This window comes from Onychomys torridus, chromosome 8 (genome assembly GCF_903995425.1).
Source record: "Onychomys torridus chromosome 8, mOncTor1.1, whole genome shotgun sequence".
Taxonomy (NCBI): domain Eukaryota; kingdom Metazoa; phylum Chordata; class Mammalia; order Rodentia; family Cricetidae; genus Onychomys; species Onychomys torridus.
Window position 1 is genome coordinate 87,305,357 of NC_050450.1, and position 67,644 is coordinate 87,373,000.

A 67,644-nucleotide genomic window follows, 5' to 3' on the forward strand; every position below is an offset into this window, starting at 1 on the left:
AAAAGTTAGCCCATCATGCTCTGCTAACAGGATGCTTGCAGGATGACCCCTGGGGTTGTGTTTGCAAGATAAATTGCTTAAAAAGAATGCTTGCCAAATAACCCCTTGCTAGATAAGCTTGGAATTCGTTTACGTACCCAGACTCTGAGAAAGACCACGGAGACATCTGGTGTTCAGGTGTCTGCACTCGGGGTGACCCCACTCCCCTGCCCTGGTAGAATTGCCTCATAAAAGGCCTGTGAGCCTCAAACTCGGGGTCACCAGCTACTGCTCGCGCTGGTGCCCCACGAGCTCATGCTAAAATAAAGCTTCATTTGTGACCCGATATCGGAGTGGAGCTCTCTGTTTTGAACGCCAACCCTAACATTTTGGAGTTCCCACCGAGATTGGTAAGGATGGTGGTGAGTCGGTGGGGAAGCAGCTGTTCAAGCGGCCCATGAGGACCCTTGGACGGTGGGGGACAGACGTGTCCTGAACCCACAGGCTGCAGCTCTGGAGGACGCTCTGGAATGTGGGGACCCTGAGACAGGGGCCCCGTCTGATTCCCTTTTGTCTAGGAGATTTTTCAGACGGCCCGGGCCAATAGACAATTTTTTTTGGGCTTCATTTTCCCTACCATTTTGCCGGCTTGTCTTGTTTGTGTGTTGTGTCTCGATTTTTGTGTCCTTCTGTATCTGTTTATACTTGTTCGGAATGGGACAGCCGGCCGCCAAGTCTGCCTCCACCCCTTTGTCCCTAACCCTCTCTCATTGGTTGGTAGTGACGGACCGCGCGTTGAATCTGGCGGTTCGGGTGAGAAAGAAAAAAATGGCAGACTTTCTGTTCATCTGAATGGCCCACCTTCGGAGTCGGGTGGCCAGTAGATGGTACTTTTGATCTTAATATAATCAGAGCAGTCAAACAAAAGATTTTCATTCCAAGTTCGCATGGACACCCAGACCAGCAGGCCTACATTTGGGTATGGGAAGATCTGGTGACTGACCCTCCTAAGTGGGTCTGACCCTTCCTGACTGCTCCTATAGCGCCTTCACTAACTTCTGCTCCGATTCTCGTGACCAAACCTTCCCAATCGACTCCATTACCGACTCCATCCCCTCCTCAACCGCCCCCCTGCCCCCCCCCCACCTGAATCTCAGAATGACCTCATTTCATTTGCCTTAGACTTCCCGCCGCGGCCGCCTCCCTATCGGCCCGAACCACGACCACCGGCAGAGACTGGGCCCGAGTCTGTCTTGGTCTCCCTGTCGGGTCCAGCACAGGGTACTCGCCAGAGGAGAGCAAGGCCCCCGGATGAGACACCTCTGGCTATCACACTGCCTTTGCGCCCCATTGGGGGAGCGGTCGATGATGGGGCCGGGGTGACATGCCTGCTCTCCAATACTGGCCCTTTTCCTCCTCTGACTTGTATAACTGGAAAAATAATAACCCTCCATTTTCTGAGGACCCCTCCAGATTAACAGGTCTCTTAGATTCCATCATGTATTCCCACCAACCTACTTGGGACAACTGTCAGCAGCTCCTAGGGATCCTCTTCACTACGGAAGAGAGAGAGCGCATTCTCCTGGAAGCCAGGAAACTAGTCCCCGGGCCAGATGGGTGACCGACTCAACTCCCCACCCTGATTGATGAGCGCTTCCCACTAAGACGACCAACCTGGGACCCAAATACCCTGGAAGGTAGGGAGCATCTGTCCCTCTATCGCCAGACTCTAATGGCGGGTCTCCGTGCGGCCAGAAGGCCCACTAATTTGGCTAAGGTAGGTGAGGTTCTCCAAGGGCCTGACGAAACCCCCTCTGCCTTCCTTGAAAGGCTCATGGAAACATACAGGAGGTATACGCCTTTCGATCCACAGTCTGAAGAACAGAAGGGGGCTGTAGTGATGGCCTTTGTAGGACAGTCAGCTGCAGACATAAGATGCAAGTTACAGAGATTAGATGGTTTGCAGGGACTGAGTTTGAGAGATTTAGTCAAGGAAGCAAAAAAAGTTTATTATAAAAAAAAAACAAAGAGGACGAGGCCGGTCAGTCTTGGCCCTTGACGACTGAGGAAGTCAGGGTTCGGAACCCCTCCCCGAGCTCCGGGTAACCTTTGAAGTGGAGGGGACCCCAGTCAACTTTGAAGTAGATATGGGGGCAGTCTTTTCAGCCATACAACAACCACTCGGGCCACTATCTTCCCGCAAGTCTCTAGTCCAAGGGGCCAACGGGAATAGAGAGAGACCCTGGACCACTCAGAGAACAGTCAACTTGGGGAAAGAACTCCCAGCAACAGAGGAATATCGGCTATATGGGACCACCATCCCCGCGGCCCAACTAACTATGGTCCCCACAGGACTGGAAAATAAAAAATGGACCCACAGGTTCCCGGAGGCTTGGGCAGAGATGGGGGGGACCTGGACTGGCAGTAGAACAGCCACCCGTTATGGTCACCTTAAAACCCACAGCAGTTCCGGCTCGGGAAAAGAACCCCTTTGTCTGGCAAGAGAAACACCAGACAGCGTTCGAGACGCTAAAAAAGACACTCCTGTCGGCACCTGCCCTCGCCCTTCCTGATGTGAGTAAGCCCTTCACCCTATACCTCCACGAGAAAAAGGGGGTGGTGGTTGGTGTACTAGCGCAAGCTCTCGGACCCTGAAAAAGTCCCGTCGCCTTCTTATCCAAACGACTCCACCCAGTGGCTAGAGGGTGGCCCACTTGCCTCTGGGCAATGACAACAGTGGCTACTTTGATGAGAGACGCAGACAAATTGACTCTGGGGCAGCACCTGACCATCATTGCTCCCCATGCGCTAGAGAGCATTGTTCGCCAGCCGCCCGAACGATGGCTGAGCAATGCCCGGGCCACCTATTACCAGACAATGCTACTAGACCGAGACCGCATCACATTTGGGCCCCCGTCCCTTTTAAATCCGGCCTCCCAATCTCCCTGGAGGAGGGTGAAAATAAACTAGTCCATAACTGCGAGGCCATCCTAGCCGAAGAGACCGGGGTCGGAAAGGACCTAACAGACCAGCCTCTAGCCCACTCTGATCTGATATGGTATACGGATGGCAGCAGCTTCCTGAGTGAGGGGCAGAGGAAAGCGGGAGCAGCCGTAGTGGACAAAAATCGGGTAATTTGGTCTAGTAGCCTCCCGGAAGGAACTTCAGCCCAGAAAGCAGAACTGATCACGCTCACGCGAGCTCTCACCATGGCTGCAGGGAAACGGGCCACAATCTATCCTGACAGCCGGTATGCGTTCGCAACAGCGCATGTGCATGGGGCAATATATCGAGAAAGGGCTACTAACATCGGCTAAAAAAAAAAATTAAAAATAAAAAAATTAAGGCCCTATTAGAGGCTGTAATGTTGCCCCGAGAGCTGGCCATCGTACACTGCCCTGGGCACCAAAAAAGAGACTCCCCAGTGGCTGCGGGAAACAGGAAGGCCGATCAAGAGACAAAGGAGGCTGCCCTCCGGGATCCAAGGAGCCTGGCCTTTCACGCCTCAACTCCGGAGGATTCAGCTCCTGAAGAGGCTCTACCCCCGGAACTTCTGAAAGACACTCTGGAAAGGATCCACAAATTAACCCATCTGGGCAGCAGAAAATTGATCCAGCTGACTACAAAAGATAAGACCCTCTCCCCATCTAAAAAGAAACAAATGGCAGAAAAGATGGTAGCTGCTTGCCGGGCCGGCCAGCAGGTAAATGCATATCCTGGGAAACTGGCCCCCGGAAAAAGACTACGAGGAACCCGCCCTGGCCAGCATTGAGAAGCAGACTTCACCGAGGTAAAGCCAGCTAAGTATGGCCTGAAGTACCTGCTAATGTTTGTAGATATCTTTACAGGATGGGTAGAGGCCTTCCCTACCAAGAGAGAAACGGTGATCGTGGTTGCCAAAAAAAAAAAAAAAAAAAATCTTAAAAGACATCTTCCCAAGATTTGGACTGCCTCAGGTAACTGGGTCAGATAATGGACCAGCGTTCGTGGCCCAGGTAAGTCAGGGACTAACAAAAATACTGGGGATTGATTAAAAATTACATTATGTCTATAGACCCCAGAGCTCAGGACAGGAGAACAATTAAGGAGACCTTAACCAAATTGACCATGGAGACTGGCTCTAGAGATTGGACGATGCTCCTACCGTATGCCCTCTTTAGAGCTAGAAATACCCCTTCCTTCATGGGTCTTACCCCCTTTGAACTGCTCCTTGGGTGTGCACCCCCAGTTAAGAACCTAACCCTCCAGCAAAGAGAAATCATGCCTTCCCCTCTGTCTGACAGGCTGCAAGCCTTAGCATCTGTCCAGCATACACTGTGGAAGCAACTGTCTGCTGCATACCAACCCGGCGGGGACAGCGCTGCCCATCAGTTCCACATGGGGGACTTTGTATACGTCCACAGACACCAGCATCAAACTTTGGAACCCCGGTGGAAGGGACCATACCAAGTCCTGCTGACCACTCCAACGGCGGTCAAGATGGACGGGATCGCCGCCTGGATCCATGCCTCCCACCTCAAGCCAGCCAAAGTGCCAGAAGACTCCTGGACTGCGGAACGGACTGACCATCCTCTTAAGCTTCGGATTCGCCGCCAGTGCGACCGCAAGTAACCCACATCAACCAATGTCTCAGACTTGGCAGGTTATATCAGGCCAAGGGAAAATTGTATAAAAAATTACCTCTAATCAGCACCCACTGTGGGGCTGATGGCCTGACTTGCACCCGGACCTCTGCCAGCTAGCAGCAGGGTCAGATGACTGGGATATCCCTACAACTGACCCTAGGAACCCTAGATCACCAGCCGTCTGTCAGGATGGAAAGGGAACTTGTAAATATAATGAAAAAAAAAAAAAAAAAAAACCAAAAAACAAAAACGGGTGTAATAAAGAAATCAATAACAAAACTTAAAAAAAGATTAGATGCCAGAAAAAAAAAACTTACGAGGCTCTCAAAGCTGGTTTGAGGGATGATATAATCAATCCCCATGGCTAACTCCATTATTGTCAGCCCTCACAGGACCACTTGTTGTATTAATTCTTATCCTCATGATTGGACCATGTATCCTCAATCGAATCTCGGCTTTTGTACAATCCCAGGTAAATGAGGTTAAGATGATGGTCTTGAGACAACGATACCAGCCGGTATCTGGCAGTGACCTTTAGGATTAAAGGTCGGCACAAGAGAAAGGGTGGAATGAAAAGGCCATTGTAAGGGAAACAAAGCCCCCCCCCCCCCCAACTAGCTCTGCTAATTGCAGATTCAGTGGAAAATACTGCACTCTGCCCCCACGCCCCATACCAGAAAAGTTAGCCCATCATGCTCTGCTAACAGGATGCTTGCAGGATGACCCCTGAGGTTGTGTTTGCAAGATAAATTGCTTAAAAAGAATGCTTGCCAAATAACCCCTTGCTAGATAAGCTTGGAATTCGTTTACCTACCCAGACTCTGAGAAAGACCACGGAGACATCTGGCGTCCAGGTGTCTGCACTCGGGGTGACCCCACTCCCCTGCCCTGGTAGAACTGCCTCATAAAAGGCCTGTGAGCCTCAAACTCGGGGTCACCAGCTACTGCTCACGCTGGTGCCCCACAAGCTCGTGATAAAATAAAGCTTCATTTGTGACCCGATATCGGAGTGGAGCTCTCTGTTTTGAACACCAACCCTAACAATTCCACACTCCAGACTGCAGGCAAGCACTTCTACTTGCGGGTAAGATGCAGATTTGTTAGCAAGCAGGTGGAACTGTCATTCTGTAGACAACATGGGAGGTGGCTCAGTTGGCAAAGTGCTTATTGTGCAAGTTTAAGGATCTGAGTTCAAATCCCTCACATCCACATAAAAAGTTGAGCCCAGTGGTGTGTACCTATAATCTTAATGCTTGGTGGGTGGGAAGGTAGGGTGGAGATCCCAGGGGCTTGCTGGCCAGACAGACTAGTTCAATCAGTGAGCTTCCGATTCAGTGAGAGACCTGTCTAAAAAAAGGTAGAGAGAGACAGAGGAAGACATTTGTCATCAGCCTCTGGTCTCCACGTGCATATGTGTGCATCTGCGCGCACACACACACACACACACACACACACACACACACACAAGCGTGTACACAAACACACACTCAGACAAAAGCAAACCAATCAAATTGTAGGCAATTTCATGTGGTTCAAGACGACAGTTAAGACATTTATAGTGTTAATGGTTATTAACACACGCATATCATTTGAACTAAGCTGGTTTCCTTACCATACTGATGGAACTCATTTTCACAGTTATAATTCAGCATGGTGTCTTCTAAAAGGGCTTCAAACTTGCTCCCAGCAGTCCGCTTTCCATTTGGAAGCCGTTAAGCCATCGGAATGCAGATCATTAGGAAGTCAGCAGTAGTTGTCGCAGCAAGGTCGCCCCCAGGGTGAAGAGCAACAAGATAAAATCCAAGCAGGAGGTGAAACCAGGTGGAGACTCACTGGGGTAGTGCTTGGGGATAGAGTGGAACTGTTTCTAAAATGAGGATGTAACAAATTATGATCTCCGCTTCATTGCTTGTTCACATGAAAACCAAAGCTTCCGTTTAACTGCAGGTGATAGCAGTTTCATCCTGTTGTCACCAACTGTCTCCTCTCCAGGACTGCTATGGAAATGGGGAGGAGCAAAACCAAAGATTTGGATGCGGCTTGGCTGCACTCAGTAGCCCTCCATGACCTCAGATTCCTTTTTTGGATAGTCCTTGAATCTGTTATGTATTTTCCATTTGGCCTTCCCATTATGTCACCAAAATGAGATAGATAGCACTTTGCTTCTCCCCTATGCTCTGCTTTAAAGAATGTAACTGCCTGTCGGTGGTGGTGGTGGTGGCGCACGCCTTTAATCCCAGAACTTGGGAGGCATAGCCAGGCAGATGTATCTCTGGAGTTCAAGGCCACTCTGGTCTACGTTAGCCAGGGCTACACAGAGGGACCCTGTCTCAAAAGAAAAAACCAAAACAAAAATTATATACAGCCATGCATCACTTAGTAAAAGGGACATTTAAAAAAGTCTATCGTTGGGTTATTTTTGTCAAGCAAACATCATGAAGTGTGTGTCTACAAGCCTAAATGATATGCACTCCGGCTCCAGATGATGGCTACTAGGCTACAATCTGTCAAGTCCATGAATAGGGAGACATAGTTCCATGTCGCTGCCTCCAAGTCTGGGTTCTCTCTTTTTAAAGGCTGAGGACCAAAAAAACCCCAGGGCCTTGCACTTGCTAGGCAAGCACTCTACCACTGGGCTAAATCCCCACGCCCCTGGGTTCTCTTATCTTTCAAGAGACTTGAGACCATTGGCCTGGGGCATAGTAAATAATTTCTGGACTAGACAGTATGAAGCAGAGCTGGGCTTATTATATTACAGTTATCTTTAAAAAAGATTTATGAGTGTTTTGCCTGCATGTATGGGATGTGTACCACCTGCATGCCTGGTGCCCTCAGAGGCCAGAAGAGGGTTTTGGATCCACTGGAGCTGGAGTTACAGATGGTTGTGAGCTGCCATGTGTGTACTGGGACTCACACCCGGATCCTCTAGAAGATCAACTAACATTCTTAACCACTGAATCATTTCTCGGTCTCATATTAGAGGTATCTTAATTTAGATTTTATAAGCCATAGTCGGAGAGGTGTTCAGAGAGAAAAACATACCCGAGAGCATGTGTGTGGGCATCTCAGAGTGACATTTCATTGTTTTTAAAAGTCATATAGAAAAGTTTGGGTTTTGAAGCTATTATCTTCAAAAGGTTGTGAAGAAACCTACATGAGATCAAAGGGTGGTTCCTGAGGGGCACTGCCAGGATTATAAGTTATCATGAGAGAGGCAGGAAATCATTACTAGCTAGTGTTGAAATTCCTAGAAATCGCCTGGGTAAAGGAGTGAGGCCCTGCAAGGCCACACCCACCTAGGCTTTGAACCTGCCTCTTCACAACAACCACACTGGAAAGGAATGTTCTCTGTTGGCAGCCTTCACAGCAAAGGGCAACTGTGTTGGAGCTCCTGTCTGGCCTTCCAGAGGCTTCAACCAGACTCCTTGGTGAGCGGCTCCTTTGTTTCCATGTTCTCACCATCTTCCTCTTCTGTCCTGCCTCATAATTCAGTAGTGTGCTACCACACTTGACAACCTCAGCACCCATAATTCAACAGGAAGCAATGTTCCTAAGCTCGGAAGAGCACAGCGGAAATTCCAGCAGGTGTTCTCAGCTCAGGTGTCTGTGAGGCCAGTCTGACACACGTGCCTGTGTGTTACACGTGTGCTGACAGGAACACAATCATGCTGCACCTCGCTGTTCTGAGTCACTTAGAGAGGCCTGTAGGCTGTCTGGGCAGGTTGCAGAACATGAATTTTCTACAAAATCAGGGGATTATGAATTCCCTTTTTCTTAGAACCTAATAAAATTTAAATCCTTAAACTTATGCACTCATAAACAAATGAACATCACGTGAGGTAGAGAGGCTTAAGCTATTTCAGTGTATTTCATACTTACTCAGTTTAAGCTACTTGTCCAATGCCTATGAGGTGTGGTGTATCAAAGACCTGTTGTACTCTGTATTCTCTAAATCAAGAACCTTCTCAAAGTGGTGCCTACATGCATTAGTCTAACAAACATGAACTTCAATCCAATCCCTCCCCACTGACTAGTCCTCTCTTAAATAATTCACTGTTGGCCAGTGCCAGCAGCCTACTCTGGCAGCCTCGGTCTAGAGCTCCTTCCCCTGTCCTCAGTGAAGGCAGGAGATGCTTCCATGCTCTTGGAACTGTAAGAACCCCAGACTTCACAAGTGTCCTGCTCATATTTAACAGCTTTCCTGCTCCATCTCACCTCCCAGGAGTCTATCTGTGGCTATCTAATTTGTTCGGAATGAGACGTTTTGAATTCTTGCTCTACAGGATCAACACCCATAACAGACCTAGACCTATTGATTATAGAGTTCTGTGACACACAAGAAACTGTGAGAAAGTCCATGTAGAATTATGGAAAAATGACCAAAGGATGACCGCACACATCAGGCTTCCTCTCAGGAGACTTAAGAGTAGAATCAAACATGAACGGAGCTGGGTAGTCAATTACAGTGGGTTAATTACAGTGAGTTACTGTAACTGAGTGCAGGTGTAGTGTCCCTGAATGAGCACAGGCTACATTCATTACTTAGCCACACTTCTTACACACTATTCAAACATCATAGATTTCTTCACAGCCTGATTAACACTGACAGTTCATGAGACAAGGATCTTATGTATGACATCTCATAACTGTGCGTCATTCCATGATGCCCATAAATAGGGAACAAATTATATGTCTGTCTTTTATCTTCTATAGGGCAATAAAAACACTGAGACCTTTGTCTTCATTTCTTTATTATGTCTGGATCTTTAAGAAACATATACTGTCATATATACCACTATTCAGTAAAAATCTATTCTAGGTTTTAGGAAGCATACACCACAAACAACTATTTTGTTTCTGGTCTCTAAGTCTACTAAGGGCTTATCAAAAAGGTAGGCTTTGATCTATGGAATCTCAAGCCTTGGGGTTTTCATTACTGCAAAATATGTTCAAGTGGATAAACTTCATTTCTGTTTTTCTTTTGGAATGAGCTAATCATTTTGAAGTTTGTAGTCCGTTATAAGAATATTCCATTCCACTGGGTGTGGTGGTGCAGGCCTTTAATCCCAGCACTCTGGAGGCAGAGGCAGGCAGATCTTTTGAGTTCAAGGCCAGCCTGGTCTACAGAGTGAGTTCCAGGACAGCCAAATAAACACAGAGAAACCCTGTCTCAAAAAAACCAAAAGAATATTCCATTCCTTATCTTTCGTATCTTTGGAAAACCAACCTGGTAAAAAAGTATTTCTTCCCCTTGTACAGTAAGGATGAATTTCCCAGAACACATCCCATATTACCTAGAATGAAATCATTATAATGTACACACGCTGTGCTCACTTTAAGGACTATTCACACTAGCAACTATCCCACCATGGAGACATCTCTGCACCAGTCCGATCTATGTGTAGTTAGTTTCAGGCTACAGTCTATCCTGTAAGAGAACTCCTGGTATCTGACATTAGAAACAAAAGAGGGTAAGTGAACAAACATACTCACAGGATGTTTTCCAAAAGGTCCTCTATACAAGTACACAAGACGGGGCTGGGAAGGTTTAAAGCTATGGCTTTGGGGAGCACCCAAGTGAGATGAAGGAAGGCATTTGTAAGAGTAGATTCTGCAGCATTGAAGGTAATTCTTGAAAAGAGCTGGGTGTCTTCTCGATTAATCTCAGTTCTGAGGCTTCAGAAGTTGAGAGCTACCAACAGTATCCAAAGGAAAGAGCCATTTCCAAAAAGCTAAGAAAGGTCTGTGCCTGTCATTAGGCTACGATGTTGATGTTGAAAACACTATGGTGGTATTAATGGAAAAGGAAATAATTAATACACAGACCACACAACACCATGAAAACCAAAAAAAACCTTTTTTTTTTTCCTCCATTTAAAAAAGTTTGCGGACACACAAACAAGGCGACACTCATTCCTTCTTCTCGTCGTCTGGCGCAGGGTCTGTGGGCGGCTCCTCCGCTGTGGCACTGTGGCTCTCTGAGCCAGTGTTACTGTCACTGGTCCCTTCCACCTCCAGGCTGTCCACCCCCTCCTGCCCACTCTCCTTGTCCTCAGGAGTAGACGTGCCTTCCTCACCGTTCTGTTGGCTCTCTGTCGTCTCTTCAAGGTGTGTCTCCTCTGTAATCACACATTTGCCACTGTCAGTTCCAAGACCAACACTTACTCTAACTATGCTGACGGCACAAGATGTCTGTTCAGTACGATAGCCACTAGATAGCCTCACAGATCCGGATAAGCACCTGAAATGGACCAGTATGACCCAGGGATTTTTAAACACATTTGAGACAACTTCGGGTGCACAAGTCTACATTTTTCCCCTACAGGTTTATGAAATTTAAATAAAACCAAACATTTGCAAGAACTGAGTTTTTGAAATTATCAAGTCTATAAAATACATACTGGATTTCAAAGACTTGCCATGACAAAAGAATGTAAGGTAGTCATAGTTGTGTGTGTGTGTGTGTGTGTATGTGTATGTGTGGTGTGTGTGTGTGTGTGTGTGTGTGTGTATGTGTATGTGTGGTGTGTGTGTGTGTGTGTGTGTGTGTGTGTGTGTGTAGGTTGGAGGAGGACTGCAATAGTTGTGTTCCTTAAGAACTGTCCGCTGGGCTGGTTCCTCAAGAACTGTCTGTCTCAGCGATTAAGAACACTGCTTGTTCTTCAGAGGTCCTGAGTTCAATTCCCAGCAACCACATGGTGGCTCACAACCATCTATAGTGAGATTGGCGCCCTCTTCTGGCCTGCAGGGACACATGCAGGCAGAATACTGTATACATACTAAATAAATCTTAAAAAAAAAACAAAAAAACAAAAACAAACTGTCTGCCTTTCGGAGACATGATCTCTCACTGGTCTGGAAGTCAGTCACCAAGTAGGCTAGGTAGGCTGGGCTCCCTAGGGATCTGTCTGCTTCAGCCTCCACAGTGCTGGGATTATGAGTGTGTACTGTTAAACCTGCTCACCCACTGAGCTCTCTCTAGCCTAGAATGTTAATAATTTAAAGATGTTGGTAACGTTTTACTATTTTGGATACACTGGGTTAAATGTAACATTAAAATTAGGTCAGACACAGTGGCACCACCTAACATTTCAGCAACTCAGAAAGCTGAGGCTAAGACTGCTTGTGCCCAGGGCTTTGAGGCCAACTTGGGCCATACAGTACAGTAAGATCCTGCCTGAAACACACAAAATGAAGGCACAGGATGGAGATACATGCTCTGCTTGCTGCAAGTCTTGCTGGGTTGTTTCCTTTAGGAAGTTAAAAGCACAAGGTTTTCGACAACTCAAGTTTTTCCCTTCAGTTTCCCCTTCCTTTTTCTTTTCCTTAAGTTAGAAGACAGACCTGAGTCAACACCCTTTGCTCTCAGAGTAAGACAGACCGCCTTCAAGGGCAAAACAGACTGAGCACACGGTCTGGTTGCAAGATGAGCATAGAACCGTACTCTGATTCTCAAGCATCTGCTGTAACCACAAAAATGTGCTTCAGTCTCAAATTTATGGTAAAAAACAGGTTTTCAAAAACTGAAAGAGGCCCAAAAAACGAAGATTAAAACCAGACTTGTCTGAAAAGATAATCTGCTGAGTTAAATACTGCATAACTGTCTGGTAAAGGCAGTGATGTTCCATTAAACACTGCACAGGCAGTTGCTGTTTAAGCACAAAGCATGCCCATGTCCCTTCTACTTCCTGCAGACTCTGCTGATACTCCTAATTACCTCTGGCTTTCCTCCTGTTTACCCACTAGGCAGGGCCAATAGTTACCGGAAGGCAAGTTGATCTCAAAACTCCAAGAATTACCAAGTTCATTAATATTTTAAGTAAGTTTTATCTATTTTTTTAAACCCCAAAGAATGTTTTTATTTAGGAAAATCAGAACATCAAAAAGCAAATTGCTCTAGGGGAAAAAGGTCAGCTATCCGTATGTACGGCCTAAATGATCGTCATTTTAGGCTTTGTGGGCCAGGAAGTCTTTGTTTCAAGTCCTGAAATCTCACTCACACACACACACACACACACACACACACACACACACACACACACACACATTACTCTGCCCAATGCCATCCTAGGACATCAAAGACAATAAACCTTGGGGACAATGATCACATTTTATGTAAATAAGTAGCTAAAGGTTAAAATATTATTGCCTATTAATCCCATGCCAAATCCAGGACCGGAACACACTCAGAGGCAGGTACTTGTCAAATGAAGACATAAGCTAAACAGCTCAGTAAAGTCACAGTGCCAGCAATGGGGAATGGACGAGGCCGCTTTGTGTCTCCAGAGCCACACACGCCCACCTGGGTACAAGCAAGAGCTCAGACAGCAGACTGAGTCACCACCTGCCCTGCAGTGGACAGTCAGAGGCGAACTAAAGGGAGCGCCGCGGAGCACCCGGCAAGGAAGGTCAGAAGCCAGCTGGTCAAGGGCCCTCCCACATCCCAGGGGCCCAGACCCCTTCCTTGTTTCTCCTGGTTACCTGTTTCTATGGGGTTGTTCTCGTCCTCCTTCTTCTCCTCGGCTTTGTTTGCCCCTTGCTCTTCCTCAGGGGCGATGCCGCCCTGACTGCGCTCGGCTTGCTCCACTGCCTCCTTCTCCCTCTCCTCCTGCCTTTTGCGGGCCTGTTCCTCCGCCTGTGCAATTTCAGCTGCAATTTTCTCCATGTCTACCTCCACCTTCAGACCGCACAACTAGTCAAAACAAATCAGAGACCTCTCAGCGATGCTTTCTTCTCCGAGCCCTGGAGTCAGGCAAGCTGTTTCTTGGCTTAATAATGGTATTTTCACGAGGGAGAAAAGCAAAGCAGTGTTTTGTCCTCAAACGTACAGGACATAGCACACCAGACAGCGCAGGGCAGGGGCTGCTGGGGCACTGCCCAGGACTGGGCTAGCCTTAGGATACCCCACTCACACTTCAGCTACCAAACACTCCATTTATTTATTCCTTTTTTTTGGGGGGGGGGGGTTTGAGACAGGGTCTCTCTGTAGCTTTGGAGTCTGTCCTGGAACTCACTTTGTAGACCAGGCTGGCCTCGAACTCACAGAGATCCACTTGCCTCTGCCTCCCGAGTGCTGGGATTAAAGGTGAGCGCCACCTTTTTTTTTTTTTTAAGGTTTGGTTTTTTTGAGACAGGGTCTCTCTATGTAGTACTGGGACTCACTAGGTACACCAGGATGGCCTTGAACTCACTCTTACTTCTACCTGGGATCAAAGGTGCGCACCACGCTCAGTTGAGATTTACTTGTTTTAATACAAAGTGTAACTCAATTTCATCTAGTGAAGACATCTATGAATAAATTACAATAAAGTGAAAATAATTCACAACTACGAAGATTTTCAACAAAAGCATTAGAGGGCTCTATCACCTGTGGGCCTAGTCCTTAAATGTATACTACAGGACACTGCAAATTTATTGTAATTATTTCAGAAAAATGGGAATAATTTTATAAAGACAGTATAAGCTCTACTATGATGATAGTACTATTTCAAAGGGACCAACACTCAACAAAAAATTACTTAAAACAAACAAACAAACAAACAAAAAAAACCCCAAAGCAACAGGCACAGGATAAAGGCAATCAATGAGTGGAATGATACCCTTTTCAGTTCATTGTTAAAGGAATCCGTGCTTTCCAGGAACTTCCTCTTCTTCTCCTGGTGTCGTTCCTCTATCTGAAGAAGTTCCGCTTCTAGTTTTCGCTGCAAGGGATCAGATCAGATTATGGACAATTATGTTTTCTCTAAAGCAGATGTAAAGCACACACAGTATATCATTTTAAAAAGCTTTTAGTCGGGAGGTGGTGGCACACGCCTTTAATCCCAGCACTGAGGCAGAGGCAGGCAGATCTCTGTGAGTTTGAGGCCCGCCTGGTCTGCAAAGTGAGCTTCAAGACAGGCTTCAAAAGCTACAAAAAGAAATCCTGTCTTGAAAACCAAAACCAAACCAAACCAAACCAAAAAACAAACCAAAAGTTTATACTTTAAAGTGTAATTTTGCATTTTAAATTATGTGTATGTACCTAAGTGTAGGTGCCCAGGGAGGCAAGAGGGTGTTGGGTCCCCAGGAGCTGGAGTTATATGGGTGGTTGCAAGTCACCACATGGGTTCTGGAAACTGAACTCAGGTTTTCTAGAAGAGCAGTACATGTTCTTACCATTGAACCATCTCTCCAGCCCACTAATTTTACATTAAAAAAAAATCATTTAATATAAAACTAGTTATTATTTTAAAGATGTAACATAGGGAAAGACTACCATTAACAATATGTTAATGAGTAAATTCTTTGGGAAAATCTTTTTTTAAAGTCATTCATTCATTCATTCATTCACTTATTTATTTATTTATTTATATTGGTGCACCTGTGTAATGGTGTTGGATCCCCTGGAACTGGAATTACAGACAGTTGTGAGCTGCTATGTGGATGCTGGGAACTGAACCCAGGACCTCTGGAAGTGCAGCCAGTGCTTTTAACCACTGAGCCATCTCTCCAGCCCCAGAAAAACACTTTACAGTAATGTAGCAAAGGCTGATGGAGTGTGCTCCCCATTCTTCAGTTTGCACTCATCTTTTTTGGGGGTTTTTCGAGACAAGTGTTTCTCTTGTGTAGCTTTGGAGCCTGTCCTGGAACTCACTGTAGCCCATCACAGAGATCCGCCTGCCTCTGCCTCCCGAGTGCTGGGATTAAAGGTGTGCGCCACCACTGCCCAGCTACACTCATCCTTTAGCAGCCATACTTGACACTACAATGTTCTATTACAGTCTTCAGTGACAAACTCACTAAACTTCTGCAGTGGTCCTCTCCCTTAAGCATCTTTCTCAAATCAGGCACAGGTGACACTACTTCACAGGTCTACTTATACACTCTATTAGACCACGTCACCTGGGATGTATGCCATAGACTCTTGTTATTATAAACGAATGCTTTCTGCCCTTACCTGATGAACCATTAAAGACTGGACCTGTCGCTTGAGGACCTGCATTCTAGCTGTTGTGACAACCGACCGCACATCAGGTACCACGCTCTCACTGAGGATCTCACTGATGAGGCGGTGGTTTCTCTGGAAACGGGCGGTGGCTGTATGCTTCATTGAAAAGCCATCATCATAATCTGGAATGAAGGAAATGTACTGGAAATTAGATGGCTAGTAACCAGAACAATGTTAACAAGCAATTACCAAGTAAGTATGGCCCTCAGCGTCCTAGCAAGTGGGCTTGTCCAGCATCACGGGAGTCAGGGCAGGCCGCAGTAAGAACCACACAGACGGACAGAAGACAACCAGCTGAAATGTCGTTTCCATAAAGCTAGTAATGCAGGGCTTCTCAACCCATGGATCAACCCCCCTGGGTGAGGTACTGAACGATCCTTTCACAGGGGTTACAGATCAGATATTTACATTACAATTCATAACAGTAGCAAAATTAGTTATGAAGTAGCAACAAAAATAATTTTATGGTTGGAGGTCAGCACAGCATGAGGAAGATGGAGAACAACTGTACTAAGGGATGATTTGTGTCTGAGGGTTAGTTAAAACACACACAACATAGCTCTTTTAGCCCTGAGATCCACGAGAAGCTCGAATGTGATGGCAGAGCTAGAAATTCTGCCAGATGTTCCACTCTCCCAGTAGTGATCTAAGGCACTGGATAAACGCTGGACTGTAAACAGGAGGTATCTTTATCATAGTTGTTTGTTAAAAATAATGAAAATACTCACTTGTAAAATTAACTTATCAACATCTTCTCTAGCAATATTTAGTTTTCCAGGCAGCATTTAAGATTTATTACATTAAAAATGGTAAAGACCCAAACTAATCTTATAGAAAAAAAAAAAAGACCCGATTTCAAGGCTGGGAGGAGACAGCTCACTTGATAAAGTGTTTGCCAGGCAAGCACGAGGGTCTGAATTCGGATCCCAGCCAGCATCAAGAAAAAGCTGAGTGTGGCAGATTCTGGAGACTCAGTGGTCACTCTGGCTAAAACAGCAAGCTCTCGGTTCAGAGAGAGACTGAATAAAAGTCTCAGAATAAGGCAGAGAAGACACTCAGGAAGCAATCTGGATGTCACCTCTGACCTCCACATGCCAGTACAGGGCATACATTATACCCAACCACATCACAAAAAGGTGGAGACTGAGGAAGATAACCAACATCGACACACACATGAACACACACTACACACTCAGAGATATTTGATTCTAAAGTTATTTTTAATTTTTGCCAGTTTACACATGTACGTGGCTGTCATTAATGTGTAGTGGTGCTACTCAAATTTAGGTACATAAAAGAACACATCTGTGTTCTTTTTGCTGTGTGTGATGCATGCATGGGGAGGCCAGATAATGGCAGGTGTCTATCTCTTTCTGCCTATCCCTTTAAGACAAGATCTCGGGGCTGGAGAGATGGCTCAGTGGTTAAGAGTGCTGACTGCTCTTCCAGAGGACCCGGGTTCAATTCCCAGCACCCACATGACAGCTCACAACTATCTGTAATTCCAGTTCCTGGAGATCTGACACTGTTATACTAATGCACATAAAATAAAGTTAAATAAATCATTAAAAACAAAAAACAAAAACAAAAACAAAACAAAACAAACAAAAAAAAAACAAGGTCTCTAACTGGAAGCTTATTTTGACTAGGCTGGCTGCTCATCATGGTTCCAGAATCTGCTTGTTTCAGCTCCCCAATGCTGGACTTATGGGGATGTGCCAGCTCTCCTATGCCTGGCTTTTTATATGTGGTTGGAGATTTGAACTTAAGTCCTTGTGCTTGCACAGCAAGAGCACTACCCACTGGGTCATCTCTTCAGCCCCAGAGCGTGTAATTTTTTGAGACAAGCTGTCTTAGTCTCAAGTGCTGGGACTAACAAGTGTGCACTACCATACCCAGCACCCATGCTTATTTCTAGTAACACAGTGTTTTCCTTTATCTTGCTGTATCATCTTCACACACCTGGTGGCAATCTGCACTAATATTACCATCAATCCAAGTGAGTCTATTAAATAGGTAACAGAATTTATTAAGATATAAAGTGAGGAAATACACTCACGATTACAGAACGGAGTAGACATCTGAAACTGTCCTGATCTGACCAGGAGCGAATCCACCTCACAGGCAGGAGCAGGGAGAAGGGACATGTGACCACCTTCTCCCTCTCCTTATAAGAGGTCACATACAATGGCGGGAAGCACCGCCTCCTTTGTGCCCTATAGCCCAAGGTCACGGGTGGAGCAAATACCACTACTCTACATTTTATTACATTCTATTGCATTTGTGAGAACTTTTGCCAGTAACCCCAATGAATCCTTTCGAAGCTCATTTCTGAGACTTCCTCCTTACTTAGCTGAATTTATTCCTGCCGTTTGGTGCCATTATAACCTCTCCCACTTTTTAAATCCCTTTAAAGTTCTTAAGAACTTCCTCTGGCGTTGATTTTTTTGGTGGCTGGTGGTTGCTGCTCCCAACCCTGTCCACCATGCAGCAGACACAGAGACAACAACAACATTTACACAGCATGCTCAGTTTGCAGATGAGCACGCTCCTAAGGGGAGGTGGCTATCTTGAGGGCCCTTGCAGCTGTAGAGGCCAAGAGAGCGATTTGCACCTCCACACATGGAATCCCAATTAGGAAGCCTGGTCATCTGTGAGTAATGTATGTGTAATGCATGACACCCTGTCTACATGTAACATGTGACAAGCACTTAACGAGTGATCTCATGAGTGGTGTTCTCAAATTCATATTGGATTTTAAATTAAGTTTTTTTAAATAAATATTTCTTTTTTTTTTAAAGATTTATTTATTATGTACACAGAAGAGGGTGCCAGATCTCATTACAGATAGCTGTGAGCCACCATGTGGTTGCTGGGAATTGAACTCAGGACCTCTGGAAGAACAGTCCGTGCTCTTAACCTCTGAGCCATCTCTCCAGCCTGAATTAAGTTTTTATAATGCTTCCACACACTCATAAATTTTTGCTTCCAAGAGCCTTTAATTCAGCAAATTTAGGTAATTAGTAAGATTAGATGTGGCAAGTAAGAGCATGTATAGCTAGCTCTTCTACAGGACGAGAGTTCAATTCCCACATAAGCAGCTCCAGAGGACTTGACACCCTCTTCTGGTCTCCTCAGGCACTGCACTCATGCACAAACCTACAGGCCTGCAACACACATAATTAAAAAAGACTGGATGTAACTGGAATGTCTTTAAATGTTTAGAAAATAAGTAAGCTGGGTGTAGTGGCACACCCAGCACCCCCCCCCCCCCAAGACAGAGTTTCTGTATAGTTTTGGTGCCTGTCCTGGATCTGGCTCTGTAGCCCAGGCTGGCCTCGAACTCACAGAGATCCTCTTGGCTCCGCCTCCCGAGTGCTGGAATTAAAGACGTGCACCACCTCCGCCTGGAACACCCAGCACCATTTTTTTTTTTGAGCTGAGGATCAAACCTAGGGCCTCGTTCTTGCTAGGCAAGCGCTCTACAACTGAGCTAAACCTCCACCCCATCAGCATTCAAGACAGGCAAACCGATCTTGTACTATATAGTGCGCTCCACTCTAGGACAGCTAGGGCTATGTAGATACCTTGTCTCAAAAAACCAAAGCCAAACCAAACAAAACTAACAGCAAACAAAAACCCCAAAAGAACAAAAACAAAACAAATCAACCAACAACCAACCACCACCACAACAAAAAACAAACAAAAAAACCCTATAATGTTGCTTAGGGTATGTCATTAGAAGCCTGTAATCCAGAATTTGGAGGCTGAGGAGAATGAGTTCAAGGTAAATCTGAGCAACACAGTGAGTCCATCTTGAAAAATAAACAAATCCTATATTCTGAGTACAGACTTTGAAAAGTAATAAATACAGTTCCCCCCACCCCATAATCATTTCCCACACTCTAAAGGGTATTTTTCTCATGGGAAAATCACACACACAAAATCCTATTATTGGAATAACAAAATTATGTTTTTCCATTTAAAGGAATAAAAGCCTTCAGTTAAGATTTATCTTCTATTTTAATTCAGAGATTGGAATGCACACACAAACCCCACTTCCCTCCTTACCGTCTGGGTCCTCTGCAGGCTGAATGCTCATGTAAGGCTCTCCTTTCTCCATGCGAGACTGTCTCTGTCGACTCTCTTCCTCTAATGCAGCCTCTGCTCGGCTTTTTGCATTAATATATGCAAGGTATGCAGGGGAATTATGATAGGCCTTCATAGATTCATTGTACTCTATCTGCAATGGAAAGGGGTGTCGGTTTTATCATGTGCATCCTACAGGCTACCGTGTGCGCCTGCGTTGGCCATCTGAACATCTGGGGCATGAGGCGGCGCGGGGCATCGGCAAAGCCATCTCTCCTTCTCAACAGAGAACACGAGGTTCAGAAGGCAGGTGACTGGAGCTTGGTGGACGACAAAATTCAATGCTGCCTCAGCATTCTGGTCAAATCTTACGTTTCTTTCATAAATAATAAAATGTTTCATTTATATTTAACATATTTTATTTATCCCCGTACCTTTTCTGCTTCGTATTCATTTAAATATTCTTGTTTCTCTTCATCAGTGAGATCTCGCCACATGCCACCAATAATCTTGCCAATCTCCCACAACTTTAGGTCAGGGTTGGAAGCCTTTACTTGGTCCCAGACCTTAAAAGTCAACAGATGAAAATTCAATATTAATTGACTAAGTATATAGTCATTTAAAAATACTCTAACATGGAAACCTTTAAACACAAACAAAAGCAGAGAAGACAGTTTCAAACTACTATTACCAATCAGCCTGCTTCAAAACTGCTGATAGCTGGCTTATCTCACTTCATCTTTACCCTGCTGGACCTCATACACCATGTCATTTTACTCATAAATACTTCAAACTGATAATTTAAGATCATTAATCATAGTACACGCTTATAGCAAATTAACCAAACAATTAAGACTATGTCTAACAATTCAAGCGAATTTAGTAGTTAATTTGTATTATACAATGGTATCATTATCAAACACATATGTAATAATTATGATCAAGACAATATTTACTATATTCATTAATTAATTCATTTTGTGCTCTTAGAATTGATCCTAAGGGCTCTTACATGTAGGCTAGGTAAATGTTTTACTACTGAACTACATCTCAGAATTATTATTATTCTTAATAAAAATAATATATCAATATATAGTCTTACATTTTCCTTACTACTTAACATTTTTCTCATGTCTTTCAAATATTCTCCAAAAGATATTACTTTCATGGCTACAGACTAATCTGTTTAAAAGATTTTAGCAGTTTATTTAACCATGCTCTTCTTGGATCTGAGTTCTAGAATTCTGAAATCAGAATGAACCACTTAAATTACAAGTTTTTTAATCCTTCCCCCAAATATGTGTAAGAGAGATGCCAAGCCAGTCTGAAGTGGCATGTAAGGCCATTCAGCAGAGCCGGGGTCCTTGCCATCTTCTGGTCCCTGGTACACACCTTTCTGCTGTACCTCATGTAGGGCATCAGCGGCTTATCTGGTGGCTTTGGAGGCTTTGGAATCGTAATACCAGAGGATGCCTGTAAAAGAGTTAAATATATTCATTATCAATTGCAAGGAGTTCATAAGCACCTGAAAAGAAAGTCCCTTAAAAACTCTAGTGCGCCTTTCTTCTACTCGTCCATGGATACAAGATCCTTATATTTTCTCCAAAGAAAACAGATATCACTGCAAATTCAGAAATGTTTATATCAAAAGAAAATGACTTTAAACACATAATATTTAATGTTTTACTTAGCAGTTTATTTCCACTGTTTGACAACCTGGCTGCAAGAATAAAATATTATACAGAATCCATACACTGAAAACAGGGTTATATGCCAAACACCTCACATTTAGGACATTACCTGGTATCCTTTTATTTGCTCAGTTAATATTATGCATATAGTCAACATTCGTTATCTGTAGACTCTAAGCACTTAGCACTTACCATACACACACTGTCTACAAGGGAATCTTGTTATCATGTCAGGAATGTACTCCATACAAACAACACAAAGACCACTTCCCAGGTTAAAAAAACCACCAGGCCAAAACAGGAGGTAACTAGAAATCTAGCAAATAAATTTAAAAAGAAAGAAAATATGTCCTTAGAAATAGAGATTTATTTCTCTTAAGGTTTTACATTAACTTGTAGTTCTCTGTCTTATGTTTTGTAGTCTTGGGGTCAAGGTGTGCAAACTGGAGTCAGACTGCTCTTGTCCTCGTCAGGCTGCCACACAGAAATAACCAAGTGTTAGGTGCTGAGCATGGCAGACACTGGGCCTCGCCTAAGTTACTTCTGAGGCCCATTCCACAACATTGTTTTTGTGGAAAAGAAACGAGGACAAGGAAAGACAGGACACAGAAAAAGGAAAAAACAAGAAGGAGTAACATCTTTTCAAAAAGGCAGTGAGGAAGTTGGTGAGGGAAAAAGTAAAGGAGGAAGCAACAGAGTGTTGAGTGACTGGTCCTGGCTATGTGAGGAGAGAGGCAAGGAGACGCCAGTGAGTCCCGAGGATGCCCACATAGAGTGGACGCTCCAAGGGCACCTGGGTCTGAACTTTTCTATCTCTTCATATCACTGCTTTGATGAAGGAGTTAGAATAAGAAGGAACACAGTCCACCGCACTTGGCTCTAATGTGGCACACCGACTGCCAGAATGGGGAGGGGACTGCTTGCTTCCCTCCAATTATCAACACACATATTGGCCAGGCCTCCCTGCTCCGACCCACAGACAGATCAGACCGATCTGGCCTTAGCCAGCAGTGGGTACAGTAGCCAACCCAATCAGGGAAGCGGGCATCACTGTTCACAGGAACCCTAAAAAGTCTCTGAGTCCTATGCTAAGCTTATGTGTGGAAAGTCTGCTTCTCAACACAGAACGTGATTAGAAAACATTTTTTAACCCAGACCCCAAACGAACTTTTGGAACACAAAGTGGGTTACAAAAAAAAAAAAAAAAGACGAAGTTGCCCTCATATTTGAAGGTACCAAAATACTGTTAACAGGTAAAAATTGCAACATGTTTACTTTTCAAACTTTAAGTATGAATTAAAACAGCTAAAAAACAAAGTTTATTAATATTTGCTTCTATCTTCCAAAGAATCACATTTTAGAACATTAATAGATTTGCTAACTCCTCCTTTCCCTAAGAAAGTTACCCAAATAAAATTATAAGCAAAAAACAAAACAAAACAACAACACAAAACAACACTTCCCCCATTCCCTAAGAATAAAAAAGAGAAATTCCAGTTGCTTTGGGGATCCTAAAGAAGCTTATCACCACACATCACCAATTCTTAACATCTCGGTCAATGTCCCAAACAGTTTGCTACTCTGCACTGAGCACTCACCTCACCCTTTCTTATTAAGAGTCAACCAGAACGGACCTAAGGAGGTCCTAAGGAGAAATGCCACAATTGGCTCTTTGGTTAAGTGGCCAGGAGCACAATTGGAGAGCTCAGCTCTGCTTTGCCGATGAGGACCTTTCCCTGTTGCTACCAGGAAATCCACCTGCAGCACCAATTCTCCATCTTCCCAATTTCTCTCTTCCCATTTGCAATGAATTGGAGGTGGGGAAGCAAGCGTATGCTTGTTAAAACTGTTCTTATCTAAGAGTTAGGTCCTAGTCAATTTGAGGATAAAGGCCATGATTTTGTGATCCATTCATCTTGGACAGCACAAGAGAATTTTTTTATTGTTTCTCAATTCTTAGCTGGTTCTCTGGTAAGGTCTTACTTAAGGATTTTCTTCTGGAGACAGGATTTCTACTAGCAAGAAGCAGGCTGCTTTTAACACTGTGTCTCAATCTGCGTATGAACCTGTATATTAGAGAATGTGAACAAAGTGACCAGGTGTGGGCTGCACTCAAAGCTGTCCTAAGCCCTCCAAAGGTCTCAATCTGGTACCTAAGCACTTTATTATCTGAAAACAACCCACATGTAACAAAGCTCTTGCTTGGGGTTTCACTGAACCATTCCACCAAATCACTATGGCTATTTATAGACAACAATTTACTCAACATTCCTCACATCACTGGGGTCATTCTCTACAAACACATTTTATAAGCAACCAAGTCCCCAAACAAGGAGTCAGGAGAGAGGGCAAACACCTAGGTTTCTAGCAGTTTGATCACAACAGGGTCAAGAGGACAATAATGCAGAGGAAACAACCGCAAAGGCAAACACCAAATTTCTCACTCCTAACCCACTCCCCTACACTGAAGGCTAGAGCTCACTCTGCATTCTGAGTTCTTCTGTTCCCCAGGAGGGAAGGGGTTGAAAACACATGACCAGCCTAGCCCCAGAAAGGAGTACACTCTCCTTTTTCTAGTAAGGTTTCTACCTTACTTTGTATCAACAGAGAAGTCTCACAGCTATATACAAATTAATAACTGATTGTTTATATAAACCCAAAACCAAGTTCTTCTAGGATCACAGTGACCCCTGTTCCATTAGTATGGCCACCAAGAGCTTACTGTAAGGAGCTATTCAGAATCATCGTTCTTAGTTACTACCCATAAGTAAATTTCTACATGAACACAAATGATCCAAAACTAATTCTGCCTACTGTGTGAATTATAATGTTCTTTTTCATCTGATAACCTTACCACTCATTACACTCATGAAACAACACATTTAGGCCAGGGAAAAACATGTACTGCTGCACATAGAAATTATGTGCAATGCACAATGCACACATAAACATAAATTTTGTCAGAATCCTTTTCAGATACAGTGAAATACATATGGCACATAGAACTTGATATGCTTATGAAGTACAAATTATGCAGAAACAATGAAAAATTTAGACAAACAAAACCTATCAAGCTAAGCAATGTGCTTATCAAGATAGACACACGGTTTGATCGGGACGAGTTCTCAGTATAGCTTTACTACAGGGTGAGAGGGCTTTTTTGAATTACATTTCTTCTTTATGAATACAGCAAATGAAAACCAGACACTAAAAATTTTACAGCCATTCTGTGTTGTATATATTCTTACCAACACCACATTCTAATGTAGGTATTTGACTTTTGGATTTATTACCTTAATTTCCTTGGAGTTTAAAATAATTTTTAGGAATCATCTTTCTTATAACGGATTGGAAATGGACCTCTAGTTGTTCTTATGTTAACACCTAGAGTTAAATCCACTCAAGTTTTATTATGAAATTCCTTGGGGTAACAGTAAAATCTTTTTATTCTGTATTAAACTGGAAAGAAATGAGTCTCCGATAGGTCAATTACTAAATCCAAAAGACAAATAATTGAGTGTGGAAGTTTGGATGGGCAGGTCTGCCCAAAGCTTTTTAGTCCAGATGAAGCCAGGTCTAGAGTCCCAGCATTCCTTAAACTACATCCTTGAGAGTAAGGCCAATTACCTTAAACAATGAAAGACACTCTTCATGACATAAAATATTATAACCAAAAGAATTCTAGTTTTGTTTACATATATAGTATGAGCATTAAGTGTTCAAAGCTTAATCCCTACTGATCACCAGACAGAATGGATTTCTTTTCTTCCAAGTACTTATCCAGACTGTAGTTAGTTTGTTTGTTTTTTTCCAGTATAAGACTGTACAAAACAGTTGAAAAGTCAGGTTAAATTTTTTTAAATGGCTGTGCTTCTGATTCAAAAGGACCTAACTCTGGAGGCATTTCTGGTCAATTCCAGTTGTTTGCCGGAGGCTGTAATAGTTGATTCTCCTACCGTGACCCGGCTGTTGGTGCCCGGGTTCCCTCCCAGCCTGTAGTTGTTGTAGGCGAGATGACTGTATGGATTGTATCCCACAAACCCTGGTGTGCTGGGCATTTGCTGATGGAAACAAATGAGACAAAAACACGAATGAGAAATGAGCTCAAACGAGGAAAACACAGAAATGAAAAATGATCTGCATATGGCATGCAAAAGCAACCTGAATTTAAACAAGCAATGATGGGTTGTAACTGTTTTCTGTTGTTGTTGAGGAATTTAGTCTGTCTTTTTTTAAATTGAGAAACCAGCCTGCGAGAATGTATGTGCATGCATGTGCGTGTGAGTTTGTGTATGTTTCTTCTCTCTTTCTCTTTTCCTTGGTGGGGGTTAGGGATGCTTGTGGGACTGAGTACGTTGTGCATTGTTCTGAGGAACGCATCCCACTGCAGTTTCTAACATCTACAACTATTTCATGGTCAACAGTATGAGATAACAATTTGGCCATCTGTGACGTCTGCGATGGGAAATCAAGTATGATAAACTTCAAGTCTGAAACACTCCATGCAAACGAAACATGACTGATTTGACAGTTGTGTGGATACCACCAATGTACTCATTTACTCAAAACAAAAACAAGAAATGGATCTGCCTTTCAAAGACAGCTTTCCATCATTTCCTAGGTGACGAATGAGAAGAGACTCAAGTCAGTAAGCCAGGAATTGTCGATAGGAAAGAACATATGCTGGATTCAATGGATGCCACATGCATGATTTCAAACAAGGACTTGTAAGAAATGCATAGGTTTCATACTGGGCACTATCTGATCTTTAACCCAGGCAGTCTTTCATAGGCTTTCTCTTCCATCTCTTCATTGATCCATCTTCCATAGGTAATCATGAACGGCTTATACATTTAATTTTAATGAGAACTACTTTTTTTAGTTGACAGACTTGAACTTCTTTTTCATTGATTTCCTGAAGGCTCCCAGCCTTTCCAAATACAACTGCTCACTGCAGCGACAAAATTCTTGATTTTTGTGAATTATGTGTTGATATAATCACAAATGGGTTCTTATGTAATTGGAGCCTTGTGGTAATATAATGATATCCTCCAATGTTCATAAAATCAAGGCATAATGCATAAAAAGAATGTAGTAAAGAGAGACCAAAAGTGTCTAGTTTACTTAGTAAAACTCAATCATAACAAGTGATAGCAATGCCATTTTTACATGCAGTTAACATAGCTCTCCTGAATTATACAAAAGGACACTTGACACATCCCCGCTAAACTTAGGTTGTCACAAAATAAATGCCATTTCCTAAAACATGCCCTTGCAAACATCCTTAGTATCCAAAGACATTATTCAAGCAGGCAGCACATGTGGTACTTTCTAGAGGAGAACAAAGTGATCAATTATAGCCCATAGTTAGAAAAGACGCAAATTAAGCATATTTAAGTAGCAAAACACAGATGAAAGAGCAAAGGCACAAAAGAAATGTGCATTACACATGGAGTGGGTGGTTCATCTGAGTGGTGGCTGTAGACGGGGTGGGTGGTGGTGACGGTGGCAAAAACAATGGAGTGAAAAAAGAGAGAGACTACCTCATTTTGATCCATTCTGCTAGATGTTATAATCCCTAGTCTCTGGATTTTGTGTGAAAATGTGAAATTATGGTATAAGGGATAAAAAACAATCCCCTTCTTTGTATGAAAACTCAGAAGGGGATCCTGGTTTTTAAAATAGCTTTATTTGAAAAATAATAGCAAGTCTGTCCATTATACACTACTGGAGGTAGTATTTATATGAAATGATACCTCCAAACACTGCATAAAGGATGAGAGTCACAGGTTCAATATGAAGCAATAATGTAAACAAATAGGGGAATTAAAAAATTGAAACTTGCATATTGTAATTATACCAGTTCTAATATTGAGGGGCCTAGTTAAATCTTTGAGGTGAGGCTCTGAATCGCTCAACTCAATCTGTACACAACCATGAGGACATGATGGAGATGGTGATAAGAAATACTCCTTAAGAAAGAAAATAATGAAGCACAAGACTTTAGAGGCTACCGGAAGCAACTTTACAGACTGTAAATTACATGAAGTGAACTTAAGAATGTATGACATGTTTTTTAAAAAGAGCATCTAAGGAGAAACAAATTGCTGATAAATGTAACTAAAACATTCACCTACGGGTTAGTAAATCAGACTAGTTACCTAGTGGAGAAAACAAAATGACACAGGAACTCATTAGCAGTAAGAAAAGGAGACTAGCCTGAAATGAGCTGAGAGGGCAGGGAAGGAAGCGCTAGCAGGTATTAAAGAACTAATTTGGGCTGGGCATGCTGATAATCCCAGCATTTGGGAGGCCGAGGCAGAAGGATCACCATTTCGAAGCCAGCCTGGGCTACATAGAGACCCTGTCTCAAAACAAAACAAAAGAAATCAAAATAACAACCCTGACTCTGATTTTGTAGGATATGGTTATGTTAAGTGGGTTTTGTTTTTGTTTTTGTTTTTTTAAATGGTAAGAAAGCATTTCAGCATTTCAACAGGGCCTGTACAGCTGCTGTTAAATCTGAATTGTGGACTGGACCATTATTTTACAAGCTGATCAAGCTGGGCTAGAGCTTGCTGGGTGAAAACAGTTCCCACCATTAGACAATTTGAAACAGATCAGTTGGCCAATCATTAAAATTTATGGAGATGAACAAAATTCAGTAGTAGCAAGTTCTGACCCACAGGTAATGAGTCCTTATCTGAGCAGCTTGAAAATATGGTTTATGATGAGTGCAGTTATCTTCAGAACTAGAAAGTTTATTTAATGTGAAAATTTTATATATAGACAAAGTTTAATTAAGCAATTTGTGTTGCTGGGGTTTCAACCTGGGCCTTGCACATGCTAGGCGAGGGCTCTGCCCCTCAGCTATGTTCCTAACCCTTAGTGAGAGAAAAATGGAACCAGGTGAAGGTTAGGTTTACAAACAACAGCTACAAAAGAATAATGCCAGAGTGAGCACTTAACTCAACTGGAAGACTCTAGCAGGGAAGGCAAGACAGAAGTGTGTCATTCACTTCCCTTTGGAAAAAACAGCACAGGAGCTTAGAAGCTCATAGAATGTATTTTTAGATGTTGGGTTTGGTTCAAGGTAGGATGAAAGAATTATTTTATTTAGTAGGAAGTGCTTATTTTAGCTGAATTTTCTATCTTGTGGCTGTGATGACTGAGTGACTGTCACTGGAAGACATCTGGGTTTTTGTATCAAGGCCAGACTTGGCTATTACATTAACAAGAAAATTAAAACTTACTGTTGCAGGAGCTGGGGTGGGAGGTGGGGCATAAGATGGTCTTTCTGTTTGAAAGAAAATAAATAACTTCTTGTAAACAACTGAGATATAATACTATGCAAACAAAACTACCAATGGTCCTGTTTTGAAGAAAAAAAAAAAAAAGAGAGTATTTTGGAATTCCCATTTGCTAGGGCATTAGTCTCGTATTAACACAGATTGATAAATATAAAAATTGAAACTTACTTGACATTTTGGAAGATTAAGTTCTCAGTTCCTTAAGAATGAATCTGAGACACTAAAATAAAAAAAAAGAAAAAAAAGAAAAAAAAAGAGAATCAAAACTCAGCAAGCATAGAGAATGTTTTCCTAAAGAATAGGGTAGTTTGATTGGTATTTCTGAGCAAAATTACTTCACTGTTAATTGCTAGTAATCAAGCCTTTTGCATATTTTTAACTAGTTCTTGTAGGCACTTGACTGATCAGAATTCAATGATGAAAATAAGTTACTGGGAAATTTAGAGTTATATTAGAGATGGATTTTAAGTTTTTGCTTATGATATTGAGCCACGTCTTGTATGGAAAACATTTTGCTGATGCCATGCAAACGTTTACTCAGACTGGTAAAAAAAATAACGACAATAGAATGGGATGGATTATCAGGGTGACCCCTCAAGGCCTGCTAGATACCGGCAAATTCCCGGTCAGCAGTTCTGCTTCCTTTAGGAACATCTTTTATTAAACAGAGCAATGTCTTATTCCTGGAAGCAGTGTGAAAGGTAATTTGGTATGGTACCGAACTTTATACTCTCTTTTATTGGTAAATAGTTTCATAAGTGCTGGAACCAATTTTCAGAGTCTACTTGGAGGACTCTTCTTGGTCCTTTACAGCCCATTTCAGAAAATATTTCAGGTACTTGCTTGATAAATTATCTGGGCAGAATAATCGCATCTCCTCTGTATCCCTATCTGGCTACAAAGATCAATGGCATGTTTAACACAACATGCCAATATGGCTAGGTTTTGTCTTGAAAGAGAGGAGGGATGGTCTAATTTATTATTGTATTGCACAAACCTAGCTCAATTCTTCATAAACTTGGTCCTAGTATGACCAGCTCACAACATGGACAGATGTGAGCTCGCTCCTTACTCAACACACACCACAAATGGTAATGTATAAAGAGATGAAAAATTATCCTCAGAAAGAAGGTAAGTAAACTGTGACTACCGAGTACTTTCATCCAACACTATGTAAAACAAACACCTTTTTTCTTCTAGTTTTCATTTTAAGGAAATGCCTCACCTCATCAGGGTAAGAGTTCTGATGTGGAAACAGCTTAGTTTTTTCAACCCAGGCCTCTATTTCCCCTTCCATCAACACCCAGTAGGCCTTACTGTGGGGAGCCCCGACAGAAACTGTAACAAGGTCCCTGGTACCTTACACTTCACTGCTAACACTGTCAAATGATGGCTCTCCTGTGCTAAGAATATATAAACTCTGAAGAGTGGACCTAACCCCAGTGCCTGGCAGGGAACTCACAAGGTAGGCTTATTACACTGCCTCGCTCTCTACTCACAACGACCCTACCAGGAACATGCGGCTGTCCCCGTTTTACACGCGAAGAAACAGTCTCAGGGCGATGGAGTGTTTAAAGCCACAGGCCCAGAACTGCCAGAGGTGGGTTTAAACCCAACCCACACCGTCTCAGAGTTCACTCCAGGCCACCCCGGGAGTCTTTAGGTCGCTGCCTGAACCCCAAAGGGACCCATCTTCCAGGTGGGTGAGGACCCCCCGCTGGCCTTGCCCGGAGGGCTTCCCGAGGTCCTCTCCGTACGTTTGTGGCGGGGGATGAGCTTTTCTGGCAACTCCCCCGCAGGGGGCTGTGCATCGGTGCTCGGCCAGCGTCGGGGGTCCAGCGTAAAGGGCCAAGTGGCGCCTCGGAGGAGCTGTCCCGGATGGGGCTTCCTGGCGACCCTGCCGCCGCTAGGCCTCACCGAGGCCGCACCGGCCCTAGTTCCCGCCTCGGAGCTGAGCCGGATCCCCAGCACCCCGCGGGAACTCGGGGTCCCGCCAAACCGAAACACCGCAGCTCGCCACCCTCCCCGACCGGGTCGGGCCCACTCGAAAACACTCACCCGCGGGCCGAAAAGGCGCCCGCAGCTCCGGCTTCGCTTCCCTTTGTCCCGCGCTCGCCCCGCCCCTCGCGCCGGAGCTTCCGCGCTCGCACTTTCCACACGCTCCGGGATTTCTCCGCGGGCCGCGGCCGGCTCTCCTCCGACGAACAGCCCTTCCAGCGAGGATGCCGAGAGGCTTAGTGCAGCCAAGGATTTTTTTTTTTCCCCCCCGCGCTCCGCAGTTTTTCTCAGAAGTCTTCCAATTTGGATCCTGTCCCAGCCGGGCGCCGATTCGTCACGGCGAGGAGGGCGGAGAAGGCCGGGCCGCGTTGCGGGCCCCGGTTCGCAGCCGGGCGGCAGGAACTGCGCTGGGAGCGCGGCGCGGATTCACCGAGGCGGTGGGTGCCGCCGTGTGAGCCCCGCGCCGGGCGACGGCACGCCGGAGCCTCCCCCGGGAGAGGGCGGGACGCAGCTCCCGCACCCTCCTGCACCCGGGCGCTTCCCTTCGCTGAGGTCCTCAGTACGCCGCTGCAGGATGCAGGATGGAGGCGGGGAGGACTCGGGTCCCCGCGTTTTGGTCCTTGCCAGCGCCCAGCAGGGTTCCCTGCCTCAACAGCCTCAGCGAAAAGCAACACGGGAGTTTTTTGTAGTTTTCTAGAGGCTGAGTGATGGCGACGGGTTTCTGAGCCTAGGGTCCGCAGATGTCAGCTCCCTCTCACCAGGTCCTATACCTGTGACGATTTACATTTCTTTCCAGGAGAACCAATTCAGTTTAGCCTCGCCTGTCAACAGCCAGCTCAACTTTTTTCTTTTCTTTCTCTCTTTATTTTATTTTTTTGTGATGCTCTCCTGGAACTTTCCCGGGCCAATCCTTTCTTTGGCTCTCTGTAGTTCTGTGTCTTGTTACCCTAAGTATGGGACTGGGCCATCTGTAATCTTGCAAAGTCTTGAAAACAAAGGTTCAGACATCTGGACCGGACAGTTTCATAATTACCAGTGGTTTTTTGTTTGTTCTTTTTCGAGTCAGGGTTTCTCTGTGAAACAGTCCTGGCTGTCCTGTAACTCACTCTATAGACCAGGCTGGCCTCGAACTCATGGAGATCTGTGTGCCTCTGCCTCCTGAGTGCGCCACCACCACCCAGAAATTCTTACCAGTGTTTTCTAAGAGCTAGTCTTGTAATTAGGTATTCAGTAAGTGTGTGTTGTGGGGGGCCCAAAACAGCTTGACCACACAGTTGCCATGACAGGCCTAGAGGCCCAGACACAGCTTCTGTGACAGGCTTACTGGCAAGCAACTCCCAGACCCAGGAAAAGCCACATACTGACTCCACCCAGGGAGGCTCTACATCTAAGGAGAAGTACCTGACATCCCAAACATTCCAACCATTAGATAAGGTTAGATAAGGTGGCCAGTTGTCGCCGATTCTAGCACACACCTATTTCTGTTTTACAGATACTCCTAGACAAATGTCAGCCAATCAGGGTCCTGAACCCTGGAAATCTCCTCACCCTAACCTCTGCTATGATGAAAACTCTACTCCACCTGAGCTTAGGGCTCTCTGCTCTCACTTCTGCATTGGACAGACAGATCACGCTTGGAGCTTGAAAATAAAGGCTCTTTGCTTTTACATGTGGGATTCAGTCTCCGTAGTGGTCTTTTGGGGGTCACTGAGATCTGGCCATAACATGTGTAGAGGCATCTTTCTGGACCATTCCAAGGCTGGTTTTATTAATTCCAAGTACTTCGGCAGACGATATGAAGTATAGAGACGCCTGGCTAATGTGGGTCACGGTGGAGGAAAAGTGAAGAGATGGCCTGTGCTTATCTAAGAACACTGTTAGCGTTTAGAGACACTGGTTGAATTCTGGGGCTACCCGTTGGCCCGTATCCTGGGCCAGGGATAAGTGATAACACTGTCCAGTTCTCCCATCGCCCAACATTTTCATACTCAGTGGAAGGGCACATTGAAAGGAAAGACCAAAGGAGAGTTTGTCGGATGGATGAATGGGCAGCATGAGGGAATGTATCCCGAACTGGATTTTAACATAAAAAGCATAGTGAGGGTGAATGTGGGATCCACAGAGCCACAGCAGGGATCCCGGGACCCTCTTCCTCTGGCTGAGCCTCTTAATCTGGCCTCTCAGCAACTCCAGCCTTGTTTCTTCCCTGCCTTAGTGATTGTGAAATGGAGTGGTGGAAAAGGAGGTGTGTGTGGGGTGGGGTGGGTGGGCGGGGAGGCACTGTGCTGCTGCTGCTGGTGTGTGTGTGTGTGTGTGTGTGTGTGTGTGTGTGTGTGTGTGTCTCACATAACTATATGGACACAACCTGTTCAGGCCATCTCATGTTCCTATTATGTGATTTCAGAGGTGACCATTCGGGATTGGATAACCACTTAAGGGGGTCCATCCCTGGGGAGGATTTTCTCCGGCTCTCAGCGCTCCTACAGGTTGCCTGTTGTTCATAGTCTCGGGGGTGGGGATATTTGATATCTTGATATATTTAGATGCTTATTAAATCTGTGAAATTAATGGATGATGATCTCATTATCCTCCTTTGGTTCTTCCTCTATTCCTTAAGATTTCAAAAATGTATAAAGGGGGCTGTCAAGATGGCTTAGTTGGTAAAGGTGCCCTGCTTCGTAGCTTGATGACCTGAGTTCGAGCCTCAGGAGCCACCCAGATGGAAGGAGAGAACCAGCCCCTACAAGTTGTCCTCTGACCTCCACATGCTCCGTGTGATCCACATGCAGACAGAATAAGTAAATGTAATAACTTATCACATGCATACAGTAGATTTAAAAAATCATGTTATAAATAAAATAATTTATTTTTAAACCTTTGCATAAAAATCGTTTCTTTTTCTTTAGACATCACTGGTACTTCAAAGACTGTCATGACAGAGCAGCACAAGTTGGGTGATTTACCAGGAAGGAGTAATGTTTCCTGGACTAATAGAATTGAAAATGGCTCTTACGCTTGGAACTATTGCTTAGTCTTTGTCAGTTATAATTTTCCTCACAAGTCCTTCACTTCCAGAGACAGTTTTCATTGAAGTAGAACTGTACATCGAGTAGGGCCTTGCCAGGTGTTTCAATGTGCATATCACTTCCAGCAGCTGTGAGGCAGAGGAGGCAGCAATTAGAAGTGAGCATCGCCTTCTCTTTGTCTTCAAGTGTGAACTTGAGGCTTTGGAGACTGAGCGATCTCTCCTCTCACATGGCTCATGAAAGGCAGAGCTGCATCTGGGAGTCTACAGTTGTTAGTAACTCCAATTACTCTTTATGTTTGTACTTTGTTATGAACTCGTACATTTGAAATCTTTTCAGGAGAGGGAGGAATATTCATTTCTATTCCTCTATAGGAGAGCATAGTATTATTTTGTACAGTTGCTGTGAGGATTATAAATGATCTGCTGACCATAGTGCCTGGAGTCCTGTAAGAACTTTGCAAATAATGCTGTCCACCATTATACTTTTTCCAGAATCACAGGGTTTTATAATTATAGTTATGATCTGTGTGTGTGTGTGTGTGTGTGTGTGTGTGTGTGTAAAAGAGTGTAGGATCTCACTACGTAATTCAGGCTGGGCCTAGAACTAAAAATCTTCCTGCCTCTGCCTTCCAAGTGCTGGGATTACAAGTGAATGTGTTTTTTTCCCCTTTCCTCAAGTGAGCTAGCTTTGTTTGGCTTATCCATGTACAGACATCTTTGAAATAAGAGAGCTCAAATACAAGGCAGCCTTAGAGGTCATGTGTGGTGATATTTTGTTGTATTCTAATAAAATTTGCCTGAAGATCAGAGGACAGAGCCAGCCACTAGATTAAACATAGAGGTCAGGCAGTGGTGGCACACACCTTTAATCCCAGCACTTTGAGATCTCATGCTTTTGCTACCAGTATTTGGGAAGCACACAAGCCATTAATCCCAGCAGTAGGAAGGTTGAGACAGTAAGTGAGTGGGTGGAGAAAGGCAGATAAGTGTGAGGAGACAGGAACTGAGACCCTTTCAGCTGAGGTTTCAGGGGCATTCAGTCAGAGGATTCATGGAGTTGGTGAAGTGAGAACAGGCTGTGGCTTGTTCCTTTGATTTTTCAGCATTTACTTCAATATCTGGCTCTGTTTTTTTATTGTAAGACCATTTAGAATTCATGCAACAGTCATGTTTCAATTTTTTTTTTATTATAGCGGTATCATTTACTTTGGTAAATTCATATTCCGATTTTAAAATGCTTTGAAGCGAACAAAAATCACTTACAAATTCAAGTACTGCCTGTTACACACACAATAGCTGCATAGTGGAATTTCTCTAGCAAGCTGTTAATTCACAATGCCCCAGTACTAACAGTACTGTAGTAGAGTACACTGGATGTATCACTTTACCATGATCATTGTTGTACAGAACAGTCACCAGTACAACAGCTTATATGATTACACTTCAAAGCTTTAATAAAGTTGTAGCATTTAATGATGAATGAAACTTTCCCCCTTTTTTCCTGAGCTCCAAACCCAGTGCCTCCTGTGTGCTAGGTGAAGCTCTGGCACCGTGCTGTGCCTTCAGCCCCCTACCCCCCCAAGAAACATTTTTATGTATAGGACGCAAGTTTGGGTCAGATGCTTATGTAAGAATAAGCACTTAGTATGCTGCTGTATCCTTGACAGACCATCAGTCCTTTTTACTAAATAGAGTGAGTCAGGCTAAAAGGAACCCGAGGTAATAGAAAGAAAAAGGCAAATGTTAAATCCCTGTATTATTTTAAAAGTTACTTAACATAATTTCCTTGTGGCTAAAGCATATTTACTGGTCAACATATATACATACATATATATATACATATACATATATATGCATATACATACACCTGTGGAGAGAGCAAGGGGAGGGAGGGGTTGATTTTGAAAGCTGACTAATGCTAGCATAGCTATAGCCCTTATGATATTTCAGCTGGAAACCAAGAACAGTGGTTTGTACTCCTTTTTGTTATTTAGAAAAGAAAAAAAAAAGCCTATAACCACCTAGTATCTTAAAACAGGTATTTATTATTTAAGGTCTCAAGTATACCTGCATTAAACAAATTACGTTGTTTTTAAAAAGGTCACATCACCTTGTCAGTTATTCACAAATATATTTTACGTCTGTATTTATTAGAGTTTGAACAGTTTTAAAGCAAGTCCTGCAGACAACTCTTAGCTCAGCTAGCAATACTACGCTGTTAGTTCACATAAACTCTGCAGGAACTCTTTCTCCTGGTTCATGGCGTACCTTGTCTAAGGCCCAGAGCAAACGCCACTCACACTTCATTTTACAGGTGGAAGAGTTCAGATGATGCGCAACTGGGGAACTGTCCTAGTAACTAGAGTAGTCACAGTTTCCATTTGCTTTTAAAGTTTTGTTTGTACAGCTCTGTGTGTGTGTGTGTGTGTGTGTGTGTAAGGATACAACTTTCACAGTTCTTTCAACAAAGTGACTCTCCTGCAAATCAGATTCTTATTCTAAAAGAACTGTAAGATTTGGGCACCCCAATTTTATTAATCATCAAAATAGCCTGGAGGTGTGCTCAATACTTCAGAATTGCTCACAGACAGACCACTTCTTAATTTTCTTAATTCCCAGGGTTCAAATGATTGTCTCAAACGGAAAAATCCTAAGAGATCGAGACCCCCCCACACCCATAAACATTGGCTCCTAACTGTTGCCTTTTTAGAAGTAGAACAGACATTTGAGGCTCAACTGGTCCTGAAACCCTGGGAGTAACTCGGTGTAACTCTTCAGCATTCAGACAAGCGATTCCTTTTTCCTTAGGATGGTCAGCCATTGAGGGAAATTACAGACTTAACCAAGCCACCTTATACTTCAAGTCTCTGATGAATCTTGCCAGGATAAAGACTATTTGGATGATAAACAAAGCAGAAACCACACCACATTTCTGATTTATTTTTAAGCACACCCCTCTCCAAAAGAATATGCTCATCTTTGGAGGCCTAGCAACTTTACTCTTACTACACATGTTCTCTGAAGAGAGCCACAGCCCACAGCATCTTCACATTACCCATACGTATGGAGTAACTTACATTTGGGACTGGGCGTCAGCATGGCCAGCCTTGGTCCATCCTAGTGTCTCTGATGAATCAAATACTACCTCTGGGTTAGTTGGTTGCTGGTGGGGGCTTGATGGAGGGAATGCTACATGATCTTCGCATGATAAGCCTTACTTCTATGTCTGGCAGATTCTCCCGTCTGCTCTGTAAACAGCCTTCATCAGTGGCTGCCAAATGGAGGTCAAATCGAAGAGAAACAGACTTTTTCCTCAGTCGGGGGTTATCTTTAAAGAATGAGCCTTCCCATTCTTTTATAACTTCATCCACTTTCTCCGTCCTAAAATGAGAAAATAAACTTTTTATATAGAAGAAGAAATAGACACAAAGTACAGTTCATATTTTTGAAAAGTATGTATAATGTATGCGTTGTGGGAATTTTAACAATTTAGATTTGTTTATTTTACTTTATGTGTGTTTTGTCTGCATGTATGTATGTGTACCAAGTGGTACATGCCTGGTGCCCACAGAAGTCAGAAGAGGACATCAGATTCCCTGGAACTGGAATAGTGTATAGTTGAGAAACACCAGGTGCTCTTTATCACTGCCATCTCTCCATATCAGGTTGTGGAATTTCTAATTGACACATATAACTTTAACAACCATAAGAATATAATCTTTGGGTTGGGGATTTAGCTTAGTGGTAGAGCGTTTCCCTAGCAAGTGCAAGGCCCTGGGTTTGATCCTCAGCTCCCCCCCTAATAATAATCTTTAATATGTATTTCTGTGGAATTTCTACACAATTCTTATATTTTTATTTTTTTGAGATAGGGTCTTGCTATATAGCCCTGGCTGTCCTGGAACTCACTATGTAGACCAGGCTGGCCTCGAACTCACAGAGATCCACCTGCCTCTTTCTCTCCAGTGCTGGGATTCTACACAATTCTTATGTTCTGATTTTAGTTTTAGAAAAAAAGGTGAATTATTTTCACACCCTTATTTGTGTTGTTATGTGTGTATACTCGTGTCTGCCTGAGAAATCACAGTATGTTGAAAGTATCTGAAATTCTTGAAAAAGACTGCTCAGATTTGCTCGACTGAGGTGAATTTCATCATGTTTCGTAGTATTTCATAGTCCAAGCTGTTTTACTTACTGAATGGTGCCGTGAGCCTCTGCACTTTCCTTCACATTTCCATTTAATTCTGGCTGTTTGGTTATTGTCTCCACATTTTCATTCTCGTACTTTTGTGAGACTTTCGTTGAAAAAGATATTTCATTTATAATGGCTGTGAAAAATGTTACATTAAATCACAACGTTGAAAAAGAAAAGGAAAAGGAAGTACATTAGTGTGTGTGTAGGGGGGAATCACAACACTGACGTCCTGAAATTCCTTCTCTTGCTGCTTTGGAGAGGTTTCCGTATAAGCTCCACAAATAACATGACTATTTTCAAATTAGTTTATTGGGTCAGAAACTCACCGGAGGGAAGAAGAAAGCCAACTTTACTCCTGGTAGTAGGTTTTTCTTCTTTTTTCTCGCCTTGGATACAACCATAGTATCTGAAAAGGAATAGAAACAACACTGTAGTAGCAAAAAACAAAAACAAACAAACGAAAAGAAAACAGACCAGAGAACGGGTAAGTTGTTACATTCACACAATGGGAATCCTATTCAGCATTGACAGTGGTGAGTGAGGCCATGCAGCGCCTCTGTCAGTGAATCTCCCAGGCACAAGGAAGAGCAAAGGAAGACTAGGAGCTAGCTTTCTAAGGGTTAAAACAGCACACAGACCAATTTTCTACATTGTATAGACAGGCATCTATATTACCAAAAGAGCTGGGTGAGACTAATAAATATCAATTAGGAGCCAGCCTGAGGGGGCGGGGCTCATAGAGGGCGGGGTCTAGATGACCAGAAAATAAAGCCTCTTAAACTGGAGCAACTAGAAGTTAGCACGTCGGATTTCAAAGTCACAGGAATGCAATGTATAATATCATCGTTCACTATATTTTCTGGTGTTTGTGTAATAACATTGCTCATTTGTATTCTCCTGTATTTATATCTTAAATATAATAATACAAATTGCCGGGCGGTGGTGGCGCACGCCTTTAATCCCAGCACTCGGGAGGCAGAGGCAGGTGGATCTCTGTGAGTTCGAGGCCAGCCTGGTCTACAAAGCGAGTTCCAGGAAAGGTGCAAAGCTACACAGAGAAACCCTGTCTCAAAAAACAAAAAACAAAACTACACAGAGAAACCCTGTCTCAAAAAACAAAAAATCAAAACAAAACAAAACAACAAAAAAATAATAATAATACAAATTTAGAAAACTATTAAAAACCAATTTGTCAGTATCTCCAATGATTAGGAGTGAAGGTCTACGGTCATTATTTAACCATATATTACATTCACACCATATGTAAAATCCTATATATTTACAGAGCATAATGTGCTGGACAGTGCTCCAAACCCTTTACAAATGCTAATTCATTAGATTCTCACAGTAATCTTGTAATGTAGATAATAGTATTCCCATCTTGCTGATGAGAAAACTGAAGCAGTGAGGTTAAGTAGCTTGTCCAAGGTCACTCAGCTAGTAAGTGGTATATTTTGAATTCAATGTATGATTTTTGAAGGATTTAAGCCAAGGCTTATCACGGGCTAAACTTATTCCACCTGGTTTTGCAGAAGACTCAGAATTCTGAAACAAGCAAGAACAAAGATTTATTGTTATGGGAATTTAGAGACATGGAGGTAATGCCATGTTCAAGGGTCTAAGGCCTTATAAATGGTTGTAAAATATAATAATGAGTAAGTAAGAATTCCCCCGCTAACACCTTCTTATCTCAGGATACCTGAAGCCTTCTAAATGTGACTCAGAACAGTATTGCTTTCCATACTCGTAACAGAATCACATGATTATTTTTTTCTTTTTTCTTTCTTTTTCTTTTTTTTTTTTTTTTTTTGGTTTTTCGAGACAGGGTTTCTCTGTGTAGCTTTGCGCCTTTTTCCTAGAACTCACTTGGTAGCCCAGGCTGGCCTCGAACTCACAGAGATCCTCCTGGCTCTACCTCCGAGTTCTGGGATTAAAGGTGTGCGACACCACCGCCCGGTTTATTTTTCATTTTTTGAGAAGGTCTCTTGTAACTCAAGCTGGGCTCTAACTTGTTGTGGAGCTGAGGATGACCTTGAACTCCAGATCTTCCTGCCTCCACTTCCCAAGTGCTCTGATTACAGGCATGCATGCCTGGATTATGTGATGCTGGGGAACTAACTCATGGGTTCATGCATGCTGGGTAAGCCCTCTACTAGCTGAGCCCCATCTCCTAACTGCAGTAGTACTGTTTTGGAGTTCACTGTGGGGCGGGGGTGGGGCCTTAGGGCCAGGTTGTGGTGATGATGTGTGAGTCAACAACCTTCTTTGGGGGTGATCTGTCAAAGGCAAAGACTAGTCCTAAAAGAGAGACAGTGAAGAAAGTGGGAAGGCTCTGAAAAGCCTCTTTAGTGAACAAGAATTGTAACAGCCAGCTCTGGTTATGAGCGTGCTGGTTGGAGCCCGCTGGTCGTAGTTCTTCATGATCCCTGGGGAGCGTGCTAACCCTGCTCTACTACAGGGGCTCAGTGAACAGGCTGTGGTGGTGGCCGGGCTTTATTTTTGGATCTGGTTTCTCTGATGGCATCAACAGTGGCTCTTGCGTGTGGCCCCATGCCTCCCTGTGCCATTATCGGTGTGGACTCAGGTACCTGATCTCCTCCTGTTCCAGCAGGCGGCGGTACGTGGCAATTTCCTGCTCCAGCCTCATCTTCGTGTTGAGAAGCATCTCATGTTCCTGAAGCTGCTTCTCGATGCCACCTCTCACTTCCCGCAGCTCCTTCTCTAGTCCGTCAATCACCGACTCCAGATCTTGCAGCTGCATCTGGTAATGCTGCTCACTGGCCTGCAGGGAGTTTTCAAGACCCCTTTCCTGTTGACAGACGTCATCAGCAGTGAACCGGTAGCACAGATGGGCTTCTGAAGTCTCATAGTCACCTGTTCCATTCTGTCTGTCTGTCTGTCTGTCTCTCTCATCTCTCTCTCTCTCTCTCTCTCTCTCTCTCTCTCTATCTATCCCATCTCTCTCTATACACACACACACACACACACACACACACACACACACACACACACGTGGTTTTTTTGTTGTTGTTGTTTTTTGCATTAGCAATCAAAACCAGGGCCTTGAACAGGATAGGCTCGGAGTCACACCTGTAGCCCCGCTTTTTTTTTTTTAATTTAAAGATTATAATAGTTGTGTTTCATTTATACAAGAGGACCTTTTCCTTTTGCTATTTGAATTTTTGTTTGTTTGTTTGTTTTTTGAGACAGGGTTTCTCTGTGTAGCTTTGTACCTTTTTCCTGGAACTCACTTGGTAGCCCAGGCTGGCCTCAACTCACAGAGATCCGCCTGCCTTTGCCTCCTAAGTGCTGGGATTAAAGGCATGCACCACCACCGCCCGGCTTGAATTTTTTTTTTTTATTAAACATTTATTTTGTGTATGTGAATGTATGCATGTGGAAGTCAGAGGACAGCTTTCAGGAATTGTTTTTCTTGTTCCATCACGTGAGTTTGGGAGATCAAACTCTGGGTAACAGGCTTTTCGGCAAGCACCTTTACCTGCTGAGCTATTTTGCTGGCCCCCTTTCTGCTGTTTGAGACAAGGTCTTATGATGTAGCCCAGGCTGGCCTTGGACTTGGCATTACGGGTGTGTGTAAGCAGGCCTGGGTCATTCTGTAGTTCAGTCTGACCTTGAACTAACGGGTATCCTACTTTCTCAGCCTCTGAAATGCTGGGATTATAGGCATGAACCATTATGCCTGTTTTCCCTAAGAAAATTGTATTAGTGGCTGAGCATGATGACACTCACTTGTAATCATAGTTACTCAGGAAGTGGAGGCGGAGGGACAGCAGTTCAAGGCCCACTTGGGCAGCTTTGTGAGACACTGTCTCAACAACAACAAAATGACAACAAGAAGAAGCAGGGCTAAGGTTGAGGCTCCACAGCAAAGCACTTGTTCACCATGCACAAGCCCTGGGTTCAAGCTCCAGTACTGGATATTAATATGTGTGTGTGTGTGTGTGTGTGTGTGTGTGTGTGTGTGTGTGTGTATAGGTTTCTGTATTTCAGAATAATGTTGTAATCACTCCTTTAGCAAGAAAAAAAGAAGTCCTTTACATTGTGATTAACATACTATCATCCTGAATTATTTAATATATACATTGTTTTTGATTTTTCGAAACAGGGTTTCTCTGTAGCTTTGGAGCCTGTCCTAGAACTCGCTCTGTAGCCCAGGCTGGCCTCAAACTCACAGAGATCCGCCTGCCTCTGCCTCCCGAGTGCTGGGATTACAGGCGTGCGCCACCACCACCCGGCTGAATTATTTAATTTTTTAAAACATTGAAAATATAATGAATATCAAAGGTGAAACAGACTGCTTACAAAAGGCATGTCAGGGACCGACGAGATGGCTCAGTGGATAAAGGTATTGCTCACCGAGTTCAATCCCCTGGTCCCACATGATGGAAGGGGATAACTGGTTCACAAAAATTGTACTCTGACTTTCACATGTGCACACACTAAACAAACAAAACTTTAAAAAGGCCTATCAGGAAAGCGCGTAACTCTTTTCCCATTAGAAATCTCAATGGCAGGAATGCTGCTAGAATACTATAGATCATAATAACACACAATCCATTTTCTCATATCAACAGTCAGGGAGCCCCAGAGCCAGGAGCGAGTCTAACTGAATTTCTCTAGATGTAAACTGAACCTCCAGGGAGTGGATGACAGCCACTGGGTGGGAAAGAGCTAGGATCCGGACCAGCATACAGTGGCCTCCACCTTAGAGCGATGGAGTCTTCTCTTTCCTCTCTCTGTTGTACATGCTGGGCAGATGCTCTGCCAGCAAGCTGCCTTCCCCAGCTCCTCCTCTCCCTAAATCACATAGCCTCTGGGGTGCAATGAGCCAGTGTCTTGGGGTCTTCCTTACCACAGCATGGAGAGACTCAATTTCCACTTGCAGGTGGTGGCACTGGCGGCGAGCCTCCTTGAGTTCGGCCTGAGCTGCCTTCAGAGTCTCCCCATCCTTGTCCATTTTTCTGGTTAGATCTTCCTCTAGCTGTAAGAAAGTCAACAATAACAACAGCAAACAACAAAACCAAAAAAAAAAAAAAAAACCCAAACCACCACCACCAACAAAACAAAACAACCAAAGGGCATGATTGAAAAGGAGGCGTTTAAACAATTATATAGGAATCAAATCACGTCTTCTTTTCACTATTAGATTGCAAGTGTGTGTTCCAGTGCTTCATTACTAATCAATCAAATACCTGAGCCAGTCAATTATGCTCTCAGTCCCAATCTTCTCTGCTATCAAATGGTCTCAAAAGTCCCTTTCTGACTACAGCAGCCTATGAAGATACAGAGGAAGGGCTGGAGAGATGGCTTAGAGGTTAAGAGCACCAGCTGCTCTTCCAGAGGTCCTGAGTTCAATTCCCAGCAACTACATGGTAGCTCACAACCACCTATAATGAGCTCTGGTGCCCTCTTCTTACCTTCAGGCATACATGCAGGCAGAATACTGTATATATATACTGTATATATATACTATTAAAAGAAAGAAAATACAGAGGAACACATCTGTTTTAATGAAGAGGAAGTTTTGGAGACAAATTTGTGACCTCTGATTTTTCATGTTCCCCTATGTGTTGATAAGGAAGATCATTTGAAATTCAGTGATTATTTTCCAACGTTTGTTTTTGTAGGCAGATACACAGCTGTACATCCAAAACAGGATCAATTCTGGATGTCCGGACTGGGAGTTGGACACCATTAGAAAACATACAACTATGCTTGTAAATTGGAAAATTAAGTTGTCACAGGCTCCGACGTTCTTAAGGGAAGTTCTGTGTTGAGGAAACCTTTATACTTTTTTCAAAATGATCTTTTTAGAAGGCATCTTCAATTTGGATATTTGGGGTAGAATTGAAAAAGATACTCTGTGTGTGTGTGTGTGTGTGTGTGTGTGTGTGTGTGTACCATGTAGGTGTATATTTGTGAAAAAATATACATGCTAGAGTCAGTCTGGGGTATAGTTCCTCAGGAGCCACCCACTTTTCCTTAAATTTTTTTTTTTTTTTTTTTTTTTTGAGACACGGTTTCTCATTGGGACCCAGGCTTGCTGATTAGGCTAGAATGGCTGGCTAGTGAGCTATTTATCTGTCTCCAGATCATTTGCTGGGATCACAAATGCACACCACCATGTTTCACTTTTATATTGTGGGTCCTACAGATCAAAATCAGGTCCTCATACTTTCATAGTAAAACTAGCTGAGCTATCTCCAAGTCCCAAAAATTACATCTAAAGATTATTTTCTAAATTTTTTCCTCTTATAAAAACAATTAGGGGAAGCCGTGTAGCTCAGTGGCCTGGCAAGCACAGGGGGAATCTGGGGTATTTTCTGTTTTGCTTGGAATGTTTTCATGCTGATAGAATTAAAAGAAAACACCAGTTAATAGCATTATCAACATTTGACCTCATTAGGAGCAATGTATTGAGTTGATTTGAAGTAAAGAACAAAAAAACCAAAAAAACAAAAAAAAAAACCAACTTTTTAATGTTCTTTTAAATTTGTAAATTTGGTTATATGGTAGATTTTGTTTAAAGGAAGCCAGAGTTGATAAAAAAAAGTCAGTGAATAAAGTTTAGGGCAAGATATTAGAGAAAAGGGCTGGAGATTTGGCTCAATAACTAATTGCTTGTAAAACAGCCTATAGGCAGGAGTTCTGATCCTTAGAACCTCTGTAAATGCTGGGAAGTATGGAAGCTTGCCTGTAATTCCAGCCTGGGAAGATGGGACAGGAAGTCTCAAGTCTGGACATGTCAGTGAGCTCTGGATTTGACTGAGAGACCTTGCCTCAGTTGACAAAATGTAAGAGTGATGGAGGACGATTTTTGAGATCAACTGTGCTTCCCTACCATCATATGGACCAACATGCATGTGAATCTTGCACAGTTCACCCATACACATGCAAACATGCACACATACATATACATAAACATACATAAACACCCCCTCCCCGCCTGGAAAAATGGAAAAAGAAAGATGTTAGAGGGAAATTTTTCCTCCTTTCTTTTGTCAGCTTATCACATGTTTAGTGTTAACATGTTTAGTGTCAAGCAACCAACATCTATGGGAGCAACTATAAAAAAGAATGAGAAGACTTTTGGAAACAATGTAAGGCTCTGGAGACCACTGGTCTTTTGAATTCCCAGTGAGGAACTGGCAGGTAAACTGTGTGGTGGCTAGATCCCCAAGATGGTTCCCAGTGAACTACCCCTCCCCAAGTTCATGTCCTGAGCCTTGCTGTGATTAGTTGGATATGGTAGAGCTGATGCTGTGTCCATTCTAGGTTAGGCCTTAAGAAGCCTGCCAGCTTCCACATTGTTTTTGGGAGCCCTGGGTCATCATCATAGAAGAAATCTGGATACCTGGTTAGAGAGGGTTGTGTAGGGAGGCTAGGTGGAGAGGGACCTGAAGTACATGGAGAGGGAAACAGGCTCAGGTGTCTCAAGCCAGCCTTTTGGCAATCTGCTGCCAAGGTCCCAAATACATTAGCCAGTCACTTGGAGCATGCCAGCCAATAGGGCCCTGAGGTGACTGTATCCTATTCAGCATCTCACGTAGCACCAGAGTACCCATATCCCAGCTTCCTCATCCCACAGAATCACAAGACAGAATACAATAGCCTACACTTTTGCCCACTGAATTTTGGGGGTGACTTTTTATGCATCTACATAAAAATTGCTAGCTACAGCAACTATATGCTTATTTTATTTGGCTTATTTACCTGTTCGGTGCTAGGGTTTAAACCCGGGGCTTTGCAGTATGTTGTGATAATAAAGTAAATTGACTTTGTGAATTACTTGGAAAAAAACATTTCTCTCAAGAACCTTTATATTATAAAATGTTGCAAATAGATCTTACAAGAGTTTTGCTTTTTTATTCAAAGTCACTAAACTTAGATTCCCACTTTGTAAAATAAAGTATTCATTTGGTATATAATTTTCAAAAGTTGTCATCTCTTAATATTTTCCCCTATCATATGAAGGTGAACAAACTTTTTCCAACATCTAAACCAACAGCCTAGTGACCTTATTTAATCTAGGGAACTGATCATTCTTTTTGAAAACTTAAGATGCTACCCACAAGCAAAATTTATAATGATGTTCCAGTAGGTTGCTAATGGAATGAAGTCCTGTCATTTCCCGCTAACAGTTTTTGTATGGAATTTGAATTGAGCCTTGGTCTGAGTTGGCTCTGTTTCATTTATTTATTTTAAATGTCTTGCAAGCTTTGTGTCAGAAGTACACCATTCTCATAGTTCACATGCAAAAATGGGTACTTCTAAGTGCAGAGTCCCTACCCAGCTGGGGGGTTTTGATTGTCAGAATTTGTATCCTTGATTCTGAAAGCCAGGTTCACACACTCAGGTGATTCTATTTATAGCCACCATTATAAAGCTGAATGCATGGAAAAGATGATAGAAACCTTTTAACAATCTTTTACTTGCTTGTCTCTCCTCCTCAGAATGTGCAGGCACACAATCTTGACTATCAAGCCCTCATTCTGCAGATGTTATTTAAATCACTTCTATAATTAACTCCATAATCTCTTTGAAGAGTGTTTGGAATGCGTCTTTCCTGAAAAACCTAAAGAGGTCAGGGTGCACCATTTTATTATTTGTTGACTCCATGTTCTAGTAATGACAGTCACCTTATGATCTATATAAAATTTCAATTATCGATCAATATTTATTGAATGGTCATTCAGCCGCACAGCCACAGGGTTTATCCCTGTCTGTCACCCCAGACCCAGTGCAGAAACACCTACATTGCCTCCCCAGTAGATGCTGCGTGGAAAAGAAAATACTGTACCTCAGAGAGGCCGGGACAGGAATCGGGTAGACATGGACTGTCTCCTTATCCTGAAGGTGCCTGGCTGAATGAAATCATTACCTGCATCCGTGTTGACAGCACCGTCTCTATCTGATTTCTGGTGAGAAGCTGTTCATAGTTTGCCCTGATCTCATTGAGGAGCTGGGACAGCTCCATTCTTTTCCCATCCTCCACCTTGGCTAACAGGACCTTAGCGAAGGGATGAGTCGCTGCTGCGGCAGAGCCTGCCTGCCCTGTCTGCGTCGCGGGAGCAGACAGCCCCGCGGAGCCTTAAAGATGCAGAGATCCATTTCCCCAGCAGAAGCCGGGGAAACTTGGGGGTTGCTAATCAGTCACGCAAATGTGAGAAACTGTTCGCGCCCACTGTCGTTGGTACAGCAGAAACCTCAGAATCTCCAGGGAAGAGAAGAAAATGACACCCTCAGGTCACTGCAGTGATCCCCTACACAAGTGACTGCTTTGCCTGTGGGGGGCGGGGCGTTCAATTGTTTTGCGGTAGGGAATGGGTCTCAGGGAAACCTGCCCTTAGCCAGGTATGGCGGTCAGGCTTGTTATCTCAGCACTCAGTCAGAAAGATCTTGGATTTAAGGCCAGTGAGGACTTCATAGCGAGACTCTGTCTTGGGAAGGGGTGGGGAGCAAAACACAAAACAACAAAAATCCAACCAAACCACCACCACACACACACAAAAAAAGCCAAATAAAACACACAACATTTTATTGAGTGTAGATATTGTGTGGGCATTAAATTGGGCTCCATATATGATAGTTTAAATTTCATATACCACCCCTCCCCCCCACATCACCATTTGGATTTTTTTTTTTTTTTTTAAACAAAATGCTACAGGGGGCAGCAGAGGAAAACAGGGGAAAGGAACACAGGTGATAAGAAACGGACTGGAGACTGTTCCCCGGGAGGAAGGGACGCAGCAGAGGGGTAAGGTATGGGCAATGGTGAAGGGCGGTGGGGGACTGCCAGCCCAAGAGCAGAGTGTGGTGGGTTGAAGTGAACTCCCGAAGTCACTCCTGTTACAGACGAAGCAAGTCTGGAGATAGGCACTAAGTGTGGTGATATTTTATACATGCTCTAACAAATCAAGCTTGTCTGAAGATGAGATGGCAGAGCCAGCCACAGAGTTAGCCATAGAGGCCAGGCAATGGTGGCACACACCTTTAATCCTTAACACTCGGGAGGCAGAGTCCAACGGATCTCTATGAGTTCAAAGCCACCCTGGACTATACCAGATTAATCCAGTCTAGAAGAGAAACAGAGCCAGGTGGTAATGATTTACGCATTTAGTCCCAGTCCTTGGGAGTCACACACCTTTAATCCCAGCACTAGGAAGGTTGAGACAGGAAGTGAAATGGTTGGGCAGAGAAAGGAACAGAAGATGGGAGGAGACAGGAGTTCGCTGTCGTTTTGGGCTTTGGGCTGAGTACTCAGGGGTCTTCAGTCTGTGGATTTGTGGAGACAGGCTCTTCCCCTTTTGGCTGAGGAGTTGGTGAGGTGAGAAGTGGGTGTGGCTTATTTTCTCTGATCTTTCCTCAATATCTGGCTCCAGGTTTTTATTATAAGAACAATTAGGATTCGTGCAATACTGGAGCAGTGAGTTAGTACCGCCAGTTTTGTGAAATTGAGCCCTTTGGTCCCCATAGTTCTGTTACCAGCAAACATGCAGAGAACAACACCGCACTCTTAGAGACAAGTCTTCAGCTCTTCCGACAACACGGTTCTACCCAGTCTTTTCAGTTCCTGACATTCTGTGACCTGTAAAGACGGAAGGACTATGGTCAGAGGGGACAAGTGTCCTACTCAAGGTGGCTCATTAAAGTGACAGCATCACTGAGACAGCGAACTTGCCTGCATGCTGCATGCACACCATGTCCGCTTCTTCATTCTCTCCTCCCCTGGATTCCTGTTTAAGGTGGCAACCGTGTTAGGTGCAACAGAAACGTTTTTGAGAACCGGCCTGTTGTTTACAGAGTGAATGACTCTGATCTTGGTTCTAGAACCCACAGGGCCTTTGATATGCATCTTGTTTAAAAAAAAAGTTGGGGTTGGGGATTTAGCTCAGTGGTAGCTAGGCAAGCGCAAGGCCCTGGGTTCGATCCTCAGCTCCACATACAAAAAAAAAAAAAAAGTGTGTGTGTGTGTGTGTGTGTGTGTGTGTGTGTGTGTGTGTGGCTTGCCATAGGCACCGGTGTGAAGGTCAGAGGATAACTTTCTGGAATAGTCTCTCTTCTTCCATATCACAGTTCCAAGGGTTGAACTCAGGTTGTCAGGCTTGATGGCCAGTGTCTTTACCAGCTGACGCATCTTGTGGGCCCACCTGTAGCTCTTTTAAATTTCTGAGTTACCTTACTTCTAATGAAGTTATTTATGTGTGTGTGTACATGTCTGTGTATGTGTCTGTGTGAGTGGAAGGATACATGTGTATTAGGTACCTGAGGAGACCAGAAGAGGGCATTGGATCCTTGCATTGGAGTTATTGGTGCCCGTGAAGGACCCGACATGGGTCCTGGGACCTGAAGTATGTGCCAGCTTCATGCAAAGCTGACCTACTACTGGTCCCCGCTGAGGGGGGGACTGTCATTCCTGTCATTTCTTCCACCTTCTCTGTCGGCCACAACTCACAGACAGTTCATAGACTGGTCAGATCTGGAAACAGCTTGATACAAAACCCTCTGACTACTGAGGGGCGTGGAGGATTCTATGGGCCAAGCAGAGTTTCCTTCTCCATAACTGAGGGTAAGGTACATGAGGCAGATTAGGCATTTGTGAGTCAGAGGAGAAAAAAAGAAAGCAATGAGTTAAATGTACATATTTTAATTTTCACTTATCCATGTGTATACATGTGTCTGTGTGAATGTATGCATACATGTGTGTTTGGGTACCCAAGAAGACCAGAAGAGGGCACTGGATCCATTAGAGCTGGAGTTATTGGCATTAACGAGCCACCCGGCGTGGGTACCAGACCCGAACTCTGGTCCTCGTGACTAAGCAGCACGTGTTCTGGACCACTGAACTATCTCTCCAGCCCCCAAATTAAACTTGGCTTAAACCCAGGCGGAAAAAATCAAATGCTCCTTGTTGTTTCTCTCCGGAACTGAGAGAGCTGAGCCAGAAGCAGTGGAGGTCGGTCCTGCAGTCCTCTCTTCAAGCAGATCTCCCAGTATTTCCTACTCACCGAAGCCAGTGTCCTCGCAGAGAAATACAACATGAACTACAAGTGCAATGTACGTAGGCGTGTAGTTTCAAACGCTCTAGTATCATCAAAAGATACAAAAAGAAACAGGTGAAATTAATTTTAATGTGTATTTTGTTTAATCCTATATATTGAAAAAATATGATAATATAAGCTATTTACATTCTTTACTTTTGATCTTGTCTTTGAAATCCAAGGTGTATGATAGATCCCATTTCAGTTTGGGCAAGTCACATTTAAAGTGTTCGCTAGGGGCCTGAGGAGATAGATGGCTCATCTGGTAACATGCATGTTGCGTGAGGGTGAGGATCTGTGTTTGGATGTCCTGTTCCTGCATAAAAAAAAAAAAAAAGGCTGTAATGATATGCGTTCCTAACTCTAGCATCGTGGAGGTACAACAGGAAGATCCCTGGAATTCATTGTCCAATCACCGTAACTATATTCATTGCAGGTTCAGTGACAGACCCTGCCTCAAAAATAAAGTGGTGAAGGATTTGAGAAGACACCCAACACCTACCTCTGGCATATACGCACATGCACACATGTTTATGAATCCACATACAAATGCACACACACACATGTACACACACACCAATAGTGTTCAATACTTTGGGGATATAGTTCATTAGTAGACAGCTTGCCTAGTGTGTGCAAGGTCCTAGGTTCCACTTCCAGCACCAGAGAAAAATAAAACTATGTGGCTAGAGCTAGTGGATTAGACAGTGCAAATTTGAAATTTGAGCTCCTGGCTGGAAACACTCCTCCTGCACATCAGGAGATGCTATTCACATACTTTCTCTTGTGTAAAGGCAACAGAGTTGAGGCCAGGTGTGATGGCGCATGCCTTTCAATCCCAGCACTCAGGAGGTAGAGGCTGGTGGATCTCTGTGAGTTCAAGGGCAGCCTGGTCTACAGCGTGAGTTCCAGGACAGCCAGGGCTGTTGCACAGAGAAACCCTGTCCCAAAAAAACAAAACAGGGGCTGGAGAGATGGCTCAGAGGTTAAGGAGTTTGAACTCACTATGGTCTACATAGCAAGTTCTAGGACAGCCAGAGCTACACAATGAGACACAGCCTCAAAAAAAAAAAGAAAGAAAAAGAAAAAGTTACAGGCAGTTGTGAGCCACCTGACATGGGTACCAAGAATTGGATTTGGACGAGCTCTGACTGCTCTTCCAGAGGTCCTGAGTTCAATTCCCAGCAACCACATGGTGGCTCACAACCATCTGTAATGAGATCTGGTGCCTTCTTCTGGCCTGCAGGCGGAACACTCATTGTATACATAATAAATAAATCTTTAAAAAAAAAAAAAAAGGCAACAGCACCTGATTTGTTCCAAGGGGTTAGAATTTACACATCTACGAGTATGTGAATGAAAAGGTTAACATGTAAATGTAGCTACTTTGGAGAAATCCTGCTCTTTTTAAAAGAAAACCAGTAACAATGGCTCATCAAACTCCATTTGTGGGGTTCATGCAATTCTTGGTGCATTAGAATAAATAGACAACATGGGTACCATTCTTTTTTTTTTTTTTTTGGTTTTTCGAGACAGGGTTTCTCTGTGTAGCTTTGCGCCTTTCCTGGAACTTGCTTTGTAGACCAGGCTGGCCTGGAAATCACAGAGATCCGCCTCCCTCTGCCTTCCAAGTGCTGGGATTAAAGGTGTGAGCCACCAACGCCCGGCTGGAAGCAGCTTTTTATATAATTGTCTGTCTTAAAATTTGTTTTGAGACTGGGTCCTATTAGCCTGGGCTAGGATTAAATTTGCTGTGTAGCCAAGAAAGTCTTCATCTTCTGATCCCCCTGTCTCTAACTCCGGAGTGCTGGGGTGCAGGCTTCTGTGACCATACTCAGTTTCTATGGTGCTGGGGATTGAACCCAGAGCTTTGTGCATGCAAGGCGAGTACTCCACTGACTGAGCTACTTCTCCGAGCGAAGCCACTTGTTTTGAAGCATCCAGCCGCTCTCTCCCATGCATCCTCCCACAGGGGAGGGAGGACTTGAAGGTTGGTGGCAAGGAGACAGCAGGTGGGTTGTTGTTGGCATCTTCTGCCCGGACTCCATGTGCACCCACAACCATTTGTTTATTTCCTGGGGTACAGTTTATGGAGCAGGGCACAGTTCTACACAATCACATCCTCAAACACCCCTCCAGTTGGGTCAGTTCATAGGCTCTCTGAGGCAGGTGCAGGATCTGCCGTTCCACTCTTAAGACCCAACCTCTGCCTATCCCCTTATTCTTATCTTCTTTCCCCTTAGTGTGGGAAGGCTGTTCTCTTGAGGGTGGCTTGGGAATTCCTGCTCTTTGTGCTGGAAGCTCAGCTACGTAACCTGTCTGACTCCTTCGCCATGGCATCGCCGCTGGGCCAGGCACAGAGAAAGCAGAAAGCATCTCTGTGAGGGGAAATAGTATTTCCACTGAACATGTTTGGGGGCCCAAGTTCCCTTCACTCTGAGACTAAGGCCGGGGAGACAGCTTGGTTTTGTTCAAATTTCCCCAAAGACAATGATCACGAAGAGAAAAAAAACTCATCAGAACATCACTTTTAGTCCCCTTTTCCATGTATGAAAAATGTTTTGCCTTAGAAAATCTACAGTATTAAGATTCTTAGAAAACCTGCAATATTAAGATTGCAATGGATGATAAGGCTCTGAGCATCTATCTCATCCATGACGATACCATTTCAAGGGAGCCGAATAGATATAGTCAGCTGCAGCATTTATCTTGTGTCAAATAATTGATCGGATCAGCATTTTCCACTTGTCTTTGCTCATACTTCTGTCCTCTTACCCGAGAGGAAATGCTCTTTGTAGAAGTAACTAGTTTGCATCTCCTGTATCCCCGGTCTACTCGAAGGAGCTGACGGAAGCGGATTACAGGGGGTAGCTCAGAAGCGCTCCACTCCTCGTGTTTTTAGTGTTCATAAACTTCAGCACAGGAGACAGGCAGCTGTCTTTCATGCTGGTGGTTTTTTACTAAATGACATGGTAAGACTTTGGGATTAGGTTTTGGAGGAAAAGACATCCCCTTCAGCCTATGCTTATGAGAGCATGTGACAATTGTGAATGGGAATTTTGCTTTGAAGAGGGAAAAATATTGAAAGTAACAGATGAGTTTATTTTTATATGGTGCATTGTTATATATAAGGGTGATAAATCTTAATCCATTTAATACTCTTATCTGTCACAGAGATATCTGTCATCTATCTATCTATCTATCTATCTCTTCTTTTTTTTTTAAAAAAAGATTTATTTATTTATTATGTATACAGAAGAGGGCGCCAGATCTCATTACAGATGGTTGTGAGCCACCATGTGGTTGCTGGGAATTGAACTCAGGACCTCTGGAAGGGCAGTTGGTGCTCTTAACCTCTAAGCCATCTCTCCAGCCCCTATCTATCTCTTCTACCTACCTCCTACATATCTATCTATCTATCTATCTATTTATCTATCTATCTATCTATCTATCTATCTATCTCTATATCTATATATATGTAGTTAAACATGCATTAATTTGTTGGGTGTGAATACACGCGCCATGATGCATGTGTGGAGGTCAGAAGATAACTTGATGGAGTTGGTTCTCTTTTTCCACCCAGTGGGTTCTGGGAATCAAACTCAAGTCATGAGTTTTGACAGCAAGCACCTTTACCGGCTGAGGCACCCTGCTGGCCTTGGGTTGTTTTTAGTCTAAAAAGCATCACAGGTAGAACTGATGGCAATGCAGGTTTGCACTAGTCAGCTTTTCCTGCAGGCGGTGTGTACGTAAGCATCTCTTTAGACAGACAGGTCAGCCCACTAGCTTAGGTTTGAGCAATAGTCTCACAGGGCTTGGGGATTACTTGATTTACAAAGTATAATTTCTTTAACAGCTTGAGATATTTTTTGAAATCAAGCTTATATTTTAATAGGATAGGATTAAAGACACACAACTAGTCAGCAAACATAGGATTTTTTTTTTTTTTTTTAACTTTCAAAAAACTTGCTATGGATGAGAGGCCTTTACCGGCTTGTCCCTTTTGTGAGATGTGGCTGATTTATGTCACAGGATGTAGCGTGTCTCCACACGACGTGGTTGAGCTTGTTCTGTGTGTCAGTTAGGAAGATGCTTTGATGAGGAGTTTTGCAATGAAACGTGCTTGTTCATCAGCATTTTCCAGCAGGTTTTTGTGTGGAGTGATCCAGCAGGGTATATGTCACATGCTGAACTCATCCCTTGTCCCTGTGGCCCAAGGGTAAAAAGCAGGACAAAGCCTCCTCTGGCATCGTCTACGGTGCTTCTGCTTCCTGCCTTGTTTCTTGCTATTACGCACATGCAAATGCCCCCTGCTCAAAAATAAGTTTATTAGAGGATGACGCTATGTTAGGACCTCAATAGCATATGGTTACAGTGTAGCACATAAACATTCATAGTTTATTGTTTAAACTACGGCTTTAAAGACTATAAAAATTCAGAATCTGGTTCCTCTTCCCCACGCTGTTTTCCTCTTTAGCCACTGTGAGAAACGTGGTTTGTTTATTCTTGTTTCTCTTCTTTATCAAAGGTAGTTAGCTGGGCAAGGGCTTATGTTTCCTCGCCTTTCCCTTCCTTTCTGACCATTAGCCAATCACATCAGATGGTGAAGTCAGCTCTAATGGGGTGAGACACAGGTCTCACCGGAGTGAGGGGTAAAAGACCTGAGCAGCAAGCCACCTTGACCCCATTGAGTTGCTAGCCCAGTTTGGGTTACTGTACACCTTGTTTTAAAAAAATGATTTGCCTTGTCGAGATACTTTCGCTTTCTGCATTCCTTTGCCTGATGCCCAGACTATTTCTAACACCACGAGCCTTGAGGTTCTGGCTCGTAAATAAAATGGTACTCTTGTGTCCCAGGCCCACATGGGTACAGATGTACCCGTATGACTCCTGGCAGAGAAAGCTTTGTTGGGTCCTAATGAGTCAGGATAGAAAAACAGAACATAAGGGTTAGAGAGAAGAGCCCCTCACCCTGGTGCCTGGTTGAAGACCCTGAGAGCCACGAATTCCAGTACAAGTGTGAAGGCTGCAGACGGAGGTTCTCCTTCTATATAACTGTTTAAAATAAGAATGTGAAAACAGCACCAGACCCTCATTAAGGCATAAGTGTGTGGGATCAAGTCTAGGGGTTAACCTGCCGCTATGGAGGAATCTTACAAGAACTTCCGTTGATGGTAAAAAGTTCGTCTTAATCCCCTGGTACAACCTTTGTGACGTGTGCATTCACCTTATGAGCTTGTGTTCCTATCCAAAGCACCCCAGATACCACCCTGTGAGCAACTGACCAAAGAGGGTTCTTAGTAACCATTTGAGATATAACTGGAGAAGACCCCAAAGTCCTCTGTACCTGACTACTGATAAGAAACCTGTAGTGTAATCCCGCTGTGGAGGGCCATTCCCATGCCTGGATGTGTGCTCTCCTTTCCTGAGTGCTCTTCTATTAGCCACACACTGAAATGGATGTTAAAAATCTCTTCTCCTAGTGTGTTCTGTATTTATATCCATGTATGTCGATTTGTCCGCGTGTGTCCTGTTTCCACCTCCCCAGGGTTAGGATTACAGTGCCAGCGACCACTTCTGGCTTTTTGTTTTTGTTTTTGTCTTTTTGTTTTTGTTTTCAAGACAGGGTTTCTCTGTGTAGCTTTGGAGCCTATCCTGGATCTCACTTTGTAGACCAGGCTGGTCTCGAACTCACAGAGATCCGCCTGGCTCTGCCTCCCGAGTGCTGGAATTAGAAGTGTGCTTCACCACTCTTGCCTCTCTTAAGGAGTTGGAAACTATCTCTTTGGGATGTAAATATCCAAAGACACTAACACCATTATCTCCCAAGTTCAGCAGGTGAAAAGAAGCTTGCTGTCCGTGGGCACCTTGTTCCTAAACTGCCTTCTGTTGGAAAGATAGAAGAAGCTTATTTGCCCTGTGTATAAAGTCTATAAAATAAGACAGACATCACCCCAATTACCGGGCATCCAGGGTGAAGTCTGTGTGACAAATGGCCCACCAATCATCTTATCAGAGAATTAATCACTGCTTATTTTGAAATCACAACCTGGTAGGCTGTATCTGATTGGCTGTCTAACATGCCAACTTTTGCTCTGTGCTTGTGGATTCTTAGTGACTCTCTTGGCATGCACATCACCTCCTGGCTTAATAATGCTTATTGGATAATAAAATGTGTTTTTTCCTTTGTGGAGAATCATATTTCCCTAATGGATTCATGGGGGAAGTAGTATTCCCTGCTGTAAGTGGTTTTTTAAAAAATACCCAACATTTGCCATTTATACTTTAACTTCCACAAGGAACACTATTGTAAGATTTATTTATTTTTAAAAATATGCATATGTGTGCCTGAGTGCCCGTTTGCGCACAGGAGTGTCATACCCACAGAAGCCAGAAGAGGGCACTTATCCCCAGGGCTGGAGTTACAGGCACTTATGAGCCTACAGAAGCCTTATATGTTTTTTGTTTTGTTTTGTTTGTTTATTTTTATATTGAGTCATCTCTCCAGCCCATACAACACTATTTAAAACAGAAATAAGAGTTAAAAATTAAATCCAGGTACAATTCACATAAAATGAACAAATAATTAACATTTAATTCACCTACAAAGTTCTGTCGTGACACCACTGTCTGGTTCTAAACCATTTCTCTTATTTCTTTGGCGCCTGCCCACTAAGTCAGCACTTACTTAATGTTGTGAATAAATATCAGAGTAGACAGTCTTATTTTAAAGTTTATTTTGCATTTTTGTTTTGTGTGCCTATGGGAATGGGGGCAAATGTGCCACTGTGTGTGTGTAGAGTTTATTCTTCTACCATGTGGGGGCCAGAAACTGAAATCAGATCATCAGGCCTGGTGGCAGATGTCTTGGCACAATGAATCATCTTGCTGGCCTAGCAATCTTTTTTTTTTTTTTTTAATTATTTTATTTATTTATTACACATACAGTGTTCTGTCTACATGCCAGAAGAGGGCACCAGATCTTATTATAGATGGTTGTGAGCCACCATGTGGTCCTAGCAATCTTTTTGTAATGATAATTTTTTTAAAAAGATTTATTTATTTATTATGTATACAGCATGTTTGACTGCAGGCCAGAAGAGGGCACCAGATCTCATTACAGATGGTTGTGAGCCACCATGTGGTTGCTGGGAATTGAACTCAGGACCTCTGGAAGAGCAGTTGGTGCTCTTAACCTCTGAGCCATCTCTCCAGCCCTATAATGATAATTTTTTAATGCAACTTAATTGTACAGATGAATGAGACATATCCATTCATCCATGCATCCATCCATCCATCCATTCATTCATCTATGCATCCATCCATGCATTCATTCATTCACATATCTATGTATCCATCTATGTATTCATTCATTCACATATCTATGCATCCATCCATTCACACATCTATGCATCCATTCATTCATCTATTAATCCATCCATACATGTAACACAAATTGCTAAATGGTCTTATTAATAAAAAACCTGGAGCCAGATATTGGGGTGAAAACTTAGAGATCAGAGGAATAGAACAAGCCAAGCCACAAGTTCTTACCTCTAGGAAGTCTTCAGCCCAAGAGAGCTACTTTCTGTATACTCACACCTATATCCTCTCTGTCTCTGCCATCTCACTTCCTCTCTCCATCCAGCTACATCATTTCCTCTTTCTCCCCAGCTCTATCACTTCCTGTCTGTACAGACCCCCAGACATCTATGGTTAACTAGATGTGTTAACAGTGTGGCCTTGAACTCACAGAGATCCGGATAAATCTCTGCCTCCCGAATACTAGGATTAAAGGTGTGCACTACAACTGTCTGACTTCTATGTTTAATATAGTGGCTGGCTTTTTCCTCTGATCTCCAGGCAAGCTTTAATTGTTAGAGCACAAATAAAATATCACCACATATGCATCCATCTATTCATTCATCTATCCATCTACCCATGCATCCATTCATTCATCTTTCCATCTATCCATGCATCCATTCATTTATCTATGCATCCATCCATGCATTTATTTATTCATCTTCTATGCATCCATCTATGCATTCATTCATTCATCTATCCATCCATCCATGCATTCACACACACACACACACACACACACACATTTTATACCTTGGTCATGTCTATCCTTCCTTTACCCTCTTTTTTCCTCAGCTCCCTTTCCCCTTCCCTAATAGTTCTCCCCTCCCTCCCCCACTCCCCACCCCCCCAACCCCTCGCCCCCACCAGCTGAGGACGAACCCAGACTACCACTGAGCTAAATGCTTAACCTCCCCTAATAGTTCTTCTATTTTCAGGTTTAAATAAAGAGTCTTCTTCTTCTTCTCCTCCTCCTCCTCCTCCTCCTCCTCCTCCTCCTCCTCCCCTTCCTCTTCCTCCTCCTTCTTCTTTTTAAAAAAGGAACCTCACCTATCCTTGGCTGGTCTCAAAGTTGGCTGTACTGTAGAGGATGATCTTGGACTTCCGATCTCCCCTCTTCTTCTCCCCATAACCTCTGTGCTGTGATCACAGGGATGTGTCCAAACCCTGGCTCTGGAGTAAACCATCGTTTATTGAATTTCCTTTATGTCTCGTTTTAATAGAATTGGTTATCCACATTTTATGTCCTGGAAATGTTCACCGGAAGGTTCAAGTTTGTTTCAGTTTTTGGGCTGTGTGTGTGTGACCAGGAGAGGTTGCTCACTTAGGCATTACTGTTGTGTAATTAGGATGGAAGGATAATCTTTCCCTCTTGGGTGTGAGACCAGATTAAAGACACCAATATGTCATACCAGCAATTATCCAGTCTGAAGAAGCTTAATTGCACCAACAGACCACCTCATTTGGCCCAAATAGAATATTTATGTTCCTGTAAGTAACTTGGAGCATTTAGAGAAAATGTTGGGGTGTTAAGTTTTTAACTCTCAAATGTCATCATCTCCAAGACCTCCCTAAAGGGACCTCTCTAAAGAGCCATAGGACAAGCAACTCATGCACAGAATAGAAGAGTAGTCAAGTCAGTGCTGTGAGGATCAGGGGAAGCGTTTCCCTTCTTTCTGTCAAATCCCCAGTTGAAGTGTGAACAAAGTAGGCGGCTCCCCATTCCAGATGTTTGATCCTAGAAAACCCTTTGATAGTTAAGCTCTTGGAGGTGGCTGTGGGACCTGTAATCAGCAGTCATAGGCTTTGAGCTCTCTGAGGAGTGTAGTGGTAATCGAGCAGTGAAATGAACATGAGCAGCATCCACTCTCTGGATGGTGAGCTGACCCCTCCCGGCCACCTTGCCCCAGCACAACCCGCTTTCGGACTGTGAGCTTGGTGCAATTGCTGTTTCCCTGAACACTGCACTCTGAGAAACTCCCCACTGGAGGACACAAAGAGTTCTCAAACTCTTGAATAATTTTTACATCCTTGTAATCTTGTAGCCCCTCAGCTGGATTTTTCTTGTTCTTTTCTTATTTTGTTTATTTAGGTTCTCAGTCCTGGCAGTCACAATTCTTTATTTTATTTTATTTTTTACATTTTATTTAGTTTGTGCGTGTGTGTGTGTGTGTGTGTGTGTGTGTGTGTGTGTGTGTGTGTGTGACAGGAGTCAGAGAAGAACCGATGACAATCAGCTTTATTTATTTATTACGTGGGTCCTAGAGATTGAACAAAAGCTACCAAGCTTGACACCTTACCTGCCAAACCATCTCCCAGCCCTGACTTTTATATTTCTATGACTCTTATATTATGGGTCAAATTAAGGGGGAAAAAGTATAATGCATTTTCAAATGTCCTCTGCCTTCAATTGCAAGCTTTTACATTCGGAAACCGCAATTATCACACCAACCTTCCTGCAATGAGTCCAGCGGATATGAAAGCAAAGCACTTGGCAGGACAAGCTGAGTGGATTAGAGGCCACACTCAGCCACACCCTTCACAGAAAGTTCTCACACTGTGGCCAGGAGAAAAAATCCATTACGTGGATCCACCAAGCTTCAGCTCCTCCTTAATTGTTTTTCTCACATTTCATAACTTGCTGTGGCTCGGTGCCATCTGTCACCGATGGCTCCAGATTGGGATTGGAGGATTTGTTGGCCTATAGGTGCTGCAAGCTCGGTCACCTTCAAAAATCATTATCTCTGAGATGGCTGCAGGTTGCTACCAGGCACTGCTGGTACCTCCACTGGGTGGGGGTCGGGGGTGGGGGTGGGTCACTGAGGTCACTGTGCTTCCTTTGAATTTGGGAATTATCCCTTGGAAAAGTAGGAGCTGCCTGGCATTAAGAGCTTGGGGCCGGGTTGGGGATTTAGCTCAGTGGTAGAATGCTCGCCTAGCAAGCACAAGGCCCTGGGTTCCATCCTCAGCTCAAAAAAAAATAAATAAATAATAATAATAAAAAAAAATGGACACTTGAAGAAGTCACCCGGCATCTGTCTCATCAGGCTGTTTAGTTGCCGTGTCTCAGGAAGAAATACTCCCAGGACCATAGAGAAGGTAGACCCAGTTGATGCCTAGGAGCTGCTGAGAAGAGAGTCAGTCCAGTGTAATAGCTGACTCAGAGAGGGAGACGGGTGGTGATTTGGGGGTGGAGGGAAGGTCAGCATGTGGCCGGAAGTCAGGGCACATGCGCAGCCTGGAGGAGCTGTGAGAGAAGCATCATCAAGTTAAGTAGGTCGGTACCTGAAGGTGAGGGGGTGACGTGCATCCTGCATGGGAAGCACAAGGCTGTGGGAGGAGAGAGAGGGTGGAGCGGAACTTAGGAGGTGTGGCCGCAGTGTAGATGATGGTCTGATGGAAGGCGGCGCAGATGCAAGAAGAACTTGCAACTGGCTAAGGTTCCGTTTCTTCTTTCTTTTCTTTTCTTTTCTTTTCTTTTCTTTTCTTTTCTTTTCTTTTCTTTTCTTTTCTTTTCTTTTCTTTTCTTTTCTTTTCTTTTCTTTTCTTTCCTTCCTTCCTTCCTTCCTTCCTTCCTTTCTTACTTACTTTTTCTTTTTTCTTTTCTTTTTGGTTTTCCGAGACAGGGTTTCTCTGTGTAGTTTTGGTGCCTGTTCTGGATCTCGCTCTGTAGCCCAGGCTGGCCTCAAACTGATAGAGATCCGCCTGGCTCTGCCTCCTGAGTGCTGGGATTAAAGGCGTGCGCTGCCGCCGCTGCCGCCGCTGCCGCCACCATCACCAAGCTTCATTTCTATTGCTGTGATAAAACACCATGACCAGGGCAGCTTCTAGAAGGAAGGGTTTATTTGGGCTTCCTGTTCCAGAGGGATTAGAGTGTATCATGGTAGTGGATGGTGGCTTTAGGCTGCAGACATGGTGGCCGGACCAGCCGAGAGCTCACAGCTCAAACCACAAGCAGGAAGCAGAGAGAGCAAGCTGAAAATGGCGTGAGGCTTTTGAAACCTGGAAGCCCGCCCTCAGTGGCATTCTTCCTCCATCAAGGCCACAGCTCCTAACCCTACACAAACCTTGCCATAGACTTGGGAACATCTGAGCAGATGGGGGACATTCTCATTCCAACTACCACACAGATAGATCAGTAAAACAAAGCCTTTGTAAAAAGAACATTGATGGGCTGGAGAGACGGTTCAGAGCACTGCTTGCTCTTCCAGAGGTCCTGAGTTCAATTCCCAGCACCCACATGGTGGCTCCCAACCATCTGTAATGAGATCTGGTGCCCTCTTCTGGCCTGCAGGGATATGTGCAGACCGAACACTGTATACATAATAAATAAATAAATCTTTAAATAATAATAATAACAACAACAACAACAACAACAACAACAACAATAATAATATTGATTGGGCTGGAGAGATGGCTCAGAGGTTAAGAGCACTGACTGCTCTTCCAGAGGTCCTGAGTTCAATTCCCAGCAACCACATGGTGGCTCACAACCATCTGTAATGAGATCTGGCACTCTCTTCTGGCACACAGGCAGAACACTGTATACATAATAAATCAATAAATCTTTAAAAAGTAATATTGATGGACAACATCTACTTATGTGGCTTAGGGTGGGCTTGAACTACACATACTCCTGCCATTTCCTCCTCAGTGCTGTGGTAACAGGAATACAACCATACACCTAGCTAATGTCTAGGCTGTTAATTATACATGAAATAATACCTGTATTATTTATTAAAATTTAAAACTTATGCTTATTTATTTTTGGGTCTCTCTCTCTCTCTCTCTCTCTCTCTCTCTCTCTGTGTGTATGTAGGGGGTACATGCATAATAAAAGGAAGAAGATAACCTGAGTAAAGTTCTACCTCTTAAAAATGTTGTCAATTTTATACGTGTAAGTGTTTTGCCTACATGTATGTCTATGCACCACATACATGCCTGGTGCCCAAGGAAGCCAGAAAATGTATGCTGGATCCTCTGGAACTGGAGTGACAGATGGGTGTTAGTTGCCATGTGGGTAATGAGAATCCAACCTGGGTTGTTTGGAAGAGCAACCAAAGCTCTTAACCAATGAGCCGTCTCTCCAGCCCAGTCTTCCACAGGGTTTCTCTCTGTAGTTTTGGTGCACATCTTGGATCTCGCTCTGTAGACCAGGCTGGCCTCGAACACACAGAGATCCGCCTGCCTCTGCCTCTGCCTCCGGAGTGCTGGGATTAAAGGTGTGCGCCACCGCCGCCCGGCTTTGTTCCACTTTTTAAATCCACTTTCACTTACATTGTATTGTTTTTCCATTTATTTATCTATCTATTTACTTACCTATTGGGGAGGGGGCATGTACATATGCCACAGTGTACATGTGGAGGTCAGAAGACAATTGGCTGGTGGTGTTTCTTTCTGTCAGGCATGTGGGTCCCCAGGATTGAACTCAGGTCATCACATTTGGTGGAAAGCAACTTTACTACCCACTGACCCAGCTCACTGGCCCATTTATACTCTAAAGACCGAAGATTATTCATGAGGAGCACCCACTCGTTCATATGAGGAGCATCCACTTGCTGGCACACTCAGCATTCCATGTTTCAAGAGCAGTGAGGAAGGATCCAGAAGAGCAGCAACTTCATCTTCTGGAAATTCCAGGTAGCCACTGAGGCAGGCTAATCCACTGCCCACTCATTAGAAAATTGCCAAGTTTCTCATCTGAGCCTCACTTCTGAACTGTCTGTAAGTTCTTTTGGTCATCTTAGGGAAATGGCTCTTCCACAGGAGTCCCTCCCTAGGCCATAATTCCTGCAATGCAAAAGAGTTGGTGATGCCCAGGCCAGCACTGTACCACTGAGCCACCTCCCTGGCAACACTTGGTCATGGCCTAAGGAGATTTTATAACTTAGATCTTAAGGCCCGTGTGTCAAAGGTTGGTCCCCAGGGTGGCACTATTAGGACATGGATCCAAGAGGGAGATCACTGGGTCACTGGAGACCCCTCCTTTAAAGGAGATGGTGGGCCCACAGCCCCTTCCTGTCCTCCTTTTCTGCTTCCTGGCTCGTGAAGTGAGGAACTTGCTTCATCCTGCACAGTTACCATCCGGCACCTTCCTTACCAGACTCCAAGTGTCTGGTCCCCCTGATGGTGACCTAAATCCTCTAAAACTGAGTCAAACAGAGGGAACATAGTTCCGAGGCTGAGCACTAGGCTCACATAGGCAAAGCCCTAGGTTTGATTCCCCAAGACAATAAATAAATATTTTCTCTTTATAAGCTAATCATCTCAGGAAGTTTGTCACAGTGATGGCACCTGACTAGATTAGCTACTAGCTTTTTGTTTGTTTGTTTGTTTGTTTTGTCTTTTTTTCTTTTTTTCTTTCTTTCTTTTTTGTTTTTTTGTTTGTTTGTTTTTGTTTTTGTTTTTGTTTTGTTTTTCAAGACAGGGTTTCTCTGTGTGGCTTTGCACCTTTCCTGGATAGACCAGGCTGGCCTCGAACTCACAAAGATCCACCTGCCTCTGCCTCCCAAGTGCTGGGATTACAGGCGTGCACCACCACCACCACCCAGCTTTGTCTTGTTTTTGCAAGACAGGGTTTTTCAGTGTAGCTTTGTGCCTGTCCTGGAACTCATGCTATAGACCAGGCTTGCCTGGAACTCACAGAGATCCACCTGGCTCTGCCTCCTGAGTGCTGGGATTAAAGGCGTGTGCCACCACCACCCCCGGACCTTCTAGCTTTGAAGTCTAGGAGTGTGCCCTAGCTAGAGCAGTGTGCTGGAATTTGCTCCAAACGTAACATCTGAATGTCAGGGTTCTAAACAGTGTCTCAATCTTGGCTCCAGAGATGTCTTGGGCTGACAGTCCCTTAGGGTCGGGTGCCTCTCCTGTGGCTTGTAAGAAGCCAGTGATAGGTACTTCCCTTCTCTATTGTGGCAATCAAAAATGTCTCCAATAGCCGGGCGGTGGTGTCGCACGCCTGTAATCCCAGCACTCAGGAGGCAGAGGCAGGCGGTTCTCTGTGAGTTCGAGGCCAGCCTGGTCTACAGAGCTAGTCCAGGACAAGCTCCAAAGCTACAGAGAAACCCTGTCTCGAAAAAAAAAAAAAAGTCTCCAAATGGCGCCCTCTTCTGTATACATAATAAATAAATAAATCTTTGGGGCTGGAGAGATGGTTCAGAGGTTAAGAGCAAGGACTGTTCTTCCAGAGGTCCTGAGTTCAATTCCCAGCACCCATATGGTGGCTCACAACCATCTGTAATGAGATCTGGTGCCCTCTTCTTTTTTAAAATGTCTCCAAATGTCACCAAGTAGATCGGGGGGGGGGGTGGGGGGGGGGGGCTAAACTGTTCACAATTCTTCTCAGCCTCTTGAAAGCAGGATCCCTCTACTCCACTCCAGCAATGCTTGTCCCTGAAAGCAGCTTGGCATGAAAGAGGCAGGGAGCCTGAGATGGTCTCCTTCCTGTAACATCACAACTCAGCCTTCCCCTAATGTGCGGGCTGCCGGGGAAGATTTTCTCTGATTTACTTGGGAAGGTAGAGATTGAAGAAAGAAGACACATGCACAGCCTGTGTTTCCTTCTTGCTAGTGACTAGAAATAGTTCTTGCTGCTTACCTACCCAGACAACCCTGCTCATCTCTCTGTGCCTGGAAAAACTTTACCCTCATTCCCAGTGTAGTGAGGTCGGGGGTCCCTGGAAAAGTCAAGGCCAACTCCCAGACTAAATTTCAGAGACCCAAATTGCACATCAGCACCCTGGAGACTCAGGGCCCCAAAGAGAACAAAAGACAGACAGCAGGCTCCATGCAGCTCCTGGGCTTCCAGATGTACCTGCAGGATGAAGCTGGGACTTGCCACCAACCACACAAAGGACAAGGCTGGTGAAGAAGCTGTGCATGTGGTGAGCAAGATGAGGAATAGGGCGGGGGTAACTACAGGAATCCATTGATCGTACTTGCATTTTTAACTAAATGCAACAACACTGTACTGTGCTACCAAGGCTGAACAGGCTTCCACCAAGCCCATCTACTAAATCCTGTTTCAGTACTCCATCCCTGCTCTGTGACGGCAGTGACTGGCTTTTAGGTCAGGAACCAGACCCTAAGGCTCCGGGGACCAGGCCGTCCACAGTTGTTCATCCAGTCAAACTGAGATCTAGGCCATCACCATAGTCCTGCCTGTCCTTCTGTCCTACTTACTGAAAGTGTCAATTTGACACATCCTAGAGTCACCTGAGAAGGGAGTCTCCATTGAGGGATTTCCCAGATCAGATTGACCCACGGACATGTCTGTGGAGACTGTCTTGCCTGTTAATTGATGTGGGAGGAGGGCCCAGCCCATTCCATTCCCTGGGCCTTATAAGAAAGCTAGTTAAGGGGCGGTGGTGGTGGTGGCAGCGGCGGTGGCACACGCCTTAAATCCCAGCTCTCGGCAAGCAGAGGCAGGTGGAGCTCTGTGAGTTCGAGGCCATCCTGGGCTACCAAGTGAGTTCCAGCACAGCCAGGGCTACACAGAGAAACCCTGTGTCGGAAAACAAAAACAATCCAGAAAGCTAGCTAAGCATAGATCAGCAGAAAAAGCAGCCAACAGCGTTCTTCCATGGTTTCTGTTTCAAGTTCCTGCCCTGACTTCCTTCAGTGACAGGCTGCAGCGAGAGAGGGCAATTCGGACTTCTGAAAACAAGCACATGTGCCCATGTCTTTCATACCTAACTGCCTTTGAGGTGATTTAGTTCAAAAGCAACAGGAATAAAAGAAATATATAGAAGGCTAAAACCCAGTGATTCCAACCTAGGGTTTTTTTTTTAAAGATTTGTTTTACTTTGTGTGTGTGTGTGTGTGTGTGTGTGTGTGTGTGTGTGTGTGTACGCGCGTGCGCGCAGAAGCAGAAGACACCATCTCTCCTGGAAATGGAGTTCCAGGCAACTGCCAGGCAACTGTGAGCTGTCTGATGTGGGTGCTGGCAGCTGAACTCCAGGCCTTTTCAAGAGAGCAGTATGTCCTAAACACTGAGCCACCGTCTCCATAACCCCAGCCGACTTAGAGTTGTAAAAAGCATTCCAGATATTACAATTTTTTTGTTTTGTTTTTTGAGACAGGGTTTCTGTGTGTAGCCCTGGCTGTCCTAGAACTCACTATGTAGACCAGGCTAGCCTCGAACTCAGAGATCCACCTGCCTCTGTTTCCTGAGTGCTGGGATTAAAGGCACGTGCCACCACTACCCAGCTTGATGTTACAATTTTTTTTATAAATACCTAAAACAATCAAAACAGGACTAGTTCCTTTTTATTCATAAGCTTTAAAATTGATCTAAAAAAAGGAAGTAAAATCAAGAATAATTTATTTTCTATTTTATTTAGTTATTATTAAACAGGGCTCATGTAGCCCAGGCTGGCCTCTTCAAACTCAATTTGGAGCTGAGGATGACTATGAACTTCTGATCCTCCTGCTTCCTCCTAAAGGCTGAGGTTACAGACATGCACCAGGGTTTTCTGCAGTGCAAAGGGTAGAACTCAGGGCCTCCTGCATACTAAGCAAGCATGCTCCCAGCCGAGCTACATCCCCAGCGAAGAGCAAGCTTTACAGACACCTTTTCATTATTCTCCTTCATATCCTTCAGTTACCATATATCCCAAGGCCTGAAAGGATAGTTTGTACATGAATTATATTAGGAAGTCACCATCACATAAAATCAAAAGTCGCCTGTGGAACCATTTCTCTAAGATGTGTCTCCAAGGGCTGCTATATTTTTTTTTTCAAATTCATACTTATAATAATAGATGATATATTTCTTAGACACTATTACTGTGTCACATTTAAGTGGCCTTCATCTGACCTCATTTGATTCAGAATGTAGGGAGACATTCTCAGCTGTACTTACTGGGAAAGGTCAAAGGGCATAGAGAAGGAAGAGAAACACACCAAGTTTTTTAAAACATGATGTTTAGCCAGATGATGGTGGCACACGCCTTTAATCCCAGTACTAGGGAGTCAGAGCCAGGCAAATCTCTGTGAGTTCGAGGCCAGCATGGTCTACAGAGTGAGATCCAGGACAGGCTCCAAAACTACACAGAGAAACCCTGTCTCGAAAAAAACAATATATATATATAAACAATCGGCATTTTTAAGCAGAATGAAACAGAAAATACCAAAACACGTGTTGCATAGAGATAGTAGGCAGTATTTTAAATAACATATGGTGGGGCCAGTGAGATGGCTTAGTGCGTAAAGGGGCTTGCCACCTTGACTGATGACCTGAGTTCAGTCCCCAAGACCCACATAGTGAATAGAGAACTGACTCCTGCAAATTGTCTTCTGACCTCCACATGCACGCTGT

At 43.9% G+C, this 67,644-nt stretch overlaps 2 protein-coding genes across 6 annotated transcripts; both read right to left on the bottom strand.

Moving 5' to 3' along the window:
- Positions 1–9,743: 9,743 nt before the first annotated feature.
- Positions 9,744–31,311, bottom strand: Smarce1 (SWI/SNF related, matrix associated, actin dependent regulator of chromatin, subfamily e, member 1). 4 transcript variants are annotated; one of them, XM_036196791.1, is made up of 11 exons: positions 30,740–31,311; positions 28,850–28,901; positions 28,625–28,668; positions 25,328–25,432; positions 21,073–21,153; positions 20,115–20,246; positions 19,663–19,834; positions 15,541–15,713; positions 14,204–14,305; positions 13,086–13,296; positions 9,744–10,723 (listed from the first exon to the last, which is right to left on the bottom strand). In XM_036196791.1, exons 2-11 carry the CDS (start codon positions 28,854–28,856, stop codon positions 10,515–10,517), a joined length of 1,236 nt encoding a protein of 411 aa, XP_036052684.1. In that variant the 5' UTR covers positions 28,857–28,901; positions 30,740–31,311; the 3' UTR covers positions 9,744–10,514. The 4 variants fall into 4 exon arrangements, with proteins under 4 accessions (XP_036052684.1, XP_036052685.1, XP_036052686.1 ...); XM_036196792.1 differs by lacking the exon at positions 25,328–25,432 and having other exon boundaries at positions 30,740–31,310; XM_036196793.1 differs by lacking the exons at positions 25,328–25,432; positions 28,625–28,668 and having other exon boundaries at positions 30,740–31,308.
- A 3,561-nt stretch (positions 31,312–34,872) lies between these two features.
- Krt222 (keratin 222) lies at positions 34,873–47,174 on the bottom strand. Of its 2 annotated transcripts, none has more exons than XM_036197977.1 (6): positions 46,805–47,174; positions 42,776–42,904; positions 40,491–40,711; positions 38,229–38,308; positions 37,903–38,035; positions 34,873–37,088 (listed from the first exon to the last, which is right to left on the bottom strand). In XM_036197977.1, exons 1-6 carry the CDS (start codon positions 46,898–46,900, stop codon positions 36,860–36,862), a joined length of 888 nt encoding a protein of 295 aa, XP_036053870.1. In that variant the 5' UTR covers positions 46,901–47,174; the 3' UTR covers positions 34,873–36,859. The 2 variants fall into 2 exon arrangements, with proteins under 2 accessions (XP_036053870.1, XP_036053871.1); XM_036197978.1 differs by lacking the exon at positions 46,805–47,174 and adding an exon at positions 46,724–46,797.
- Positions 47,175–67,644: the final 20,470 nt, after the last annotated feature.

What these genes read in the sequence shown, in the direction of transcription:
- Krt222 (XM_036197977.1), bottom strand. Translation starts at nt 46,900, where the DNA reads ATGGAGCTGTCCCAGCTCCTCAATGAGATCAGGGCAAACTATGAACAG. An exon ending in TTGAGTCTCTCCATGCTGTG is followed by an intron (nt 40,712 to 42,775) that starts GTAAGGAAGACC and finishes GTCTGTCAACAG; the next exon opens with GAAAGGGGTCTTGAAAACTC. An exon ending in CTGGAACAGGAGGAGATCAG is followed by an intron (nt 38,309 to 40,490) that starts GTACCTGAGTCC and finishes ATTCCTTTTCAG; the next exon opens with ATACTATGGTTGTATCCAAG.
- Smarce1 (XM_036196791.1), bottom strand. An exon ending in ATGAATACGAAGCAGAAAAG is followed by an intron (nt 19,835 to 20,114) that starts GTACGGGGATAA and finishes TTTCCATTGCAG; the next exon opens with ATAGAGTACAATGAATCTAT. An exon ending in GCCTGCAGAGGACCCAGACG is followed by an intron (nt 15,714 to 19,662) that starts GTAAGGAGGGAA and finishes CCTTCATTCCAG; the next exon opens with ATTATGATGATGGCTTTTCA.